We start from the raw sequence: 72,089 nt of genomic DNA on the forward strand, positions 1-72,089 counted from the left end.
TATTCTTTTTAGAGGGGACCTTGGACAGACAACATGATTATATATTGACGGAGCGGCATACTAACTGTTCATTTTATTCTTCTATATCTGGCGTACCACACGATACATGTATTTTATCTTGTACAAATTACAATAATATTCTCTTTAGAGAGGACCTTGGATAGACAATATGTGTATATATTGACGGAGCTGCATACTAACTGTTCATTTTATTCGTCAATATTGAGCGATACATGTATTTTACCTTGTAAAAAGCACATGAATATTCTTTTTAGAGGGTACTATGGACAGACAACATGTGTATATATTGACGGAGCGGCATACTAACTGTTCATTTTATTCTTTGATATCGCGTATCACACGATACATGTATTTTATCTTGTACAAAGCACATTAACATTCTTTTTAAAGGGGACCTTGAACAGACAACATGTGTTTATATTGACGGAGCGGTATACTAACTGTCAATATCTAGCGTATCACACGATACATGGATTTTTTTTTGTACAAAGCGCATTAATACTCTTTTTAGAGGGGACCTTGAACAGACAACATGTGTATATATTGACGGAGCGGGATACTAACTGTTCATTTTATTCTTCAATATCTGGCGTACCACATCAAATAAAATGAACAGTTAGTATGCAGCTTCGTCAATATATACATAATGTGCTTTGTACAAGATAAAATACATGTATCGTGTGATACGCAAAATATTAAAGAATTAATAGTTAGTATGCAGCTATGTCAAAATATACACATGTTGTCTGTCCAAGGTTCCCTCTAAAAAAATTATTAATGTGCTTTGTACAAGATAAAATACATGTATCGTTAGATACGCCAGATATTGAAGAATAAAATGAACAGTTCGTATGCCGCGCCGTCAATATATACACATGTTGTGTATCCAATGTCCCCTCTTAAAAGAATATTAATGTGCTTTGTACAAGATTAAATACATGTATCGTGTGATACGCCAAATATTAAAGAATAAAATGAACAGTTAGTATGCAGCTTCGTCAATATATACAAATGTTTTCTGTCCAAGGTCCCCTTTTAAAATAATGTTAATGTGCTTTGTACAAGATAAAATACATGTATCGTCAGATACGCCAGATATTGAAGAATAAAACGAACAGTTCGAATGCCGCTCCGTCAATATATACACATGTTGTGTGTCCAATGTCCCCTCTAAAAAGAATATTAATGTGCTTTGTACAAGATTAAATACATGTATCGTGTGATACGCCAAATATTAAAGAATAAAATGAACAGTTAGTATGCAGCTTCGTCAATATATACACATGTTTTCTGTCCAAGGTCCCCACTAAAAAGAATATTAATGTGCTTTGTACAAGATAAAATACATTTATCATGTGGTACGCCAGATATTGACAGTTAGTATGCCGCTCCGTCATTATATACACATATTGTCTGTCGAAGGTCCCCTTTAAAAAGAATGTTAATGTGCTTTGTACAAGATAAAATACATTTATCGTCTGATACGCCAGATATTGAAGAATAAAATGAACAGTTAGTAAGCAGCTCCGTCAATATATACACATGTTGTTTATGTAAGGTCCCCTCTAAAGAGAATATTTATACACAGGTTGTCTGTCCAAGGTCCCCTTTAAAAAGAGTATTAATGTGATTTGTACAAGATAAAATACATGTATCGTGTGATACGCCAAATATTAAAGAATAAATAGTTAGTATGCAGCTCCGTCAATATATACACATGTTGTCTGGCCAAGGTTCCCTCTGAAACAAATATTTATGTGCTTTGTACAACATAAAACACATGTATCGTGTGATACGCCAAATATCAGTGAAGAATAAAATGAACAGTTAGTATGCCGCTCTGTCAATATATACACATGTTCTCTATCCTAGGTCCCCTCTAAAAAAAGAATATTTATGTGCTTTGTACAAGATCAAATACATGTATCGTGTGATACGCCAAATATTGAAGAATAAAATGAACAGTTAGTAAGCAGCTCCGTCAATATATACACATGTTGTGTGTCCAATGTCCCCTCTAAAAAGAATATTTATGTGCTTTGTACAAGATAAAATACATGTATCGTGTGGTACGCCAGATATTGAAGAATAAAATGATCACTTAGTATGCCGCTCCGTCAATATATACACATGGTGTCTGTCCAATGTCCCCACTAAAAAGAATATTTATGTGCTTTGTACAAGATAAAATACATGTATCGTGTGATACGCCAGATATTGAAGAATAAAATGAACAGTTAGTATGCCGCTCCGTCAATATATACACATGTTGTGTATCCAAGATCCCCTCTAAAATGAATATTAATGTGCTTTGTACAAGATAAAATACATGTATCGTTTGATAACCCAGATATTGAAGAATAAAATGAACAGTAAGTATGCCGCTTCGTCAATATATACACATGTTGTGTATCCAAGGTCCCCTCTAAAAATAATATGAATGTGCTTTGTACAAGATAAAATACATGTATCATGTGGTAGGCCAGATATTGAAGAATAAAATGAACAGTAAGTATGCCGCTCCGTAAATATATACATATGTTGTGTATCCAGTGTCCCCTCTAAAAAGAATATTAATGTGCTTTGTACAAGATAAACTACATGTGTCGTGTGATACGCCAAATATTGAAGAATAAAATGAACAGTTAGTATGCAGCTTCGTCAATATATACACATGTTCTCTATCCTAGGTCCCCTCTAAAAAAAGAATATTTATGTGCTTTGTACAAGATCAAATACATGTATCCTGTGGTACGCCAGCTATTGAAGAATAAAATGAACAGTTAGTATGCCACTCCGTCAATATATACACATGATGTGTATCCAAGGTCCCCTCTAAAGAGAATATTAATGTGCTTTGTACAAGATAAAATACATGTATCGTGTGATACGCCAGATATTGAAGAATAAAATGAACAGTTAGTATGCCGCTCCGTCAATATATACACATGATGTGTATCCAAGGTCCCCTCTAAAGAGAATATTAATGTGCTTTGTACAAGATAAAATACATGTATCGTGTGATACGCCAGATATTGAAGAATAAAATGAACAGTTAGTATGTCGCTCCGTCAATATCTACACATGTTGTGTATCCAAGATCCGCTCTTAAAAGAAATTTAATGTGCTTTGTACAAGATAAAATACATGTATCGTTTGATAACCCAGATATTGAAGAATAAAATGAACAGTAAGTATGCCGCTTCGTCAATATATACACATGTTGTGTATCCAAGGTCCCCTCTAAAAATAATATGAATGTGCTTTGTACAAGATAAAATACATGTATCGTGTGGTACACCAGATATTGAAGAATAAAATGAACAGTTAGTATGCCGCTCCGTAAATATATACATATGTTGTGTATCCAGTGTCCCCTCTAAAAAGAATATTAATGTGCTTTGTACAAGATAAACTACATGTATCGTGTGATACGCCAAATATTGAAGAATAAAATGAACAGTTAGTATGCAGCTTCGTCAATATATACACATGTTCTCTATCCTAGGTCCCCTCTAAAAAAAGAATATTTATGTGCTTTGTACAAGATCAAATACATGTATCCTGTGGTACGCCAGCTATTGAAGAATAAAATGAACAGTTAGTATGCCGCTCCGTCAATATATACACATGTTGTCTGTCCAAGGTCCCCACTAAAAAGAATATTAATGTGCTTTGTACAAGATAAAACACATGTATCGTGTGATACGCCAGATATTGAAGAATAAAATTAACAGTTATTATGCCGCTCCGTCAATATATACACATGATGTGTATCCAAGGTCACCTCTAAACAGAATATTCATGTACTTTGTACAAGATAAAATACATGTATCGTGTGATACGCCAGATATTGAAGAATAAAATGAACAGTTAGTATGCCGCTCCGTCAATATATACACATGTTGTGTATCCAAGATCCGCTCTAAAAAGAAATTTAATGTGCTTTGTACAAGATAAAATACATGTATCGTTTGATAACCCAGATATTGAAGAATAAAATGAACAGTAAGTATGCCGCTTCGTCAATATATACACATGTTGTGTATCCAAGGTCTCCTCTAAAAATAATATGAATGTGCTTTGTACAAGATAAAATACATGTATCGAGTGGTACGCCAGATATTGAAGAATAAAATGAACAGTTAGTATGCCGCTTCGTAAATATATACATATGTTGTGTATCCAGTGTCCCCTCTAAAAAGAATATTAATGTGCTTTGTACAAGATAAACTACATGTATCGTGTGATACGCCAAATATTGAAGAATAAAATGAACAGTTAGTATGCCGCTCTGTCAATATATACACATGTTGTCTGTCCAAGGTCCCCTCAAAAAGAATATTAATGTGCTTTGTACAAGATAAACTACATTTATCGTGTGATACGCCAAATATTGAAGAATAAAATGAACAGTTAGTATGCAGCTTCGTCAATATATACACATGTTCTCTATCCTAGGTCCCCTCTAAAAAAAGAATATTTATGTACTTTGTACAAGATCAAATACATGTATCCTGTGGTACGCCAGCTATTGAAGAATAAAATGAACAGTTATTATGCCGCTCCGTCAATATATACACATGATGTGTATCCAAGGTCACCTCTAAACAGAATATTTATGTACTTTGTACAAGATAAAAAAACATGTATCATGTGGTACGTCTGATATTGAAGAAAAAAATGAACAGTTAGTATGCATCTTCGTCAATATATACACAGGTTGTCTGTCCAAGGTCCCCTTTAAAAAGAGTATTAATGTGCTTTGTACAAGATAAAATACATGTATCGTGTGATACGCCAAATATCAAAGAATGAATAGTTAGTATGCAGCTCCGTCAATATATACACATGTTGTCTGTCCAAGGTTCCCTTTAAAAAAAATATTAATGTGCTTTGTACAAGATAAAACACATGTATCGTGTGATACGCCAGATATTAGTGAAGAATAAAATGAACAGTTAGTAAGCAGCTCCGTCAATATACACATGTTGTCTGTCCAATGTCCACTCTAAAAAGAATATTTATGTGCTTTGTACAAGATAAATTACATGTATCGTGTGGTACGCCAGATATTGAAGAATAAAATGAACAGTTAGTATGCCGCTCCGTCAATATATACACATGTTGTCTGTGCAAGGTCCCCACTAAAAAGAATATTAATGTGCTTTGTACAAGATAAACAACATGTATCGTGTGATACGCCAGATATTGAAGAATAAAATGAACAGTTATTATGCCGCTCCGTCAATATATACACATGATGTGTATCCAAGGTCCCCTCTAAAAAGAATATTAATGTGCTTTGTATAAGATAAACAACATGTATCGTGTGATACGCCAGATATTGAAGAATAAAATGAACAGTTAGTATGCCGCTCCGTCAATATATACACATGTTGTGTATCCAAGATCCCCTCTAAAAAGAATTTTAATGTGCTTTGTACAATATGACCGGACAATTTGGACAGTGCAATGAAATTAGTTTTTTTAGACAACATTTAATTGTTTTAATGTATATTTAGATTTTGCATTTATTTTATTATTGTAGACTTTGTCGTAAATTTAGGCATAAGTGTTTTACATGGATTATATGTCATAATCTTGGACAAAGGTCTTAAATGCATTTGCTCAATTTATTTCATTATTTATTCTCTGTGACAGTTTGGACTACAATTTACAAATACGTGTCGGACACTAATTACTCTTTTAATCTATTGTTATTTCTAATTTGTCATCTGTTAATCTGCTTAATCCTTTGATTGCTTGTGCTTATATATATTACTATAATTGTTAATTTGTATGTTACGTTACATTTAGTTTGGATTTTGTTGTTCGGTCTTGCCGGACTGCTAAAATAAAAGTTTAAGGAGCGAATCTTCCTTCTTGATTTACAAATAGTCGAATAGCCATTTTACCCGGCTATATCAAGATAAAATACATGTATCGTGTGATAACCCAGATATTGAAGAATAAAATGAACAGTAAGTATGCCGCTCCGTCAATATATACACATGTTGTGTATCCAAGGTACCCCGTAAAAAGAATATTATTGTGCTTTTTACAAGATCAAATACATGTATCGTGTGATACGCCAGATATTGAAGAATAAAATTTGTAAGGGTTCCGCGGAACCCAGTGTCTCGCCTACTTTTGCTGTAAATCGCAGGTTCAACAAAATTGAGGCAAAAAATCAATAAAAATATTCCTCTTGATACTATCCTATGATTGTAAGAAGATTCTGTCCAAGTTTGGTAAACATCTAGGACAGTTAATGAATCTGATAAATGTGTTGAAAACTTTTACTGCAAACTGTATGTAATGTTAACTGGAAGAAAATCTAAGTCAATTTAAAAGTAAAATACAAAAAAAAATGGAGTTATCTTTATACAAAATTTACTAACTTATGATCATAAATAAGTTTCTGTCCAAGTTTGGTACAAACCCAGGATAGTTTAAGAAAGTTATTCAAATTTTAAAAACTTTTACCACAGAGTGAATGTAATGTTTCCCTGCAGAAAAACTAAGTCCATTTAAAGGTAAAATACGGAATAAATGGATTTATTATTTTACGAATTTTGCCTCTAGATACTATCTAATGATCATAAACAAGCATCTGTCCAAGTTTGGTACACACCAAGGATAGTTTAAGAAAGTTATTAAAATTCTAAAAACTTTAACCACAGAGTGAATGTAATGTTTCCCCGCAGAAAAAACTAAGTCCATTTAAAAGTATAATACGGGAAAAATGGATTTATTTTTTTATAAAATTTGCTTCTGGATACTATCTTATGATCATAAACAAGTGTCTGTCCAAGTTTGGTACAAACCAAGGATAGTTTAAGAAAGTAAAATTCTTAAAATTTTAACCACAGAGTGAATGTAATGTTTCCCCGCAGAAATAACTAAGTCCATTTAAAAGTAAAATACGGAAAAAATGGAATTTTATTTTTACAAAATTTACTTCTGGATAGTATCTTATGCTCATAAACAAGCTTCTGTCCAAGTTTGGTAGAAATCCAGTATAAGAAAGTTATTAAAATTTCAAAAACTTTAACCACAGAGTGAATATTTGTGGACGCCACTGACGACGACGCCGACGACGGAATGTAGGATCGCTTAGTCTCGCTTTTTCGACTAAAGTCGAAGGCTCGACAAAATGAACAGTTAGTATGCCGCTCCGACAATATAAACACATGTTGTGTATCCAATGTCCCCTCTAAAAAGAATATTAATGTGCTTTGTACAAGATAAACTACATGTATCGTGTGATACGCCAAATACTGAAGAATAAAATGAACAGTTAGTATGCAGCTTCGTCAATATAAACGCATGTTGTCTATCCAAGGTCCCCTCTAAAAAGAATATTAATGTGCTTTGTACAAGATAAACTACATGTATCGTGTGATACGCCAAATACTGAAGAATAAAATGAACAGTTAGTATGCAGCTTCGTCAATATAAACGCATGTTGTCTATCCAAGGTCCCCTCTAAAAAGAATATTAATGTGCTTTGTACAAGATAAACTACATGTATCGTGTGATACGCCAAATACTGAAGAATAAAATGAACAGTTAGTATGCAGCTTCGTCAATATAAACGCATGTTGTCTATCCAAGGTCCCCTCTAAACAGAATATTAATGTACTTTGTACAAGATAAAATACATGTATCGTGTGATACGCCAGATATTGAAGAATAAAATGAACAGTTAGTATGCCGCTCCGTCAATATACACATGTTGTCTATCCAAGGTCCCCTCTAAAAAGAATATAAATGTGCTTTGTACAAGATAAACTACATGTATCGTGTGATACGGCAAATACTGAAGAATAAAATGAACAGTTAGTATGCCGCTCCGTCAATATATACACATGTTGTCTGTCCAAGGTCCCCTCTAAAAAGAATATTAATGTGCTTTGTACAAGATAAACTACATGTATCGTGTGATACGCCAAATACTGAAGAATAAAATGAACAGTTAGTATGCAGCTTCGTCAATATAAACGCATGTTGTCTATCCAAGGTCCCCTCTAAAAAGAATATTAATGTGCTTTGTACAAGATAAACTACATGTATCGTGTGATACGCCAAATACTGAAGAATAAAATGAACAGTTAGTATGCAGCTTCGTCAATATAAACGCATGTTGTCTATCCAAGGTCCCCTCTAAAAAGAATATTAATGTGCTTTGTACAAGATAAACTACATGTATCGTGTGATACGCCAAATACTGAAGAATAAAATGAACAGTTAGTATGCAGCTTCGTCAATATAAACGCATGTTGTCTATCCAAGGTCCCCTCTAAACAGAATATTAATGTACTTTGTACAAGATAAAATACATGTATCGTGTGATACGCCAGATATTGAAGAATAAAATGAACAGTTAGTATGCCGCTCCGTCAATATATACACATGTTGTCTATCCAAGGTCCCCTCTAAAAAGAATATTAATGTGCTTTGTACAAGATAAACTACATGTATCGTGTGATACGCCAAATACTGAAGAATAAAATGAACAGTTAGTATGCAGCTTCGTCAATATAAACACATGTTGTCTATCCAAGGTCCCCTCTAAACAGAATATTAATGTACTTTGTACAAGATAAAATACATGTATCGTGTGATACGCCAGATATTGAAGAATAAAATGAACAGTTAGTATGCCGCTCCGTCAATATATACATATGTTGTGTATCCAATGTCCCCTCTAAAAAGAATATTAATGTGCTTTGTACAAGATAAACTACATGTATCGTGTGATACGCCAAATATTGAAGAATAAAATGAACAGTTAGTATGCAGCTAAAAAAGAATAATAATGTGCTTTGTACAAGATAAATACATGTATCGTGTGATACGCCAGATATTGAAGAATAAAATGAACAGTTAGTATACCGCTCCGTCAATATATACACATGTTGTGTATCCAAGGTCCCCTCTAAAAAATAAATGCCCTTTGTAAAACCAAATTGAAGAGTTGATTGTTTAAATTTTTGAGTTAGAGATGGCAGTATGGTACATTCAAAGAGCTTTGACACAATCGGTGTGACGGCAATTCCCCTTGCCCCTGTAGCTGTCCATCATCATTTGATTTCCCCCCCTTTTTTTAACACAGGTATAACTATACCTGCTTTAAATATATGTGGAATGAATAAGTTTATCTTTCTTGATAGTATTAAAACAGTTTGTAAAGAATTGTGTTACTATTGCTGGAGAATTTTTTAAATGTTCAGCAGCGAGACCTAGCTAATTATTCATCTGTTGCCTTGCCAGAATGAAGCAGTTTAACGGCATCACTGATATTTTGAGTGCTGAATTCGGTTGTAAGATTTTCTTGTTCGCACAGTTGTTCGCTGATTTTGTGCCGGACATTACGTCTCGAGCATTATGTAGGTCTAGAAATTCGGGGGTATCCTTTGTCTTGAGTGCCAGCTAGGTCCTCGAAATGTTTTAAGAAGCTTTGCGTTTGGTCCACGGGAGTACTGAAGTTCACCATTTTCCATTATGCACATCGAGTCCTTGCTTCTGTTGCCTCTATTACGACGAATTAGCCTATGGAACATTTCGTTGCTTGGATTGTCCATTACTTCTTATATATCTGTTTAAAGGGGAATAATATATTAAACATGTTAAAGAAATTGAGTGTCTCTCATATTACTTTCTCTTCCATGTGCATGCAATATAACTGTTCAGTGTTCTATGTATTGTCATGTACTTTCATTTTATTATTTCATTGTTATAACACAAATCATTGTATGAAATTTAAAACCCACAAGGGTCCATAATTGGATTAATAAAGTATTCTTATTCTTATATTCAAATGTTGCTCTGGGATGACAGGACTGAAAATTTCTGCACAGGGACATTTTTTTAAGCAGGGGATAAACTTAAAAGATTGGGCCTAGATCATAAATAAAATATAAAATCACGCGGCCAGTTGAAAATATTTGACCTGCTGAAGGTATTTTAATCTATCATAAAATCAGAGACATATATGCATTATATGTCTGTGATAAAATCAAGAAAAACGTTTCGGACGCATGGAATTTATAATGTGTTGTTTTCATTTTTTTAAGTTTCAAAATAATAGAAATTTAGAAATTATTGAGTGTAAATCTTGGTCATTTTTCATTCCTGCAGTTGGTACCAAAATACAGTCTATATTTCGAAAGATGTTTGAGATGTTCCCTTTATTTAGTAAATGTAGTGAACTGTAATCATGAATCGACGACGGCTAACAATATTGGGCCTCAGGTGTTTGTTTCTTTTGTCATCTGCAGACCTGAAGAATACACACGCATAATAAGTAAGTTTTTAATTTTCAGCAATATATAAAGTGAAAATAACTTTTATCAAGGAGAATAACGATGTTGATGTATGTCCGTGTCTATTTGTATCAGAGCCGGCAAATACCCCTTAAAGGTTTTCTTCGCAGGAATTTGAAAAACTGCACACGTATAACCTTACGTACACATCACTTGTCCGTCCAGTCGTCGAATACTCTTCCCCTGTCTGGGGTCCGTACGAAAGCAACACATCACTGCCATCACTCAGGTTGAGCAGGTACAGCGTAAGGCAGCCAGGTTTGTCTTCCATGATTATAAAGATAGATCACCTGGAGCAGTTTCAAATTTAATTACTAGTAAATCATTGGAATGGGAAAATTTAGAAATAAGAAGGAAAAAAGCTAGATTAACTATAAATTTGGTGTTAGTTGAAGTTCCAAGGGACAATTTAACAAGAATCCGGGTCCGTCCGCCCTGATTCTGGTTCGCCCCAGTTTCTGTTCGCCCTAATACCTGTTCGCCCCGAGTCCGTTCGCTCTGATTTTATTTTTTAGTATTGTGTTGTGTTGTGTGTATATAATTGAATGTGTTGAAGTCGGTCTACAATTTAGCTGAATATTTACGATGTATCATGTTAACTTGTCTAAAGCTATCTGCTACTATGTTATACGTTTCTGTACATTCCAGTCACCACAAGATATTGCGATACCACGATTTCCCGAGAAATACGGAAAAAAACAGATTTGTTACGTTTCTGGTCGAATAGCCACTGCCTTTTATATTTCAAATCTGAGATAATTTCTTTGAAAAATAAAAAAAAAGTTATAAGCATTTTTATTTGGTCCTGTCGTTGTAGATGTTAGTCCTGTCATTATCAGCGTTGGTCTTGTCACGTTTTCTAAAATTTCTTGAAAAAATAAGATTTTCTTAAATCTATATATCAAATGATGAAATCTTATTATATTTCAAATTTGGGATTAATCCTTAAAGAAATGAAAAGTTATTAGCATTTTTCATTTGGTCCTCATGGTCTTTCGGTCCAGTCATAATTTGTGTATCAAATTTGCAAACAAAACACATAAATTAAAGTCGATTTTCTGAGGATTGCGTGTACTTTTATTAATCATGAAGGCCTTAAACCTTATTATCGTATGCTATTACACTAATTTAAGCAGTACAACACCGATAACACCAATAAAAAAAAATTTCTCAGGACATATCAGTTTGTTTTGGGAATATTACGTTTTTCTCGTATTTCTCGGGAAATCGTGGTACCCAAGATATTGTGACTTCAAGATATTGAGGACCTAGTTTGTATTTGTATACATGTAGTTACGTTACTAGGAAATATAATCAGTGATCAAAGATTTCAAATGATACCTAAATCAGCAATCAATATTCAATCAACAGTAATTAAAAGTAATCATATAAAATAAAGTGTAACAATGCAGTCAAGAATTTGAATAAATTAATATAAATTTAGCAAATTTTCTGTATTTAACTTTTAATAGATATACCGAAATTTTAATATTATATATATATATATTTCGTATTATTGATGTAACATATACATATCATAAATGAATATAGGGCGAACGAACCAAGGGGAAACGGACTATCAGGACGAACACACTCAGTGCGAGCGAACCTAGGGCGAACATGTAATCAGGGCGAACGATCCCGATACCATTTAACAACATCTGATAGACATATTAGGGGGAAACATAAATTTACGCAAATATCAACAAATAAAGATTCCTTTAAATTTTCATTTTATCCTGTTAAACTTAGGGGACGACCATTTGATTTTCTGGGGGGGGGGGGGGGGTTTGATCGCCAGGTTATTTATTTTTGTAAACTGAGAGGACAGATTATTCGTTTTCTGCACTATTGAAGCAAGATTTTCCATTTCAGTCATTAAAGCAAGGGACTGATTATTCATTTTCACAACTATATTTCTGATTTTCGAAAAACATACAATTTTAAAATATTTTTTAATTATGAATAATACAAGTTGTATAGTCAAGTTATTGTGTACCATTTAACTTCAAAATTAATCATTATCCTCTGCAGAAATTTTAAGATTCAAGATTTTATTCATAACTTCATGCATGCAGACACATACTTGTGTACAAGAGGACAATATATACAAACATATTAAGATAATACGTAGCAAGACAGGACAAACGAAACACAAATACATAGTATATTATAAAAGACAATTGGTAAAATAAGATTAAGTATTTTATACTTTTCTTCATGTAATGAATTATTTAATTTCCCAACCAATATACATGTACATACATAGTATTAAAGTTTGGTTTTACCTAGCCTCTTTCAAAAGACTTTAAGTACTGTCAAATTTACATATTTCGCGGAGCGGAGCGAGTCAAATTTGTTTTTGAAGGGTTTTGGAACCGCTGAAGGCCCAAGAAGCTGAAGACCTGCTGAGTTATTTATTTTCAATACATTGCAAGTCAGGAAATTTATTTTCAAACTACCAAAGAACAAACCATTTATTTTTGTGATTATCAAGGCTGAGTTATTTATTTTCAAAATCATCCTGCCCCCCCCCCCCCCCCCCCCCCCCAGAATATCATATGGTCATCCCCTTACTATTTCGAAATGGAACTCACTACCTGAAGCGGGTAGGTCTTTTCACCACCGAACACCTCAAAAACCACCAACCACTAAGAAAAAAATTGATATTATACAATAAAACGATAAAATAAATTAAATTACATATAATTAATCAATTTTTCTATTTTTATCAGCATCATTTTTATGTTGAAATGGAAAATCAATATAAGGAAAAACATCTCCGGATTACATTGTGTGTGTTATAACATTCAAATATATTCAAAATTAGTAATGATAATTTCATGCAAGTATCATGGATCTCTGTTCATTGGTTAGATTTTGATATTTTTCTCTTTTATTATTATTGGTACAACTATTTTATAGAAGAGTTAGAAAAAGCAAAAAATAGAAAAAAAGTATATTTGCCCATGAGGTTCAGAGGAGTTCAAAAAGTGGTGTGATTATAAGACTGTTTTCTGTAGATATTTGGACTTTTAATCTTCTGATTTGTTGAATTAATAACTTGAATATTACATTTAATTCACATTTATAACAATAAAAGACAAAATAATAAACTTTTGGGGTGTTCGGTGGTGTTCGGCGGTGTGCGGTAGTGTTCGGTGGTGAAAAGGCCTACCGACCTGAAGCAATATGTCTGACACTCTGGAATCCTACAAAAGTGGCATATCCACTCTAACTTTAGTCTCGATAATCCAGACGCTCCATATATATGCATTGTAGATTGTTGGCTGTAAGAACGATAACTCTGGTGCATCGAGACTACTCTAACTTTTGAAGGATCCACAACAACATATTAAACTACAAAGCCACTGTACTAAGTACATAATCTATATGATTTGTCTTTGTCATATTGTTTTAAATTAAGTCCATATGTACATAGCACACAAGTTCCAGGAAGTTTTACACGCCTACCTATGAGTCTTACTCTCATATTCGGAAGAAAGGCAATAGCGAATATTTACATAAATAGATAATTCTTCCCATTCTCATTTTATTTTCATGCTGTTCTTTTTAGCTCACCTGGCCCGAAGGGCCAAGTGAGCTTTCTCATCACTTGGCGTCCGGCGTCCGGCGTCGTTAACTTTTACAAAAATCTTCTTCTCTGAAACTGCTGGGCCAAATTAAACCATAATTATTATTAGGGTATCTAGTTTAAAAATTGTGTCCGGTGACCCGCCCAACCTTCCAAGATGGCCACCATGTTTGAAAAAAGAACATAGGGGTAAAATGCAGTTTTTGGCTTTTAAATCAAAGCATTTTGAGCAAATGTGACAGAGGTAAAATTGTTCATCAGGTCAAGATCTATCTGCCCTGTAATTTTCAGATGAATCAGACAATCCGTTGTTGGGTTGCTGTCCCTTAATTGGTAATTTTAAGGAAATTTTGCTGTTTTTGGTTATTATCTTGAATATTATTATAGATAAAGATTAACTGTAACAGCAATAATGTTCAGCAAAGTAAGATTTACAAATAAGTCAACATGACCGAAATGGTTAGTTGACCCATTTAGGAGTTCTTGCCCTTTGTAGTTAATTTTCTTCCATTTTTCGTAAATCTTAGTAATCTTTTACAAAAATCTTTTCCTCTGAAACAACTGGGCCAAATTTAACCAAACTTGGCCACAACTATTATTGGGGTATCTAGGTTAAAAAATGTGTGGCGTGACCCGGCCAACCATCCAAGATGGCTGTCACAGTTTAAAATACAACATAGGGATAAAATGCAGTTTTTGGCTTATAACTCAAAAACCAAAGCATGGTCAGTTGACCCATTTAGGAGTAATTGCCCTTTATAGTCAATTTTGAACCATTTTTCGTAAATCTTAGTAATGTTTTACAAAAATCTTCTCCTCTGAAACTACTGGGCCAAGTTAATTATAGATAGAGATAATTGTAAGCAGCTAGAATGTTCAGTAAATTAAGATGTACAAACACATCACCATCACCAAAATACAATTTTGTCATGAATCAATCTGCGTCCTTTGTTTAGTATTCACATAGACCAAGGTGAGCGACACAGGCTCTTCAGAGCCTCTAGTTATAATTGGCGTGTGTTCTGTTCTTTCATTTTATCCATTCCTTGATATTATTTGTTAATCATGATTCCTTTTGATGTTTTATTTGTTACGTTTATTTTGGTGGTTTCAGTATAAATTCTTTTATCATGTTCCAGTTTTCTTTATGTTACTGTTGTATTGATGGCTATTTAAAGGTATCTGTCTCTGGTAAAGTCCCTTGAGTCATCTTTTATCTGGTTGTATAGTTAAGATGGAAGGAGCGGTCCTTCTAAATAGGGAAAAGAAGAACTTTAGCGGAAGCGACAAGATTAATTATTTGAGCAACAAAAAAACATTTTTTTTTATTAAAATTACTTAATCCCAATACATATTAAAAGAATATGCAAAAGAAAACAATTTTAGCGACAAGAAAGATAGAAAAAAATGAAACATTTATTTACATGATATTTTATCATTTATTATGTAAAACAACAAGTATTAGATTTACCCTGTCATAGTATGATATTACTTTTCCTTGTGTTTTAGAACAATAATATATTTATCTTATAATTTGTTTTTTAAAACTCTCTTTGTACATTTGTACAATATATAATAAACTTGCAGAATTCATTATGTGTGCATCGATCATTGTCCAGAAAATACAGACACAAATTTTGAAATACAAAGAAATGAAATCAAACAAGAGGAAAACACAATTAACATGTGAATATTTTTAATCATTTTATTTTGTGTATTGCCTCATTTAATGATATTTATCATATTTATGCATATTGATTGAAGATTAAAAGAAGTTCACTTTTTTCAATGACTGTATATTCTGGCCTGTACAAAATTGAAAGTGTTATTTAGATGTTAATATTGTAGCAATAAAACAAGGGACACGCGCGTGGTGATGAAGTTAACAATTAACAATTCATGTAATTATTCAGATTAGAACACATGTTTATAAATATGTTTATATGTTTATATAACAATAACCAGCCTTTTTCAGAGTTGATGACTTAATTGATCCCGTAGGGTGTTTATTTAGCATTATGATTTCATAGCAAGTAAAATTAACAATGCACATAAACACTGCAATAAAATGCATTTTTAGCTCACCTGTCCAAAAGGGATTTAAAAAATCATATTTCCTAGTATTACCTATTTCTGGCAGTATTGCCCACCTGGTTTTTGTTGAGCCTGCAAAACTTCTGTTGCAGAAAGCTCGACATAGGGATAGTGATCCGGCTGCGGCTACGGCAGCGGCAGCATTACTAACTTCTTAAAAGATTTATATTTTAGAAGGTAGAAGACCTGGATGCTTCATACTCTGTATATAGATAACTCATGTTACGAACTTTCTGTCAGTTACAGGTTCAATGCCCTTGACGTCATTTTCATGGTTCAGTGACTACTTGAAAAAAAAGGTAAGATTTTTTGTAATGTTAAATTCTCTCTTATTATAAGTAATAGGATAACTATATTTGGTATGTGTGTACCTTGCAAGGTCCTCATGTTAGTCAGAAAGTTTTCACTTGACCTCGACCTCATTTCATGGATCAGTGAACAAGGTTAAGTTTTGGTGGTCAAGTCCATATCTCAGATAATATAAGCAATACATGTAGGTCTAGTATATTCGGTGGATGGAAGGACTGGAAGGTGTACATGACCAACTGGCAGGTGTCATCTGACCTTGACCTCATTTTCATGGTTTAGTGGTTATAGTCAAGTTTTTGTGTTTTGGTCTGTTTTTCTTATACTATATGCAATAGGTCTATACTTTATTTGATGTATGGAATGATTGTAAGGTGTACATGTCTAGCTGACAGGTGTTATCTGAAAGTGACCTTATTTTAATGGTTCAGTGGTCAAAGTTAAGTTATTGAGTTTTGGTCTATTTTTCTAATACTTTATGCATAAGGTCAACTATATTTGGTGTACGGAAATATTTTATGATCTATATGTCTGTTACGCAGGTTTTATTTGACCATGATCTCATTTTCACGGTCCATTGTTAAGTGTTTATGTTTTGGTCTGTTTTTCTTAATGTATAAGCAATAAGTCCACTATATTTGCTGTTTTGAAGAATTGTTAGCTGTACATGTCTGTCTGGCATGTTTCATCTGACCTTGACCTCGTTTTCATGGTTCATTGATCAATGTTTTGTTTTCTTGGTTAATGTTGAGTTTATGTGACAGTTGTAATGAAGCTTTATATTTAGGTCTATCAGCATAATATCAATGATTAGTAAAGAATGCGAGACATTTCAGTGTGTGCACTCTTGTTTTCCTGGGCGGGCAATACTTTGTCAACTCATTTTCATGGTTCAGAGGTTATAGTTAAGTTTTTGAATTTTGGTCTGTTTACTTATACTATATACAATAGATCAGTGTATGAAATGATTGCAAGATGTACATGTCTAGCTGGCAGATGTCAGGGACCGTTCAATATTTATCAGATGGATGGGCTGGTGGATTCTTAATATTGATTCATAAAAAAAGTTATTGCCCATCCTTTTAAATTCTGAAAAAAATCCTCACCCATCTAAACAAATCTGTAAAAAAAGTCCTTGCCCATCAAAACCCTAAAACAATAAAAAAATATTAAAGTTCATTTTCTATTTGAAAATTTGCATCGTTTCACTTCTGCAGGTATTGATCCAACTGATAACATTTAACTTTCCATTTTGAACTATCAGATGTATAATATATAACTCTGTCTTACTTGTCATTACCAAACTCGTACGCTTGTTTATAAATAACATTTCTGGTGTAAAGAATATTATTCATAAACATATAAATAATACCAAAAAAATAAGATTTGATGAAATAGAAATCTATTTAAATATTTTTTCCAAGGGTGAATTTGGGAAAATGTAATATATACTCATCTTCAAAAGTGAAGGACAGATTGGAACATACCAGAAATATTGATTTAAAAAAATGTACGCACTTGCCGACGATTCGTTTATGCGACTGGATAGAAAGTTGGGGAACTGTAGCGCAATTTAAAATATATACATGTATACATTGAACATAAGAAAAAAACATATATTTTGAATAAATAGGGGTATAAGTGTTGTAAATAGACTAGTTCACGTATGTCAACAGTATGTAATCATCGAATGTCGATAAACTATTGTATACCAGAAGAAGAAGAGAACCAATTTGATTTAAATACAGGTCGATGTATAACTTTTGCTTTGGTTCATTGAAGTTGTGGACATAGTAAAATCACAGATTTATATTTCAATAAGATTGTTCTCGAACAAAGGAAAGAATTCGTCATAACAATTGTGATATATGCCACTGGACGAACACTAATTATCCCGAAGGGATGTGAATATTTTGCTGGGAAACTTTTGAGTATCAAATTTTAAAATTAATTTCGGGATTTTTTTTTAGTATATATATAGACGAAATTTCTGTATTAAAATGAATATACATCTCACAAACAGGATTTTCAAATAACGATTTTGAGTAATCACCTTACAAACCAATATAAACGTATGGCAAGATATAACCTTTAAGGAATTTAGTTTTTGTCAAACACAAGAACTCATCACTATCATAAACGTATACGTATATATGCATACAATTTCAAATATCAAGAACAAGCGGTCGGTGTCGATAGTCCGTTTTCTAACTGTTCGAGTAAGACATGTCACTTGTTCATTCTTGAAAGCCTTCATATTCCCCGTCTTACGATGGGGACTGTTTCTGATTGTGTTGACTATAAATGCTTGTATGGTAATTCTGTCGTTTATCTGTACAAGCGGTTGCATTTCCTCTCCTTTCTCAACAAACAAACGAACGAAACGCTACTAGTCTGCTTTCTCTGGAGCATTTTCACTAGACGTTCCCAATATCAATCACTGGACATTTAAGACAAATCAAACTACTGACACTGAAAAACAAGAAGATGCAACACAAAATATCAATCACACATCAAATTTACCACCTAACATAGACTTTCTGGAAGACAGCAATGATTTGCATGATATAATTCTAGAGACAATATCTGAAACAAATACTGGTACTGATATAAATGTAGCTACATGTACTTCAAATGTCAACATCACAGCTACATGTATTGCCCTTCCAAGTTGCTAAAAGTCTGATTAATTCAACAAGAGATTTGAACAGATAAATGAAAATGAAAGAGAGCAATTTATGCTTGACAGAGAGAATGACAATACTAAAAGAAAAATGAAAAGTTGTGTAAAGATTTTTACTGATTACATTTTAAGTATCAGAAATGTTCAAGAGGAGATCTTTAATATTGATCCAAAACAGTTAGATGAGTATCTGCAAGAATTTTATGTTGGTCTCAGAAAAGAAAATGCCAAAGAAGGAGAATCTAATGAATATCAACCAAGCACACTTGATGGGTACATGTCCATGATTTGCCGATATCTGAAGCAAAATGGATATAAATATGACATTAAAATAGATGATGAGTTTAAGAAATCCAGAGATTGCCTCAAATTATCTGAAGAGGAGACCATGATAGAGGCAGGGTCATTAGGCATGGACAACCCTGAAGGTCTGGTCACTCTCCTGTGGTACTTAAATACACGAAATTTTGGACTACGAGGATGCCATGAGCATAGGCAGCTGAAGTGGGGGGATGTTAAATTGGTTACTACCTCAGAAAAAACACCTCGTTTATAATGAGCGACTCACAAAAACAAGGGATGGAACCAACTGCAAAAATACCAGAGCATATGCCCCTTAAGCATGGATAAACCATGACAATCCAGAAAAATGTCATGTATCTGCATACGAGAAGGTATGAAATTGTAAATATCAAGTCGAATAAAAAAACAAGAGTATACAAATATTGTACACATACATATATGCATGATGAGTTGAACAATAACATCCTATCCAACAACTATCAGGTGTTAAGATAGAAAATAACTCAACACACTGGCAGTTCCTAGTAAAGACATTAAATCTGTACGTATGCAATGTTGTATGAAATTTATACAATTGTGAACTCGTGTATCTTGTAAAAGGTTTCGAAAATAAATATATATCAGCTTGAATTGATCAGATAAAAAAAATGTTGTAAATAGGGTACATGTTACTATAAAACTAAGAAAGTGTCCATATGATAGTTCACAGACTAGCACTGGCATTTCCCATGTTCGGTGAACCATGAATTTGAGGTTAAACACTACAATTACATTGTGTACATACAATTAAGAAATACCATTCCAAAAATGAACATATTTTGCTTCGTTATTCTCATAAAAATACTGTTACCATGCCAAACGCTTTATAAACCTGATATTAAATTGACCATTTGTATTACATGATCACATTACTAAGTTCAGTGAACCATACAATTGAGGCCAAAACCATAACTTACATGTACCATACATTTTAGAAAGATACATTATAGTCATTTGCCTAATAAGGATGTCCGCTATAATTTTTTTAATTTATGTCAGATACAATATATACCGTATGGTTTACATCTCAATAACAACCAAAAAGACCCTTAATTTGCATTCCTGTATTTGAATATTATTAATTTATACCAGTCTTATAAAAAAAAATTATAAAAAAGAGTAGCAAATATCCTGAAACGAATAGTTTGTCTAAATTTTCTAGCAATGTATATCTTTTGTAATATGTTACTGATAATTTTGCAGTATAAAAATCACAGACCACAAGAAATGCAGAATGACACCAGTCCATTTTATCTTGGAATAAACCATTCTAAAAAGGCAAAGCCGTCACTTGGTACAAAAACATGCCTATGGGTGAAGGAAAGCTTCGCACACTGATGAAATCTGCAGCAGCAAAAGCCAACATAACAGACAAAAAACTCACAAATCATTCTGGTCGTAGGACAGCTGTAACACGTCTTATAGAAGAGGGCCTCCCATTAACTGTTGTTCAACAGCATACAGGCCATAAAAACATTCAATCCCTCTTATCATATCAGAAAAACAGTCTAAAGAAACAAAAAGAAATAGCACATGTGTTAGATGGTGGTTCTTCCGAGTCAGTATCAAACAGTAAAGGTCAACCAGAACAAAGATCTGAAAGTCCAGGTGTACCAACTACATCAGATCAAAACAACAATGCAGACACTTCTCAACTTAAAAATTCAGCAATGCTCTTTCCACAGGGAACTATAATAAATGGAGGAAATTTCAATTTCAATTTTGGAAATTCTACTACTTTAAGTACTTGCCAAGATGACAATGCTGGCCCAAAACCCAAGCGCAGACGTGTTCAGGTTATTGAATCAGACAGTGACTGATCTACGGATATATTAATCTATACATTTGTTTCATACATGAAATAATCAAAATTCGTAATGTTTCCTAAATGGATTATTTTGTTACAATTCAATTGTTGTTATAGTTAATTAAACAGTTTACATATATATATATGACAATGTGTGATATAAGTAATTGGATAAGTTTGACAAATTATTTCTATTTATACAGACTGCAAGGTTTTGGGTTAATCAGATAAAAGTGATATGATTGCTAATGAGGCAATTGAAGTGTCCAAATTATACAAATGAAAAATGTTTTGGTGTTGTATATCTTTAATTTTGCTACTGAACTGGTTATTTCATACTTGAAAGTAGCTGTGGATGGAAATGGTCTTCATTATTAAATTTGTCTGCAAATTGTCAATAAATATCAAAAGGACCGAAGAGATATGGTTCTCCAGCTTAAAAAAAAGGGGGGGGGGGGGGCTTGATCGAGCGAGGCCTTGATGAAGGACATTTTCACATCTTCATCCATACATGTATTGTAGAATAACCAGTAATCGTACTGACAACAGGGCAGTGTTTGTCACATTTATCTGTTAAATGTGTGGGATATTAACTTATTGTCTGACCATGTAGTCCGAGATTACTGACCATGCTGCATGCAGTCTATATGATATATCGTCTCGTACACAATCAATTTCATTTTACAGATATTAAAGGGTTGACACTTACTTAAAATACACTTACATTATATATTCAATCGTTCACTTCATTTTGATACGCAGAAACACCAAATTACAGCTTGTAAACAGTGAAAATGGTCTTCGCCATACTTGATCACGTCGAATGGTCAAATGGGACATCTTTTTTCAAATGAATGAACTTTCTGAGCGACTACATATTTATATCAAATAAGCCTACGCCAAAAAAAATAGTACCACAAAAGAAAATGCATTATCATCGTACAAAATACTTTTTTTAACTGAAATTTTAACTAAATGATATTCGAAAATACAAATAACAGCGATAAATAGATTATTTATGTTTTTTTAATCTCGATGCATTATCTCATTCTCATCTCATCTCAGGGCTCCGCCCTTCGATGAGATGAGAATGAGAAAATGCATCTCGTTTAAAAAAACATAAATTATCTATAAATATGAGTTTAACTTCAATCAATACATAACGGTATATGCATATTCATGTTCGTTCATTATTATATTGTGGTTAATAACTACGACCATTCGTCAGCTGTGCACTTTTAATTACGTATATTGTCGATAAGCTATAACAGTTAAACAGATTTTATTTTTTCCCAGAATTCAAAAAATCGGGCTAATACGTCACGACCCACTCGAGAATTCAACCAAAAAAGTTACAGATACTTGATTTTCTCCGTTATTAGAAGGAATATAAATTTAAAACTTTGCAAATGTGTTTTTTATGTTAAGATAAACATAATTAGATGATAAGTAAAAAATCGCGGAATTTCCCTTTAATGACAAATTGTTCTTAAATATTTCAGGAATTTGGCTGATTATGAGGAAGATGGAAAGCTAAGTTGTAAAGAGTTTTGTATTATGCTTAACTAAGATTTGTATTTGGCTGATTTAGTTCAAGCTGGTATATCCTCACCACAAAATCTTCCACCAGAACTTTACCCAGCCCAAGTCCGAGCAAAAAGTATGTTTCGTACTGCATAAGGATAAGAAAGCTTTACCACCACCCCATCAACTAGCTGAGTTACTTTCACATTCAAAAAGTACTAAAAAGCTACATCAGGTTTACACAGGGTAACTTCTGGTTCCTTTTTGAAGGTCATATGGCTTGGAACTTAATCCCAAAAGTCCCATGGCTTTATCATGTATACATATATATGAGGTAAAAGCAAAGGTCAAAATCTAGAAAGTCAAATTAACCTATGACCTTGAACTCAATTTCAAGGTTATAAACCAAGGTCCTCAAATCAAAAGACCCTAATTTCTTAATTATATTTGGCGGAAGAGTTATATCACCATATGCACATTTTTAAATAAAAGAGGGGAGAAAACTCTAATTTTATGTAAGCATACCCTTTAAACAATTATGTATGTGTTACGACATGTCGCAGCTAACAATTAAGTAAAAACATGTTGTCAATATCTTTAATTTTGTTTGAAAAGAGGTGAAAATAAGCCCAAACTCCATACTAATTTTCAAATTGTTCACAAGAAACCAAAATTAAAATAATACAAGACTAACAAAGGCCAGAGGCTTCTGACTTGGGACAGGCACAAAAATGCGGCGAGGTTAAACATGTTTGTGAGATCTCAACCCTCCCCCTATACCTCTAGCCAATGTTTCTTTATATATGTTTTGTTACTATTTATTTCACAAATTGTGAAGTAATATTCTATACACTTGATAGTTAGGTTTACAATGGTATATAGGTTACATTTCACGCATCAGTTATGCTACGAAGAGAGATGGTTGACAAATTTATGTTTTTCACATCTTACTCTGGATGTTTTATGAATAGTTGGTCTGTTGTTATTATGACATGTTTCTTTAGATTTGTTTTGTGACTATTTATTTCAAAAATTGTGAAGCAATAGTCAATACACTGAGTAAATGTATGTTATTCTTGTCAGTTAACGGTTTGAGAAATTTATTGAATAACTGAGTTGATGATTTGATTTCGAGCAGAAGAGGTTCAGAAAGAGATTGAAAGACATGAAGGGGATTTATTAAATAACAAATACAAACATTGCCTATGATAAAAAAATGGACAGGATTTTATTAATTGAAAAATTAAACAAGTTATTTAAATTTAAAATTTGAAGACAAATTTCCTTTTTTACCAACACTTTTCGAAATGACATGTACTGACGGAATTGGACAGGAGTACGCCTATAGACATGGACAGATGTTTACGAACAATCACAGCATTTAAAATGATGCATCAAAAATATAAGGGGGCTTTTCATACTTTCATGTCTTTTGATTTCTGTTTCATTTTGATTTTCATTTGTATATAGGTTACATTTCAAGCATGAGTTATGCTGCGAAGAGAGATGGTTGCCATATTTATGTTTTTCACATCTTTGTCTAGATGTTTTATGAATAGTTGGTCTGTTGTTATTATGACATGTTTCTTTAGATTTGTTTTGTGACTATTTATTTCACAAATTGTGAAGCAATAGTCAATACACTGAGTAAATGTATGTTATTCTTGTCAGTTAACGGTTTGAGAAATTTATTGAATAACTGAGTTGATGATTTGATTTCGAGCAGTAGAGGTTCAGAAGGAGATTGAAAGACATGAAGGGGATATATCAAATAACAGATACAAAAATTCCCTATGATAAAAAAATGGACAGGATTCTATTTATTAAAAGATTAAACAAGTTATTTATATTTCAAATTTGAAGACAAATTTCCTTTTTTACCAACACTTTTCGAAATGACATGTACTGACGGAATTGGACAGGAGTACGCCTATAGACATGGACAGATGTTGACGAACAATCACAGCATTTAAAATGATGCATCAAAAATATAAGGGGGCCTTTCATACTTTCATGTCTTTTGATTTCTGTTTAATTTTGACTTTCATTTGTATATAGGTTACATTTCAAGCATGAGTTATGCTGCGAAGAGAGATGGTTGCCATATTTATGTTTTTCACATCTTTGTCTAGATGTTTTATGAATAGTTGGTCTGTTGTTATTATGACATGTTTCTAGATTTGTTTTGTGACTATTTATTTCACAAATTGTGAAGCAATAGTCAATACACTGAGTATATGTATGTTATTCTTGTCAGTTAACGGTTTGAGGAATTTATTGAATAACTGAGTTGATGATTTGATTTCGAGCAGTAGAGGTTCAGAAAGAGATTGAGAGACATGAAGGGGATATATCAAATAACAGATACAAACATTCCCTATGAAAAAAAAAATGGACAGGATTTTATTAATTAAAAGATTAAACAAGTTATTTAAATTTCAAATTTGAAGACAAATTTCCTTTTTTACCAACACTTTCGAAACGACATGTACTGACGGAATTGGACAGGAGTACGCCTATAGACATGGACAGATGTTGACGAACAATCACAGCATTTAAAATGATGCATCAAAAATATAAGGGGGCTTTTCATACTTTCATGTCTTTTGATTTCTGTTTCATTTTGATTTTCATTTGTATATAGGTTACATTTCAAGCATGAGTTATGCTGCGAAGAGAGATAGTTGCCATATTTAAGTTTTTCACATCTTTGTCTAGATGTTTTATGAAAAGTTGGTCTGTTGTTATTATGACATGTTTCTTTAGATTTGTTTTGAGACTATTTATTTCACAAATTGTGAAGCAATAGTCAATACACTGAGTATATGTATGTTATTATTTTCAGTTAACGGTTTGAGAAATTTATTGAATAACTGAGTTGATGATTTGATTTCGAGCAGTAGAGGTTCAGAAAGAGATTGAAAGACATGAAGGGGATATATCAAATAACAGATACAAACATTCCCTATGATAAAAAAAAATGGACAGGATTTTATAAATTAAAAGATTAAACAAGTTATTTAAATTTCAAATTTGAAGACAAATTTCCTTTTTTACCAACACTTTTCGAAATGACATGTACTGACGGAATTGGACAGGAGTACGCCTATAGACATGGACAGATGTTGACGAACAATCATAGCATTTAAAATGATGCATCAAAAATATAAAGGGGCTTTTCATACTTTCATGTCTTTTGATTTCGGTTTCATTTTGATTTTCATTTGTATATAGGTTACATTTCAAGCATGAGTTATGCTGCGAAGAGAGATGGTTGCCATATTTATGTTTTCCACATCTTTGTCTAGATGTTTTATGAATAGTTGGTCTGTTGTTATTACATTTGTTTTGTGACTATTTATTTCACAAATTGTGAAGCAATAGTCAATACACTTAGTATATGTATGTTATTCTTGTCAGTTAAAGGTTTGAGAAATTCATTGAATAACTGAGTTGGTGATTTGATTTCGAGCAGTAGAGGTTCAGAAAGAGATTGAAAGACATGAAGGGGATATATCAAGTAACAGATACAAACATTCCCTATGATAAAAAAAATGGACAGGATTTTATTGATTAATAGATTAAACAAGTTATTTAAATTTCAAATTTGAAGACAAATTTCCTTTTTTACCAACACTTTTCGAAATGACATGTACTGACGGAATTGGACAGGAGTACGCCTATAGACATGGACAGATGTTGACGAACAATCACAGCATTTAAAATGATGCATCAAAAATATAAGGGGTCTTTTCATACTTTCATGTCTTTTGATTTCTGTTTCATTTTGACTTTCATTTGTATATAGGTTACATTTCAAGCATGAGTTATGCTGCGAAGAGAGATAGTTGCCATATTTAAGTTTTTCACATCTTTGTCTGGATGTTTTATGAATAGTTGGTCTGTTGTTATTATGACATGTTTCTTTAGATTTGTTTTGTGACTATTTATTTCACAAATTGTGAAGCAATAGTCAATACACTGAGTATGTGTATGTTATTCTTGTCAGTTAACGGTTTGAGAAATTTATTGAATAACTGAGTTGATGATTTGATTTCGAGCAGTAGAGGTTCAGAAAGAGATTGAAAGACATGAAGGGGATATATCAAATAACAGATACAAACATTCCCTATGATAAAAAAAATGGATAGGATTTTATTTATTAAAATATTAAACAAGTTATTTATATTTCAAATTTGAAGACAAATTTCCTTTTTTACCAACACTTTTCGAAATGACATGTACTGACGGAATTGGACAGGAGTACGCCTATAGACATGGACAGATGTTGACGAACAATCACAGCATTTAAAATGATGCATTAAAAATATAAGGGGGCTTGTCATACTTTCATGTCTTTTGATTTCTGTTTCATTTTGATTTTCATTTGTATATAGGTTACATTTCAAGCATGAGTTATGCTGCGAAGAGAGATGGTTGCCATATTTATGTTTTTCACATCTTTGTCTAGATGTTTTATGAATAGTTGGTCTGTTGTTATTATGACATGTTTCTAGATTTGTTTTGTGACTATTTATTTCACAAATTGTGAAGCAATAGTCAATACACTGAGTATATGTATGTTATTCTTGTCAGTTAACGGTTTGAGGAATTTATTGAATAACTGAGTTGATGATTTGATTTCGAGCAGTAGAGGTTCAGAAAGAGATTGAGAGACATGAAGGGGATATATCAAATAACAGATACAAACATTCCCTATGAAAAAAAAAATGGACAGGATTTTATTAATTAAAAGATTAAACAAGTTATTTAAATTTCAAATTTGAAGACAAATTTCCTTTTTTACCAACACTTTCGAAACGACATGTACTGACGGAATTGGACAGGAGTACGCCTATAGACATGGACAGATGTTGACGAACAATCACAGCATTTAAAATGATGCATCAAAAATATAAGGGGGCTTTTCATACTTTCATGTCTTTTGATTTCTGTTTCATTTTGATTTTCATTTGTATATAGGTTACATTTCAAGCATGAGTTATGCTGCGAAGAGAGATAGTTGCCATATTTAAGTTTTTCACATCTTTGTCTGGATGTTTTATGAAAAGTTGGTCTGTTGTTATTATGACATGTTTCTTTAGATTTGTTTTGAGACTATTTATTTCACAAATTGTGAAGCAATAGTCAATACACTGAGTATATGTATGTTATTATTTTCAGTTAACGGTTTGAGAAATTTATTGAATAACTGAGTTGATGATTTGATTTCGAGCAGTAGAGGTTCAGAAAGAGATTGAAAGACATGAAGGGGATATATCAAATAACAGATACAAACATTCCCTATGATAAAAAAAAATGGACAGGATTTTATTAATTAAAAGATTAAACAAGTTATTTAAATTTCAAATTTGAAGACAAATTTCCTTTTTTACCAACACTTTTCGAAATGACATGTACTGACGGAATTGGACAGGAGTACGCCTATAGACATGGACAGATGTTGACGAACAATCATAGCATTTAAAATGATGCATCAAAAATATAAGGGGGCTTTTCATACTTTCATGTCTTTTGATTTCGGTTTCATTTTGATTTTCATTTGTATATAGGTTACATTTCAAGCATGAGTTATGCTGCGAAGAGAGATGGTTGCCATATTTATGTTTTCCACATCTTTGTCTAGATGTTTTATGAATAGTTGGTCTGTTGTTATTACATTTGTTTTGTGACTATTTATTTCACAAATTGTGAAGCAATAGTCAATACACTTAGTATATGTATGTTATTCTTGTCAGTTTTCAGGTTTGAGAAATTCATTGAATAACTGAGTTGGTGATTTGATTTCGAGCAGTAGAGGTTCAGAAAGAGATTGAAAGACATGAAGGGGATATATCAAGTAACAGATACAAACATTCCCTATGATAAAAAAAATGGACAGGATTTTATTGATTAAAAGATTAAACAAGTTATTTAAATTTCAAATTTGAAGACAAATTTCCTTTTTTACCAACACTTTTCGACATGACATGTACTGACGGAATTGAACAGGAGTACGCCTATACACATGGACAGATGTTGACGAACAATCACAGCATTTAAAATGATGCATCAAAAATATAAGGGGTCTTTTCATACTTTCATGTCTTTTGATTTCTGTTTCATTTTGACTTTCATTTGTATATAGGTTACATTTCAAGCATGAGTTATGCTGCGAAGAGAGATAGTTGCCATATTTAAGTTTTTCACATCTTTGTCTGGATGTTTTATGAATAGTTGGTCTGTTGTTATTATGACATGTTTCTTTAGATTTGTTTTGTGACTATTTATTTCACAAATTGTGAAGCAATAGTCAATACACTGAGTATGTGTATGTTATTCTTGTCAGTTAACGGTTTGAGAAATTTATTGAATAACTGAGTTGATGATTTGATTTCGAGCAGTAGAGGTTCAGAAAGAGATTGAAAGACGTGAAGGGGATATATCAAATAACAGATACAAACATTCCCTATGATAAAAAAAATGGATAGGATTTTATTTATTAAAATATTAAACAAGTTATTTATATTTCAAATTTGAAGACAAATTTCCTTTTTTACCAACACTTTTCGAAATGACATGTACTGACGGAATTGGACAGGAGTACGCCTATAGACATGGACAGATGTTGACGAACAATCACAGCATTTAAAATGATGCATTAAAAATATAAGGGGGCTTGTCATACTTTCATGTCTTTTGATTTCTGTTTCATTTTGATTTTCATTTGTATATAGGTTACATTTCAAGCATGAGTTATGCTGCGAAGAGAGATGGTTGCCATATTTATGTTTTTCACATCTTTGTCTAGATGTTTTATGAATAGTTGGTCTGTTGTTATTATGACATGTTTCTAGATTTGTTTTGTGACTATTTATTTCACAAATTGTGAAGCAATAGTCAATACACTGAGTATATGTATGTTATTCTTGTCAGTTAACGGTTTGAGGAATTTATTGAATAACTGAGTTGATGATTTGATTTCGAGCAGTAGAGGTTCAGAAAGAGATTGAGAGACATGAAGGGGATATATCAAATAACAGATACAAACATTCCCTATGAAAAAAAAAAATGGACAGGATTTTATTTATTAAAAGATTAAACAAGTTATTTAAATTTCAAATTTGAAGACAAATTTCCTTTTTTACCAACACTTTCGAAACGACATGTACTGACGGAATTGGACAGGAGTACGCCTATAGACATGGACAGATGTTGACGAACAATCACAGCATTTAAAATGATGCATCAAAAATATAAGGGGGCTTTTCATACTTTCATGTCTTTTGATTTCTGTTTCATTTTGATTTTCATTTGTATATAGGTTACATTTCAAGCATGAGTTATGCTGCGAAGAGAGATAGTTGCCATATTTAAGTTTTTCACATCTTTGTCTGGATGTTTTATGAAAAGTTGGTCTGTTGTTATTATGACATGTTTCTTTAGATTTGTTTTGAGACTATTTATTTCACAAATTGTGAAGCAATAGTCAATACACTGAGTATATGTATGTTATTATTTTCAGTTAACGGTTTGAGAAATTTATTGAATAACTGAGTTGATGATTTGATTTCGAGCAGTAGAGGTTCAGAAAGAGATTGAAAGACATGAAGGGGATATATCAAATAACAGATACAAACATTCCCTATGATAAAAAAAAATGGACAGGATTTTATTAATTAAAAGATTAAACAAGTTATTTAAATTTCAAATTTGAAGACAAATTTCCTTTTTTACCAACACTTTTCGAAATGACATGTACTGACGGAATTGGACAGGAGTACGCCTATAGACATGGACAGATGTTGACGAACAATCATAGCATTTAAAATGATGCATCAAAAATATAAGGGGGCTTTTCATACTTTCATGTCTTTTGATTTCGGTTTCATTTTGATTTTCATTTGTATATAGGTTACATTTCAAGCATGAGTTATGCTGCGAAGAGAGATGGTTGCCATATTTATGTTTTCCACATCTTTGTCTAGATGTTTTATGAATAGTTGGTCTGTTGTTATTACATTTGTTTTGTGACTATTTATTTCACAAATTGTGAAGCAATAGTCAATACACTTAGTATATGTATGTTATTCTTGTCAGTTTTCAGGTTTGAGAAATTCATTGAATAACTGAGTTGGTGATTTGATTTCGAGCAGTAGAGGTTCAGAAAGAGATTGAAAGACATGAAGGGGATATATCAAGTAACAGATACAAACATTCCCTATGATAAAAAAAATGGACAGGATTTTATTGATTAAAAGATTAAACAAGTTATTTAAATTTCAAATTTGAAGACAAATTTCCTTTTTTACCAACACTTTTCGAAATGACATGTACTGACGGAATTGAACAGGAGTACGCCTATACACATGGACAGATGTTGACGAACAATCACAGCATTTAAAATGATGCATCAAAAATATAAGGGGTCTTTTCATACTTTCATGTCTTTTGATTTCTGTTTCATTTTGACTTTCATTTGTATATAGGTTACATTTCAAGCATGAGTTATGCTGCGAAGAGAGATAGTTGCCATATTTAAGTTTTTCACATCTTTGTCTGGATGTTTTATGAATAGTTGGTCTGTTGTTATTATGACATGTTTCTTTAGATTTGTTTTGTGACTATTTATTTCACAAATTGTGAAGCAATAGTCAATACACTGAGTATGTGTATGTTATTCTTGTCAGTTAACGGTTTGAGAAATTTATTGAATAACTGAGTTGATGATTTGATTTCGAGCAGTAGAGGTTCAGAAAGAGATTGAAAGACGTGAAGGGGATATATCAAATAACAGATACAAACATTCCCTATGATAAAAAAAATGGATAGGATTTTATTTATTAAAATATTAAACAAGTTATTTATATTTCAAATTTGAAGACAAATTTCCTTTTTTACCAACACTTTTCGAAATGACATGTACTGACGGAATTGGACAGGAGTACGCCTATAGACATGGACAGATGTTGACGAACAATCACAGCATTTAAAATGATGCATTAAAAATATAAGGGGGCTTGTCATACTTTCATGTCTTTTGATTTCTGTTTCATTTTGATTTTCATTTGTATATAGGTTACATTTCAAGCATGAGTTATGCTGCGAAGAGAGATGGTTGCCATATTTATGTTTTTCACATCTTTGTCTAGATGTTTTATGAATAGTTGGTCTGTTGTTATTATGACATGTTTCTAGATTTGTTTTGTGACTATTTATTTCACAAATTGTGAAGCAATAGTCAATACACTGAGTATATGTATGTTATTCTTGTCAGTTAACGGTTTGAGGAATTTATTGAATAACTGAGTTGATGATTTGATTTCGAGCAGTAGAGGTTCAGAAAGAGATTGAGAGACATGAAGGGGATATATCAAATAACAGATACAAACATTCCCTATGAAAAAAAAAAATGGACAGGATTTTATTTATTAAAAGATTAAACAAGTTATTTAAATTTCAAATTTGAAGACAAATTTCCTTTTTTACCAACACTTTCGAAACGACATGTACTGACGGAATTGGACAGGAGTACGCCTATAGACATGGACAGATGTTGACGAACAATCACAGCATTTAAAATGATGCATCAAAAATATAAGGGGGCTTTTCATACTTTCATGTCTTTTGATTTCTGTTTCATTTTGATTTTCATTTGTATATAGGTTACATTTCAAGCATGAGTTATGCTGCGAAGAGAGATAGTTGCCATATTTAAGTTTTTCACATCTTTGTCTGGATGTTTTATGAATAGTTGGTCTGTTGTTATTATGACATGTTTCTTTAGATTTGTTTTGAGACTATTTATTTCACAAATTGTGAAGCAATAGTCAATACACTGAGTATATGTATGTTATTATTTTCAGTTAACGGTTTGAGAAATTTATTGAATAACTGAGTTGATGATTTGATTTCGAGCAGTAGAGGTTCAGAAAGAGATTGAAAGACATGAAGGGGATATATCAAATAACAGATACAAACATTCCCTATGATAAAAAACAAATGGACAGGATTTTATTAATTAAAAGATTAAACAAGTTATTTAAATATCAAATTTGAAGACAAATTTCCTTTTTTACCAACACTTTTCGAAATGACATGTACTGACGGAATTGGACAGGAGTACGCCTATAGACATGGACAGATGTTGACGAACAATCATAGCATTTAAAATGATGCATCAAAAATATAAGGGGGCTTTTCATACTTTCATGTCTTTTGATTTCGGTTTCATTTTGATTTTCATTTGTATATAGGTTACATTTCAAGCATGAGTTATGCTGCGAAGAGAGATGGTTGCCATATTTATGTTTTCCACATCTTTGTCTAGATGTTTTATGAATAGTTGGTCTGTTGTTATTACATTTGTTTTGTGACTATTTATTTCACAAATTGTGAAGCAATAGTCAATACACTTAGTATATGTATGTTATTCTTGTCAGTTAAAGGTTTGAGAAATTCATTGAATAACTGAGTTGGTGATTTGATTTCGAGCAGTAGAGGTTCAGAAAGAGATTGAAAGACATGAAGGGGATATATCAAGTAACAGATACAAACATTCCCTATGATAAAAAAAATGGACAGGATTTTATTGATTAAAAGATTAAACAAGTTATTTAAATTTCAAATTTGAAGACAAATTTCCTTTTTTACCAACACTTTTCGAAATGACATGTACTGACGGAATTGGACAGGAGTATGCCTATAGACATGGACAGATGTTGACGAACAATCACAGCATTTAAAATGATGCATCAAAAATATAAGGGGTCTTTTCATACTTTCATGTCTTTTGATTTCTGTTTCATTTTGACTTTCATTTGTATATAGGTTACATTTCAAGCATGAGTTATGCTGCGAAGAGAGATAGTTGCCATATTTAAGTTTTTCACATCTTTGTCTGGATGTTTTATGAATAGTTGGTCTGTTGTTATTATGACATGTTTCTTTAGATTTGTTTTGTGACTATTTATTTCACAAATTGTGAAGCAATAGTCAATACACTGAGTATGTGTATGTTATTCTTGTCAGTTAACGGTTTGAGAAATTTATTGAATAACTGAGTTGATGATTTGATTTCGAGCAGTAGAGGTTCAGAAAGAGATTGAAAGACATGAAGGGGATATATCAAATAACAGATACAAACATTCCCTATGATAAAAAAAAATGGATAGGATTTTATTTATTAAAATATTAAACAAGTTATTTATATTTCAAATTTGAAGACAAATTTCCTTTTTTACCAACACTTTTCGAAATGACATGTACTGACGGAATTGGACAGGAGTACGCCTATAGACATGGACAGATGTTGACGAACAATCACAGCATTTAAAATGATGCATTAAAAATATAAGGGGGCTTTTCATACTTTCATGTCTTTTGATTTCTGTTTCATTTTGATTTTCATTTGTATATAGGTTACATTTCAAGCATGAGTTATGCTGCGAAGAGAGATGGTTGCCATATTTATGTTTTTCACATCTTTGTCTAGATGTTTTATGAATAGTTGGTCTGTTGTTATTATGACATGTTTCTTTAGATTTGTTTTGTGACTATTTATTTCACAAAGTGTGAAGCAATAGTCAATACACTGAGTATATGTATGTTATTCTTGTCAGTTAACGGTTTGAGGAATTTATTGAATAACTGAGTTGATGATTTGATTTCGAGCAGTAGAGGTTCAGAAAGAGATTGAGAGACATGAAGGGGATATATCAAATAACAGATACAAACATTCCCTATGAAAAAAAAATGGACAGGATTTTATTAATTAAAAGATTAAACAAGTTATTTAAATTTCAAATTTGAAGACAAATTTCCTTTTTTACCAACACTTTCGAAACGACATGTACTGACGGAATTGGACAGGAGTACGCCTATAGACATGGACAGATGTTGACGAACAATCACAGTATTTAAAATGATGCATCAAAAATATAAGGGGGCTTTTCATACTTTCATGTCTTTTGATTTCTGTTTCATTTTGATTTTCATTTGTATATAGGTTACATTTCAAGCATGAGTTATGCTGAGAAGAGAGATGGTTGCCATATTTATGTTTTTCACATCTTTGTCTAGATGTTTTATGAATAGTTGGTCTGTTGTTATTATGACATGTTTCTTTAGATTTGTTTTGTGACTATTTATTTCAAAAATTGTGAAGCAATAGTCAATACACTGAGTATATGTATGTTATTCTTGTCAGTTAATCGTTTGAGAAATTTATTGAATAACTGAGTTGATGATTTGATTTCGAGCAGTAGAGGTTCAGAAGGAGATTGAAAGACATGAAGGGGATATATCAAATAACAGATACAAACATTCCCTATGATAAAAAAAATGGACAGGATTTTATTTATTAAAAGATTAAACAAGTTATTTAAATTTCAAATTTGAAGACAAATTTCCTTTTTTACCAACACTTTCGAAACGACATGTACTGACGGAATTGGACAGGAGTACGCCTATAGACATGGACAGATGTTGACGAACAATCACAGCATTTAAAATGATGCATCAAAAATATAAGGGGGCTTTTCATACTTTCATGTCTTTTGATTTCTGTTTCATTTTGATTTTCATTTGTATATAGGTTAAATTTCAAGCATGAGTTATGCTGCGAAGAGAGATGGTTGCCATATTTATGTTTTTCACATCTTTGTCTAGATGTTTTATGAATAGTTGGTCTGTTGTTATTATGACATGTTTCTTTAGATTTGTTTTGTGACTATTTATTTCAAAAATTGTGAAGCAATAGTCAATACACTGAGTATATGTATGTTATTCTTGTCAGTTAACCGTTTGAGAAATTTATTGAATAACTGAGTTGATGATTTGATTTCGAGCAGTAGAGGTTCAGAAAGAGATTGAAAGACATGAAGGGGATATATCAAATAACAGATACAAACATTCCCTATGAAAAAAAAATGGACAGGATTTTATTAATTAAAAGATTAAACAAGTTATTTAAATTTCAAATTTGAAGACAAATTTCCTTTTTTACCAACACTTTTCGAAATGACATGTACTGACGGAATTGGACAGGAGTACGCCTATAGACATGGACAGATGTTGACGAACAATCACAGCATTTAAAATGATGCATCAAAAATATAAGGGGGCTTTTCATACTTTCATGTCTTTTGATTTCTGTTTCATTTTGAATTTCATTTGTATATAGGTTACATTTCAAGCATGAGTTATGCTGCGAAGAGAGATGGTTGCCATATTTATGTTTTTCACATCTTTGTCTAGATGTTTTATGAATAGTTGGTCTGTTGTTATTACATTTGTTTTGTGACTATTTATTTCACAAATTGTGAAGCAATAGTCAATACACTTAGTATATGTATGTTATTCTTGTCAGTTAAAGGTTTGAGAAATTCATTGAATAACTGAGTTGGTGATTTGATTTCGAGCAGTAGAGGTTCAGAAAGAGATTGAAAGACATGAAGGGGATATATCAAGTAACAGATACAAACATTCCCTATGATAAAAAAATGGACAGGATTTTATTGATTAAAAGATTAAACAAGTTATTTAAATTTCAAATTTGAAGACAAATTTCCTTTTTTACCAACACTTTTCGAAATGACATGTACTGACGGAATTGGACAGGAGTACGCCTATAGACATGGACAGATGTTGACGAACAATCACAGCATTTAAAATGATGCATCAAAAATATAAGGGGTCTTTTCATACTTTCATGTCTTTTGATTTCTGTTTGATTTTGACTTTCATTTGTATATAGGTTACATTTCAAGCATGAGTTATGCTGCGAAGAGAGATAGTTGCCATATTTAAGTTTTTCACATCTTTGTCTGGATGTTTTATGAATAGTTGGTCTGTTGTTATTATGACATGTTTCTTTAGATTTGTTTTGTGACTATTTATTTCACAAATTGTGAAGCAATAGTCAATACACTGAGTATGTGTATGTTATTCTTGTCAGTTAACGGTTTGAGAAATTTATTGAATAACTGAGTTGATGATTTGATTTCGAGCAGTAGAGGTTCAGAAAGAGATTGAAAGACATGAAGGGGATATATCAAATAACAGATACAAACATTCCCTATGATAAAAAAAATGGATAGGATTTTATTTATTAAAATATTAAACAAGTTATTTATATTTCAAATTTGAAGACAAATTTCCTTTTTTACCAACACTTTTCGAAATGACATGTACTGACGGAATTGGACAGGAGTACGCCTATAGACATGGACAGATGTTGACGAACAATCACAGCATTTAAAATGATGCATTAAAAATATAAGGGGGCTTTTCATACTTTCATGTCTTTTGATTTCTGTTTCATTTTGATTTTCATTTGTATATAGGTTACATTTCAAGCATGAGTTATGCTGCGAAGAGAGATGGTTGCCATATTTATGTTTTTCACATCTTTGTCTAGATGTTTTATGAATAGTTGGTCTGTTGTTATTATGACATGTTTCTTTAGATTTGTTTTGTGACTATTTATTTCACAAATTGTGAAGCAATAGTCAATACACTGAGTATATGTATGTTATTCTTGTCAGTTAACGGTTTGAGGAATTTATTGAATAACTGAGCTGATGATTTGATTTCGAGCAGTAGAGGTTCAGAAAGAGATTGAGAGACATGAAGGGGATATATAAAATAACAGATACAAACATTCCCTATGAAAAAAAAATGGACAGGATTTTATTAATTAAAAGATTAAACAAGTTATTTAAATTTCAAATTTGAAGACAAATTTCCTTTTTTACCAACACTTTCGAAACGACATGTACTGACGGAATTGAACAGGAGTACGCCTATAGACATGGACAGATGTTGACGAACAATCACAGTATTTAAAATGATGCATCAAAAATATAAGGGGGCTTTTCATACTTTCATGTCTTTTGATTTCTGTTTCATTTTGATTTTCATTTGTATATAGGTTACATTTCAAGCATGAGTTATGCTGAGAAGAGAGATGGTTGCCATATTTATGTTTTTCACATCTTTGTCTAGATGTTTTATGAATAGTTGGTCTGTTGTTATTATGACATGTTTCTTTAGATTTGTTTTGTGACTATTTATTTCAAAAATTGTGAAGCAATAGTCAATACACTGAGTATATGTATGTTATTCTTGTCAGTTAATCGTTTGAGAAATTTATTGAATAACTGAGTTGATGATTTGATTTCGAGCAGTAGAGGTTCAGAAGGAGATTGAAAGACATGAAGGGGATATATCAAATAACAGATACAAACATTCCCTATGATAAAAAAAATGGACAGGATTTTATTTATTAAAAGATTAAACAAGTTATTTAAATTTCAAATTTGAAGACAAATTTCCTTTTTTACCAACACTTTCGAAACGACATGTACTGACGGAATTGGACAGGAGTACGCCTATAGACATGGACAGATGTTGACGAACAATCACAGCATTTAAAATGATGCATCAAAAATATAAGGGGGCTTTTCATACTTTCATGTCTTTTGATTTCTGTTTCATTTTGATTTTCATTTGTATATAGGTTACATTTCAAGCATGAGTTATGCTGCGAAGAGAGATGGTTGCCATATTTATGTTTTTCACATCTTTGTCTAGATGTTTTATGAATAGTTGGTCTGTTGTTATTATGACATGTTTCTAGATTTGTTTTGTGACTATTTATTTCACAAATTGTGAAGCAATAGTCAATACACTGAGTATATGTATGTTATTCTTGTCAGTTAACAGTTTGAGAAATTTATTGAATAACTGAGTTGATGATTTGATTTCGAGCAGTAGAGGTTCAGAAAGAGATTGAAAGACATGAAGGGGATATATCAAATAACAGATACAAACATTCCCTATGAAAAAAAATGGACAGGATTTTATTAATTAAAAGATTAAACAAGTTATTTAAATTTCAAATTTGAAGACAAATTTCCTTTTTTACCAACACTTTTCGAAATGACATGTACTGACGGAATTGGACAGGAGTACGCCTATAGACATGGACAGATGTTGACGAACAATCACAGCATTTAAAATGATGCATCAAAAATATAAGGGGGCTTTTCATACTTTCATGTCTTTTGATTTCTGTTTCATTTTGAATTTCATTTGTATATAGGTTACATTTCAAGCATGAGTTATGCTGCGAAGAGAGATGGTTGCCATATTTATGTTTTTCACATCTTTGTCTAGATGTTTTATGAATAGTTGGTCTGTTGTTATTATGACATGTTTCTTTAGATTTGTTTTGTGACTATTTATTTCACAAATTGTGAAGCAATAGTAAATACACTGAATATATGTATGTTATTCTTGTCAGTTAACGGTTTGAGAAATTTATTGAATAACTGAGTTGATGATTTGATTTCGAGCAGTAGAGGTTCAGAAAGAGATTGAAAGACATGAAGGGGATATATCAAATAACAGATACAAACATTCCATATGATAAAAAAAAAAATGGACAGGATTTTATTAATTAAAAGATTAAACAAGTTATTTAAATTTCAAATTTGAAGACAAATTTCCTTTTTTACCAACACTTTTCGAAATGACATGTACTGACGGAATTGGACAGGAGTACGCCTATAGACATGGACAGATGTTGACGAACAATCACAGCATTTAAAATGATGCATCAAAAATATAAGGGGGCTTTTCATACTTTCATGTCTTTTGATTTCTGTTTCATTTTGATTTTCATTTGTATATAGGTTACATTTCAAGCATGAGTTATGCTGCGAAGAGAGATAGTTGCCATATTTAAGTTTTTCACATCTTTGTCTGGATGTTTTATGAATAGTTGGTCTGTTGTTATTACATTTGTTTTGTGACTATTTATTTCACAAATTGTGAAGCAATAGTCAATACACTGAGTATATGTTTGTTATTCTTGTCAGTTAAAGGTTTGAGAAATTCATTGAATAACTGAGTTGATGATTTGATTTCGAGCAGTAGAGGTTCAGAAAGAGATTGAAAGACATGAAGGGGATATATCAAGTAACAGATACAAAGATTCCCTATGGTAAAAAAAAATGGACAGGATTTTATTAATTAAAAGATTAAACAAGTTATTTAAATTTCAAATTTGAAGACAAATTTCCTTTTTTACCAACACTTTTCGAAATGACATGTACTGACGGAATTGGACAGGAGTACGCCTATAGACATGGACAGATGTTGACGAACAATCACAGCATTTAAAATGATGCATCAATAATATAAGGGGGCTTTTTATACTTTCATGTCTTTTGATTTCTGTTTCATTTTGATTTTCATTTGTATATAGGTTACATTTCAAGCATGAGTTATGCTGCAAAGAGAGATGGTTGCCATATTTATGTTTTTCACATCTTTGTCTGGATGTTTTATGAATAGTTGGTCTGTTGTTATTATGACAAGTTTCTTTAGATTTGTTTTGAGACTATTTATTTCACAAATTGTGAAGCAATAGTCAATACACTGAATATATGTATGTTATTCTTGTCAGTTAACGGTTTGAGAAATTTATTGAATAACTGAGTTGATGATTTGATATCGAGCAGTAGAGGTTCAGAAAGAGATTGAAAGACATGAAAGGGATTGATCAAATAACAGATACAAACATTCCCTATGATAAAAAAAAATGGACAGGATTTTATTAATTAAAAGATTAAACAAGTTATTTAAATTTCAAATTTGAAGACAAATTTCCTTTTTTACCAACACTTTTTGAAATGACATGTACTGACGGAATTGGACAGGAGTACGCCTATAGACATGGACAGATGTTGACGAACAATCACAGCATTTAAAATGATGCATCAAAAATATAAGGGGGCTTTTCATACTTTCATGTCTTTTGATTTCTGTTTCATTTTGATTTTCATTTGTATATAGGTTACATTTCAAGCATGAGTTATGCTGCGAAGAGAGATAGTTGCCATATCTAAGTTTTTCACATCTTTGTCTGGATGTTTTATGAATAGTTGGTCTGTTGTTATTACATTTGTTTTGTGACTATTTATTTCACAAATTGTAAAGCAATAGTCAATACACTGAGTATATGTTTGTTATTCTTGTCAGTTAAAGGTTTGAGAAATTCATTGAATAAGTGAGTTGATGATTTGATTTCGAGCAGTAGAGGTTCAGAAAGAGATTGAAAGACATGAAGGGGATATATCAAGTAACAGATACAAAGATTCCCTATGGTAAAAAAAAATGGACAGGATTTTATTAATTAAAAGATTAAACAAGTTATTTAAATTTCAAATTTGAAGACAAATTTCCTTTTTTACCAACACTTTTCGAAATGACATGTACTGACGGAATTGGACAGGAGTACGCCTATAGACATGGACAGATGTTGACGAACAATCACAGCATTTAAAATGATGCATCAATAATATAAGGGGGCTTTTTATACTTTCATGTCTTTTGATTTCTGTTTCATTTTGATTTTCATTTGTATATAGGTTACATTTCAAGCATTCAAGCATGAGTTATGCTGCGAAGAGAGATGGTTGCCATATTTATGTTTTTCACATCTTTGTCTGGATGTTTTATGAAAAGTTGGTCTGTTGTTATTATGACATGTTTCTTTAGATATGTTTTGTGACTATTTATTTCACAAATTGTGAAGCAATAGTCAATACACTGAGTATATGTATGTTATTCTTGTCAGTTAACGGTTTGAGAAATTTATTGAATAACTGAGTTGATGATTTGATTTCGAGCAGTAGAGGTTCAGAAAGAGATTGAAAGACATGAAGGGATATATCAAATAACAGATACAAACATTCCCTATGATAAAAAAAAAATGGACAGGATTTTATTAATTAAAAGATTAAACAAGTTATTTAAATTTCAAATTTGAAGACAAATTTCCTTTTTTACCAACACTTTTCGAAACGACATGTACTGACGGAATTGGACAGGAGTACGCCTATAGACATGGACAGATGTTGACGAACAATCACAGCATTTAAAATGATGCATCAAAAATATAAGGGGGCTTTTCATACTTTCATGTCTTTTGATTTCTGTTTCATTTTGATTTTCATTTGTATATAGGTTACATTTCAAGCATGAGTTATGCTGCGAAGAGAGATGGTTGCCATATTTATGTTTTTCACATCTTTTGTCTAGATGTTTTATGAATAGTTGGTCTGTTGTTATTATGACATGTTTCTTTAGATTTGTTTTGTGACTATTTATTTCAAAAATTGTGAAGCAATAGTCAATACACTGAGTATATGTATGTTATTCTTGTCAGTTAACCGTTTGAGAAATTTATTGAATAACTGAGTGACGATTTGATTTCGAGCAGTAGAGGTTCAGGAGGAGATTGAAAGACATGAAGGGGATATATCAAATAACAGATACAAACATTCCCTATGATAAAAAAAATGGACAGGATTCTATTTGTTAAAAGATTAAACAAGTTATTTATATTTCAAATTTGAAGACAAATTTCCTTTTTTACCAACACTTTTCGAAATGACATGTACTGACGGAATTGGACAGGAGTACGCCTATAGACATGGACAGATGTTGACGAACAATCACAGCATTTAAAATGATGCATCAAAAATATAAGGGGGCTTTTCATACTTTCATGTCTTTTGATTTCTGTTTCATTTTGACTTTCATTTGTATATAGGTTACATTTCAAGCATGAGTTATGCTGCGAAGAGAGATGGTTGCCATATTTATGTTTTTCACATCTTTGTCTAGATGTTTTATGAATAGTTGGTCTGTTGTTATTATGACATGTTTCTTCAGATTTGTTTTGTGACTATTTATTTCACAAATTGTGAAGCAATAGTCAATACACTGAGTATATGTATGTTATTCTTGTCAGTTAACGGTTTGAGAAATTTATTGAATAACTGAGTTGATGATTTGATTTCGAGCAGTAGAGGTTCAGAAAGAGATTGAAAGACATGAAGGGGATATATCAAATAACAGATACAAACATTCCATATGATAAAAAAAAAATGGACAGGAGTTTATTTATTATAAGATTAAACAAGTTATTTAAATTTCAAATTTGAAGACAAATTTCCTTTTTTACCAACACTTTTCGAAATGACATGTACTGACGGAATTTGACAGGAGTACGCCTATAGACATGGACAGATGTTGACGAACAATCACAGCATTTAAAATGATGCATCAAAAATATAAGGGGGCTTTTCATACTTTCATGTCTTTTGATTTCTGTTTCATTTTGATTTTCATTTGTATATAGGTTACATTTCAAGCATGAGTTATGCTGCGAAGAGAGATAGTTGCCATATTTAAGTTTTTCACATCTTTGTCTGGATGTTTTATGAATAGTTGGTCTGTTGTTATTACATTTGTTTTGTGACTATTTATTTCACAAATTGTGAAGCAATAGTCAATACACTGAGTATATGTTTGTTATTCTTGTCAGTTAAAGGTTTGAGAATTTCATTGAATAACTGAGTTGATGATTTGATTTCGAGCAGTAGAGGTTCAGAAAGAGATTGAAAGACATGAAGGGGATATACCAAGTAACAGATACAAACATTCCCTATGATAAAAAAAATGGACAGGATTTTATTAATTAAAAGATTAAACAAGTTATTTAAATTTCAAATTTGAAGACAAATTTCCTTTTTTACCAACACTTTTCGAAATGACATGTACTGACGGAATTGGACAGGAGTACGCCTATAGACATGGACAGATGTTGACGAACAATCACAGCATTTAAAATGATGCATCAAAAATATAAGGGGGCTTTTTATACTTTCATGTCTTTTGATTTCTGTTTCATTTTGATTTTCATTTGTATATAGGTTACATTTCAAGCATGAGTTATGCTGCGAAGAGAGATAGTTGCCATATTTAAGTTTTTCACATCTTTGTCTGGATGTTTTATGAATAGTTGGTCTGTTGTTATTATGACATGTTTCTTTAGATTTGTTTTGAGACTATTTATTTCACAAATTGTGAAGCAATAGTCAATACACTGAGTATATGTATGTTATTATAGTCAGTTAACCGTTTGAGAAATTTATTGAATAACTGAGTTGATGATTTGATTTCGAGCAGTAGAGGTTCAGAAAGAGATTGAAAGACATGAAGGGGATTTATTAAATAACAAGTACAAACATTGCCTATGATAAAAAAAATGGACAGGATTTTATTAATGGAAAGATTAAACAAGTTATTTAAATTTCAAATTTGAAGACAAATTTCCTTTTTTACCAACACTTTTCGATATGACATGTACTGACGGAATCGGACAGGAGTACGCCTATAGACATGGGCAGATGTTGACGAATAATCACAGCATTTAAAATGATGCATCAAAAATATAAGTGGGCTTTTTATACTTTCATGTCTTTTGATTTCTGTTTCATTTTGATTTTCATTTGTATATAGGTTACATTTCAAGCATGAGTTATGCTGCGAAGAGAGATGGTTGCCATATTTATGTTTTTTACATCTTTGTCTGGATGTTTTATGAATAGTTGGTCTGTTGTTATTATGATATGTTTCTTTAGATTTGTTTTGTGACTTTTTATTTCACAAATTGTGAAGCAATAGTCAATACACTGAGTATATATATGTTATTCTTGTCAGTTAACGGTTTGAGAAATTTATTGAATAACTGAGTTGATGATTTGATTTCGAGCAGTAGAGGTTCAGAAAGAGATTGAAAGACATGAAGGGGATATATCAAATAACAGATACAAACATTCCCTATGATAAAAAAATGGACAGGATTTTATTTATTAAAATATTAAACAAGTTATTTATATTTCAAATTTGAAGACAAATTTCCTTTTTTACCAACACTTTTCGAAATGACATGTACTGACGGAATTGGACAGGAGTACGCCTATAGACATGGACAGATGTTGACGAACAATCACATCATTTAAAATGATGCATTAAAAATATAAGGGGGCTTTTCATACTTTCATGTCTTTTGATTTCTGTTTCATTTTGATTTTCATTTGTATATAGGTTACATTTCAAGCATGAGTTATGCTGCGAAGAGAGATGGTTGCCATATTTATGTTTTTCACATCTTTGTCTAGATGTTTTATGAATAGTTGGTCTGTTGCTATTATGACATGTTTCTTTAGATTTGTTTTGTGACTATTTATTTCACAAATTGTGAAGCAATAGTCAATACACTGAGTATATGTATGTTATTCTTGTCAGTTAACATTTTGAGAAATTTATTGAATAACTGAGTTGATGATCTGATTTCGAGCAGTAGAGGTTCAGAAAGAGATTGAAAGACATGAAGGGGATATATCAAATAACAGATACAAACATTCCCTATGAAAACAAAAATGGACAGGATTTTATTAATTAAAAGATTAAACAAGTTATTTAAATTTCAAATTTGAAGACAAATTTCCTTTTTTACCAACACTTTTCGAAATGACATGTACTGACGGAATTGGACAGGAGTACGCCTATAGACATGGACAGATGTTGACGAACAATCACATCATTTAAAATGATGCATCAAAAATATAAGGGGGCTTTTCATACTTTCATGTCTTTTGATTTCTGTTTCATTTTGATTTTCATTTGCATATAGGTTACATTTTAAGCATGAGTTATGCTGCGAAGAGAGATGGTTGCCATATTTATGTTTTCACATCTTTGTCTAGATGTTTTATAAATAGTTGGTCTGTTGTTATTATGACATGTTTCTTTAGATTTGTTTTGTGACTATTTATTTCACAAATTGTGAAGCAATAGTCCATACACTGAGTATATATATGTTATTCCTGTCAGTTAACCGTTTGAGAAATTTATTGAATAACTGAGTTGTGATTTGATTTCGAGCAGTAGAGGTTCAGAAGGAGATTGAAAGACATGAAGGGGATATATCAAATAACAGATACAAACATTCCCTATGATAAAAAAATGGACAGGATTCTATTTAATAAAAGATTAAACAAGTTATTTGTATTTCAAATTTGAATACAAATTTCCTTTTTTATCAACACTTTTCGAAATGACATGTACTGACGGAATTGGACAGGAGTACGCCTTTAGACATGGACAGATGTTGACGAACAATCACAGCATTCAAAATGATGCATCAAAAATATAAAGGGGCTTTTCATACTTTCATGTCTTTTGATTTCTGTTTCATTTTGATTTTCATTTGTATATAGGTTACATTTCAAGCATGAGTTATGCTGCGAAGAGAGATGGTTGCCATATTTATGTTTTTCACATCTTTGTCTAGATGTTTTATGAATAGTTGGTCTGTTGTTATTATGACATGTTTCTTTAGATTTGTTTTGTGACTATTTATTTCACAAATTGTGAAGCAATAGTCAATACACTGAGTATATGTATGTTATTCTTGTCAGTTAACGGTTTGAGAAATTTATTGAATAACTGAGTTGATGATTTAATTTCGAGCAGTAGAGGTTCAGAAAGAGATTGAAAGACATGAAGGGGATATATCAAATAACAGATACAAACATTCCCTATGATAAAAAAAAATGGACAGGATTTTATTAATTATAAGATTAAACAAGTTATTTAGATTTCAAATTTGAAGACAAATTTCCTTTTTTACCAACACTTTTCGAAATGACATGTGCTGACGGAATTGGACAGGAGTACGCCTATAGACATGGACAGATGTTGACGAACAATCACAGCATTTAAAATGATGCATCAAAAATATAAGGGGGCTTTTCATACTTTCATGTCTTTTGATTTCGGTTTCATTTTGATTTTCATTTGTATATAGCTTACATTTCAAGCATGAGTTATGCTGCGAAGAGAGATGGTTGCCATATTTATGTTTTTCACATCTTTGTCTAGATGTTTTATGAATAGTTGGTCTGTTGTTATTATGACATGTTTCTTTAGATTTGTTTTGTGACTATTTATTTCACAAATTGTGAAGCAATAGTCCATACACTGAGTATATGTATGTTATTCTTGTCAGTTAACGGTTTGAGGAATTTATTGAATAACTGAGTTGATGATTTGATTTCGAGCAGTAGAGGTTCAGAAAGAGATTGAGAGACATGAAGGGGATATATCAAATAACAGATACAAACATTTCCTATGAAAAAAAAATGGACAGGATTTTATTAATTAAAAGATTAAACAAGTTATTTAAATTTCAAATTTGAAGACAAATTTCCTTTTTTACCAACACTTTCGAAACGACATGTACTGACGGAATTGGACAGGAGTACGCCTATAGACTTGGACAGATGTTGACAAACAATCACAGCATTTAAAATGATGCATCAAAAATATAAGGGGGCTTTTCATACTTTCATGTCTTTTGATTTCTGTTTCATTTTGATTTTCATTTGTATATAGGTTACATTTCAAGCATGAGTTATGCTGCGAAGAGAGATGGTTGCCATATTTATGTTTTTTACATCTTTGTCTAGATGTTTTATGAATAGTTGGTCTGTTGTTATTATGACATGTTTCTTTAGATTTGTTTTGTGACTATTTATTTCACAAATTGTGAAGCAATAGTCAATACACTGAGTATATGTATTTTATTCTTGTCAGTTAACGGTTTGAGAAATTTATTGAATAACTGAGTTGATGATTTGATTTCGAGCAGTAGAGGTTCAGAAAGAGATTGAAAGACATGAAGGGGATATATCAAATAACAGATACAAACATTCCCTATGATAAAAAAAATGGACAGGATTTTATTAATCAAAAGATTAAACAAGTTATTTAAATTTCAAATTTGAAGACAAATTTCCTTTTTTACCAACACTTTCGAAACGACATGTACTGACGGAATTGGACAGGAGTACGCCTATAGACATGGACAGATGTTGACAAACAATCACAGCATTTAAAATGATGCATCAAAAATATAAGGGGGCTTTTCATACTTTCATGTCTTTTGATTTCTGTTTCATTTTGATTTTCATTTGTATATAGGTTACATTTCAAGCATGAGTTATGCTGCGAAGAGAGATGGTTGCCATATTTATGTTTTTTACATCTTTGTCTAGATGTTTTATGAATAGTTGGTCTGTTGTTATTATGACATGTTTCTTTAGATTTGTTTTGTGACTATTTATTTCACAAATTGTGAAGCAATAGTCAATACACTGAGTATATGTATTTTATTCTTGTCAGTTAACGGTTTGAGAAATTTATTGAATAACTGAGTTGATGATTTGATTTCGAGCAGTAGAGGTTCAGAAAGAGATTGAAAGACATGAAGGGGATATATCAAATAACAGATACAAACATTCCCTATGATAAAAAAAATGGACAGGATTTTATTTATTAAAATATTAAACAAGTTATTTATATTTCAAATTTGAAGACAAATTTCCTTTTTTACCAACACTTTTCGAAATGACATGTACTGACGGAATTGGACAGGAGTACGCCTATAGACATGGACAGATGTTGACGAACAATCACAGCATTTAAAATGATGCATCAAAAATATAAGGGGGCTTTTCATACTTTCATGTCTTTTGATTTCTGTTTCATTTTGATTTTCATTTGTATATAGGTTACATTTCAAGCATGAGTTATGCTGCGAAGAGAGATGGTTGCCATATTTATGTTTTTCACATCTTTGTCTGGATGTTTTATGAATAGTTGGTCTGTTGTTCTTATGACATGTTTCTTTAGATTTGTTTTGTTACTATTTATTTCACAAATTGTGAAGCAATAGTCAATACACTGAGTATATGTATGTTATTCTTGTCAGTTAACGGTTTGAGAAATTTATTGAATAACTGAGTTGATGATTTGATTTCGAGCAGTAGAGGTTCAGAAAGAGATTGAAAGACATGAAGGGGATATATCAAATAACAGATACAAACATTCCCTATGATAAAAAAAAATGGACAGGATTTTATTAATTATAAGATTAAACAAGTTATTTAGATTTCAAATTTGAAGACAAATTTCCTTTTTTACCAACACTTTTAGAAATGAGATGTACTGACGGAATTGGACAGGAGTACGCCTATAGACATGGACAGATGTTGACGAACAATCACAGCATTTAAAATGATGCATCAAAAATATAAGGGGGCTTTTCATACTTTCATGTCTTTTGATTTCGGTTTCATTTTGATTTTCATTTGTATATAGCTTACATTTCAAGCATGAGTAATGCTGCGAAGAGAGATGGTTGCCATATTTATGTTTTTCACATCTTTGTCTAGATGTTTTATGAATAGTTGGTCTGTTGTTATTATGACATGTTTCTTTAGATTTGTTTTGTGACTATTTATTTCACAAATTGTGAAGCAATAGTCCATACACTGAGTATATGTATGTTATTCTTGTCAGTTAACGGTTTGAGGAATTTATTGAATAACTGAGTTGATGATTTGATTTCGAGCAGAAGAGGTTCAGAAAGAGATTGAGAGACATGAAGGGGATATATCAAATAACAGATACAAACATTCCCTATGAAAAAAAAATGGACAGGATTTTATTAATTAAAAGATTAAACAAGTTATTTAAATTTCAAATTTGAAGACAAATTTCCTTTTTTACCAACACTTTCGAAACGACATGTACTGACGGAATTGGACAGGAGTACGCCTATAGACATGGACAGATGTTGACGAACAATCACAGCATTTAAAATAATGCATCAAAAATATAAGGGGGCTTTTCATACTTTCATGTCTTATGATTTCTGTTTCATTTTGATTTTCATTTGTATATAGGTAACATTTCAAGCATGAGTTATGCTGCGAAGAGAGATGGTTGCCATATTTATGTTTTTCACATCTTTGTCTAGATGTTTTATAAATAGTTGGTCTGTTGTTATTATAACATGTTGCTTTAGATTTGTTTTGTGACTATTTATTTCACAAATTGTGAAGCAATAGTCAATACACTGAGTATATGTATGTTATTCTTGTCAGTTAACGGTTTGAGATATTTATTGAATAACTGAGTTGATGATTTGATTTCGAGCAGTAGAGGTTCAGAAAGAAATTGAAAGACATGAAGGGGATATATCAAATAACAGATACAAACATTCCCTATGATAAAAAAAAATGGACAGGATTTTATTAATTAAAAGATTAAACAAGTTATTTAAATTTCAAATTTGAAGACAAATTTCCTTTTTTACCAACACTTTTCGAAATGACATGTACTGACGGAATTGGACAGGAGTACGCCTATAGACATGGACAGATGTTGACGAACAATCACAGCATTTAAAATGATGCATCAAAAATATAAGGGGGCTTTTCATACTTTCATGTCTTTTGATTTCTGTTTCATTTTGATTTTCATTTGTATATAGGTAACATTTCAAGCATGAGTTATGCTGCGAAGAGAGATGGTTGCCATATTTATGTTTTTCACATCTTTGTCTAGATGTTTTATGAATAGTTGGTCTGTTGTTATTATGACATGTTTCTTTAGATTTGTTTTGTGACTATTTATTTCACAAATTGTGAAGCAATAGTTCATACACTGAGTATATGTATGTTATTCTTGTCAGTTAACGGTTTGAGAAATTTATTGAATAACTGAGTTGATGATTTGATTTCGAGCAGTAGAGGTTCAGAAAGAGATTGAAAGACATGAAGGGGATATATCAAATAACAGATACAAACATTCCCTATGATAAAAAAAAATGGACAGGATTTTATTAATTAAAAGATTAAACAAGTTATTTAAATTTCAAATTTGAAGACATTATTCCTTTTTTACCAACACTTTTCGAAATGACATGTACTGACGGAATTGGACAGGAGTACGCCTATAGACATGGACAGATGTTGACGAACAATCACAGCATTTAAAATGATGCATCAAAAATATAAGGGGGCTTTTCATACTTTCATGTCTTTTGATTTCTGTTTCATTTTGATTTTCATTTGTATATAGGTAACATTTCAAGCATGAGTTATGCTGCGAAGAGAGATGGTTGCCATATTTATGTTTTTCACATCTTTGTCTAGATGTTTTATAAATAGTTGGTCTGTTGTTATTATGACATGTTGCTTTAGATTTGTTTTGTGACTATTTATTTCACAAATTGTGAAGCAATAGTCAATACACTGAGTATATGTATGTTATTCTTGTCAGTTAACGGTTTGAGAAATTTATTGAATAACTGAGTTGATGATTTGATTTCGAGCAGTAGAGGTTCAGAAAGAGATTGAAAGACATGAAGGGGATATATCAAATAACAGATACAAACATTCCCTATGATAAAAAGAAATGGACAGGATTTTATTAATTAAAAGATTAAACAAGTTATTTAAATTTCAAATTTGAAGACAAATTTCCTTTTTTACCAACACTTTTCGAAATGACATGTACTGACGGAATTGGACAGGAGTACGCCTATAGACATGGACAGATGTTGACGAACAATCACAGCATTTAAAATGATGCATCAAAAATATAAGGGGGCTTTTCATACTTTCATGTCTTTTGATTTCTGTTTCATTTTGATTTTCATTTGTATATAGGTTACATTTCAAGCATGAGTTATGCTGCGAAGAGAGATGGTTGCCATATTTATGTTTTTCACATCTTTGTCTAGATGTTTTATGAATAGTTGGTCTGTTGTTTTTATGACATGTTGCTTTAGATTTGTTTTGTGACTATTTATTTCACAAATTGTGAAGCAATAGTCAATACACTGAGTATATGTATGTTATTCTTGTCAGTTAACGGTTTGAGAAATTTATTGAATAACTGAGTTGATGATTTGATTTCGAGCAGTAGAGGTTCAGAAAGAGATTGAAAGACATGAAGGGGATCTATTAAATAACAAGTACAAACTTTGCCTATGATAAAAAAAAATGGACAGGATTTTATTAATTGAAAGATTAAACAAGTTATTTAAATTTCAAATTTGAAGACAAATTTCCTTTTTTACCAACACTTTTCGAAATGACATGTACTGACGGAATTGGACAGGAGTACGCCTATAGACATGGACAGATGTTGACGAACAATCACAGCATTTAAAATGATGCATCAAAAATATAAGGGGGCTTTTCATACTTTCATGTCTTTTGATTTCTGTTTCATTTTGATTTTCATTTGTATATAGGTAACATTTCAAGCATGAGTTATGCTGCGAAGAGAGATGGTTGCCATATTTATGTTTTTCACATCTTTGTCTAGATGTTTTATAAATAGTTGGTCTGTTGTTATTATGACATGTTGCTTTAGATTTGTTTTGTGACTATTTATTTCACAAATTGTGAAGCAATAGTCAATACACTGAGTATATGTATGTTATTCTTGTCAGTTAACGGTTTGAGAAATTTATTGAATAACTGAGTTGATGATTTGATTTCGAGCAGTAGAGGTTCAGAAAGAGATTGAAAGACATGAAGGGGATATATCAAATAACAGATACAAACATTCCCTATGATAAAAAGAAATGGACAGGATTTTATTAATTAAAAGATTAAACAAGTTATTTAAATTTCAAATTTGAAGACAAATTTCCTTTTTTACCAACACTTTTCGAAATGACATGTACTGACGGAATTGGACAGGAGTACGCCTATAGACATTGACAGATGTTGACGAACAATCACAGCATTTAAAATGATGCATCAAAAATATAACGGGGCTTTTCATACTTTCATGTCTTTTGATTTCTGTTTCATTTTGATTTTCATTTGTATATAGGTTACATTTCAAGCATGAGTTATGCTGCGAAGAGAGATGGTTGCCATATTTATGTTTTTCACATCTTTGTCTAGATGTTTTATGAATAGTTGGTCTGTTGTTATTATGACATGTTTCTTTAGATTTGTTTTGTGACTATTTATTTCACAAATTGTGAAGCAATAGTCCATACACTGAGTATATGTATGTTATTCTTGTCAGTTAACGGTTTGAGAAATTTATTGAATAACTGAGTTGATGATTTGATTTCGAGCAGTAGAGGTTCAGAAAGAGATTGAAAGACATGAAGGGGATATATCAAATAACAGATACAAACATTCCCTATGATAAAAAAAAAATGGACAGGATTTTATTAATTAAAAGATTAAACAAGTTATTTAAATTTCAAATTTGAAGACAAATTTCCTTTTTTACCAACACTTTTCGAAATGACATGTACTGACGGAATTGGACAGGAGTACGCCTATAGACATGGACAGATGTTGACGAACAATCACAGCATTTAAAATGATGCATCAAAAATATAAGGGGGCTTTTCATACTTTCATGTCTTTTGATTTCTGTTTGATTTTGATTTTCATTTGTATATAGGTTACATTTCAAGCATGAGTTATGCTGCGAAGAGAGATGGTTGCCATATTTATGTTTTTCACATCTTTGTCTAGATGTTTTATGAATAGTTGGTCTGTTGTTATTATGACATGTTTCTTTAGATTTGTTTTGTGACTATTTATTTCACAAATTGTGAAGCAATAGTCAATACACTGAGTAAATGTATATTATTCTTGTCAGTTAACCGTTTGAGAAATTTATTGAATAACTGAGTTGATGATTTGATTTCGAGCAGTAGAGGTTCAGAAAGAGATTGAAAGACATGAAGGGGATATATCAAATAACAGATACAAACATTCCCTATGATAAAAAAAAATGGACAGGATTTTATTAATTAAAAGATTAAACAAGTTATTTAAATTTCAAATTTGAAGACAAATTTCCTTTTTTACCAACACTTTTCGAAATTACATGTACTGACGGAATTGGACAGGAGTACGCCTATAGACATGGACAGATGTTGACGAACAATCACAGCATTTAAAATGATGCATCAAAATTATAAGGGTGCTGTTCATACTTTCATGTGTTTTGATTTCTGTTTCATTTTGATTTTCATTTGTATTAAGTTACATTTCAAGCATGAGTTATGCTGCGAAGAGAGATGGTTGCCATATTTATGTTTTTCACATCTTTGTCTAGATGTCTTATAAATAGTTGGTCTGTTGTTATTATGACATGTTGCTTTAGATTTGTTTTGTGACTATTTATTTCACAAATTGTGAAGCAATAGTCAATACACTGAGTAAATGTATATTATTCTTGTCAGTTAACCGTTTGAGAAATTTATTGAATAACTGAGTTGATGATTTGATTTCGAGCAGTAGAGGTTCAGAAAGAGATTGAAAGACATGAAGGGGATATATCAAATAACAGATACAAACATGCTGCGAAGAGAGATAGTTGCCATATATATGTTTTTCACATCTTTGTCTAGATGTTTTATGAATAGTTGGTCTGTTGTTATTATGACATGTTTCTTTAGATTTGTTGTGTGACTATTTATTTCACAAATTGTGAAGCAATAGTCCATACACTGAGTATATGTATGTTATTCTTGTCAGTTAACGGTTTGAGAAATTTATTGAATAACTGAGTTGATGATTTGATTTCGAGCAATAGAGGTTCAGAAAGAGATTGAAAGACATGAAGGGGATATATCAAATAACAGATACAAACATTCCCTATGATAAAAAAAATGGACAGAATTTTATTAATTAAAAGATTAAACAAGTTATTTAAATTTCAAATTTGAAGACAAATTTCCTTTTTTACCAACACTTTTCGAAATGACATGTACTGACGGAATTGGACAGGAGTACGCCTATAGACATGGACAGATGTTGACGAACAATCACAGCATTTAAAATGATGCATCAAAAATATAAGGGGGCTTTTCATACTTTCATGTCTTTTGATTTCTGTTTCATTTTGATTTTCATTTGTATATAGGTAACATTTCAAGCATGAGTTATGCTGCGAAGAGAGATGGTTGCCATATTTATGTTTTTCACATCTTTGTCTAGATGTTTTATAAATAGTTGGTCTGTTGTTATTATGACATGTTGCTTTAGATTTGTTTTGTGACTATTTATTTCACAAATTGTGAAGCAATAGTCAATACACTGAGTATATGTATGTTATTCTTGTCAGTTAACGGTTTGAGAAATTTATTGAATAACTGAGTTGATGATTTGATTTCGAGCAGTAGAGGTTCAGAAAGAGATTGAAAGACATGAAGGGGATATATCAAATAACAGATACAAACATTCCCTATGATAAAAAGAAATGGACAGGATTTTATTAATTAAAAGATTAAACAAGTTATTTAAATTTCAAATTTGAAGACAAATTTCCTTTTTTACCAACACTTTTCGAAATGACATGTACTGACGGAATTGGACAAGAGTACGCCTATATACATGGACAGATGTTGACGAACAATCACAGCATTTAAAATGATGCATCAAAAATATAAGGGGGCTTTTCATACTTTCATGTCTTTTGATTTCTGTTTCATTTTGATTTTCATTTGTATATAGGTTACATTTCAAGCATGAGTTATGCTGCGAAGAGAGATGGTTGCCATATTTATGTTTTTCACATCTTTGTCTAGATGTTTTATGAATAGTTGGTCTGTTGTTATTATGACATGTTTCTTTAGATTTGTTTTGTGACTATTTATTTCACAAATTGTGAAGCAATAGTCCATACACTGAGTATATGTATGTTATTCTTGTCAGTTAACGGTTTGAGAAATTTATTGAATAACTGAGTTGATGATTTGATTTCGAGCAGTAGAGGTTCAGAAAGAAATTGAAAGACATGAAGGGGATATATCAAATAACAGATACAAACATTCCCTATGATAAAAAAAAAATGGACAGGATTTTATTAATTAAAAGATTAAACAAGTTATTTAAATTTCAAATTTGAAGACAAATTTCCTTTTTTACCAACACTTTTCGAAATGACATGTACTGACGGAATTGGACAGGAGTACGCCTATAGACATGGACAGATGTTGACGAACAATCACAGCATTTAAAATGATGCATCAAAAATATAAGGGGGCTTTTCATACTTTCATGTCTTTTGATTTCTGTTTCATTTTGATTTTCATTTGTATATAGGTAACATTTCAAGCATGAGTTATGCTGCGAAGAGAGATGGTTGCCATATTTATGTTTTTCACATCTTTGTCTAGATGTTTTATAAATAGTTGGTCTGTTGTTATTATGACATGTTGCTTTAGATTTGTTTTGTGACTATTTATTTCACAAATTGTGAAGCAATAGTCAATACACTGAGTATATGTATGTTATTCTTGTCAGTTAACGGTTTGAGAAATTTATTGAATAACTGAGTTGATGATTTGATTTCGAGCAGTAGAGGTTCAGAAAGAGATTGAAAGACATGAAGGGGATATATCAAATAACAGATACAAACATTCCCTATGATAAAAAGAAATGGACAGGATTTTATTAATTAAAAGATTAAACAAGTTATTTAAATTTCAAATTTGAAGACAAATTTCCTTTTTTACCAACACTTTTCGAAATGACATGTACTGACGGAATTGGACAGGAGTACGCCTATATACATGGACAGATGTTGACGAACAATCACAGCATTTAAAATGATGCATCAAAAATATAAGGGGGCTTTTCATACTTTCATGTCTTTTGATTTCTGTTTCATTTTGATTTTCATTTGTATATAGGTTACATTTCAAGCATGAGTTATGCTGCGAAGAGAGATGGTTGCCATATTTATGTTTTTCACATCTTTGTCTAGATGTTTTATGAATAGTTGGTCTGTTGTTATTATGACATGTTTCTTTAGATTTGTTTTGTGACTATTTATTTCACAAATTGTGAAGCAATTGTCCATACACTGAGTATATGTATGTTATTCTTGTCAGTTAACGGTTTGAGAAATTTATTGAATAACTGAGTTGATGATTTGATTTCGAGCAGTAGAGGTTCAGAAAGAGATTGAAAGACATGAAGGGGATATATCAAATAACAGATACAAACATTCCCTATGATAAAAAGAAATGGACAGGATTTTATTAATTAAAAGATTAAACAAGTTATTTAAATTTCAAATTTGAAGACAAATTTCCTTTTTTACCAACACTTTTCGAAATGACATGTACTGACGGAATTGGACAGGAGTACGCCTATAGACATGGACAGATGTTGACGAACAATCACAGCATTTAAAATGATGCATCAAAAATATAAGGGGGCTTTTCATACTTTCATGTCTTTTGATTTCTGTTTCATTTTGATTTTCATTTGTATATAGGTTACATTTCAAGCATGAGTTATGCTGCGAAGAGAGATGGTTGCCATATTTATGTTTTTCACATCTTTGTCTAGATGTTTTATGAATAGTTGGTCTGTTGTTATTATGACATGTTTCTTTAGATTTGTTTTGTGACTATTTATTTCACAAATTGTGAAGCAATAGTCCATACACTGAGTATATGTATGTTATTCTTGTCAGTTAACGGTTTGAGAAATTTATTGAATAACTGAGTTGATGATTTGATTTCGAGCAGTAGAGGTTCAGAAAGAGATTGAAAGACATGAAGGGGATATATCAAATAACAGATACAAACATTCCCTATGATAAAAAAAAATGGACAGGATTTTATTAATTAAAAGATTAAACAAGTTATTTAAATTTCAAATTTGAAGACAAATTTCCTTTTTTACCAACACTTTTCGAAATGACATGTACTGACGGAATTGGACAGGAGTACGCCTATAGACATGGACAGATGTTGACGAACAATCACAGCATTTAAAATGATGCATCAAAAATATAAGGGGGCTTTTCATACTTTCATGTCTTTTGATTTCTGTTTCATTTTGATTTTCATTTGTATATAGGTAACATTTCAAGCATGAGTTATGCTGCGAAGAGAGATGGTTGCCATATTTATGTTTTTCACATCTTTGTCTAGATGTTTTATAAATAGTTGGTCTGTTGTTATTATGACATGTTGCTTTAGATTTGTTTTGTGACTATTTATTTCACAAATTGTGAAGCAATAGTCAATACACTGAGTATATGTATGTTATTCTTGTCAGTTAACGGTTTGAGAAATTTATTGAATAACTGAGTTGATGATTTGATTTCGAGCAGTAGAGGTTCAGAAAGAGATTGAAAGACATGAAGGGGATATATCAAATAACAGATACAAACATTCCCTATGATAAAAAGAAATGGACAGGATTTTATTAATTAAAAGATTAAACAAGTTATTTAAATTTCAAATTTGAAGACAAATTTCCTTTTTTACCAACACTTTTCGAAATGACATGTACTGACGGAATTGGACAGGAGTACGCCTATATACATGGACAGATGTTGACGAACAATCACAGCATTTAAAATGATGCACTAAAAATATAAGGGGGCTTTTCATACTTTCATGTCTTTTGATTTCTGTTTCATTTTGATTTTCATTTGTATATAGGTTACATTTCAAGCATGAGTTATGCTGCGAAGAGAGATGGTTGCCATATTTATGTTTTTCACATCTTTGTCTAGATGTTTTATGAATAGTTGGTCTGTTGTTATTATGACATGTTTCTTTAGATTTGTTTTGTGAATATTTATTTCACAAATTGTGAAGCAATAGTCCATACACTGAGTATATGTATGTTATTCTTGTCAGTTAACGGTTTGAGAAATTTATTGAATAACTGAGTTGATGATTTGATTTCGAGCAGTAGAGGTACAGAAAGAGATTGAAAGACATAAAGGGGATATATCAAATAACAGATACAAACATTCCCTATGATAAAAAGAAATGGACAGGATTTTATTAATTAAAAGATTAAACAAGTTATTTAAATTTCAAATTTGAAGACAAATTTCCTTTTTTACCAACACTTTTCGAAATGACATGTACTGACGGAATTGGACAGGAGTACGCCTATAGACATGGACAGATGTTGACGAACAATCACAGCATTTAAAATGATGCATCAAAAATATAAGGGGGCTTTTCATACTTTCATGTCTTTTGATTTCTGTTTCATTTTGATTTTCATTTGTATATAGGTTACATTTCAAGCATGAGTTATGCTGCGAAGAGAGATGGTTGCCATATTTATGTTTTTCACATCTTTGTCTAGATGTTTTATGAATAGTTGGTCTGTTGTTATTATGACATGTTTCTTTAGATTTGTTTTGTGACTATTTATTTCACAAATTGTGAAGCAATAGTCCATACACTGAGTATATGTATGTTATTCTTGTCAGTTAACGGTTTGAGAAATTTATTGAATAACTGAGTTGATGATTTGATTTCGAGCAGTAGAGGTTCAGAAAGAGATTGAAAGACATGAAGGGGATATATCAAATAACAGATACAAACATTCCCTATGATAAAAAAAAATGGACAGGATTTTATTAATTAAAAGATTAAACAAGTTATTTAAATTTCAAATTTGAAGACAAATTTCCTTTTTTACCAACACTTTTCGAAATGACATGTACTGACGGAATTGGACAGGAGTACGCCTATAGACATGGACAGATGTTGACGAACAATCACAGCATTTAAAATGATGCATCAAAAATATAAGGGGGCTTTTCATACTTTCATGTCTTTTGATTTCTGTTTCATTTTGATTTTCATTTGTATTAAGTTACATTTCAAGCATGAGTTATGCTGCGAAGAGAGATAGTTGCCATATTTAAGTTTTTCACATCTTTGTCTGGATGTTTTATGAATAGTTGGTCTGTTGTTATTATGACATGTTTCTTTAGATTTGTTTTGTGACTATTTATTTCAAAAATTGTGAAGCAATAGTCTATACACTGAGTATATGTATGTTATTATTGTCAGTTAACGGTTTGAGAAATTTATTGAATAACTGAGTTGATGATTTGATTTCGAGCAGTAGAGGTTCAGAAAGAGATTGAAAGACATGAAGGGGATATATCAAATAACAGATACAAACATTCCCTATGATAAAAAAAAATGGACAGGATTTTATTAATTAAAAGATTAAACAAGTTATTTAAATTTCAAATTTGAAGACAAATTTCCTTTTTTACCAACACTTTTCGAAATGACATGTACTGACGGAATTGGACAGGAGTACGCCTATAGACATGGACAGATGTTGACGAACAATCACAGCATTTAAAATGATGCATCAAAAATATAAGGGGGCTTTTCATACTTTCATGTCTTTTGATTTCTGTTTCATTTTGATTTTCATTTGTATATAGGTTACATTTCAAGCATGAGTTATGCTGCGAAGAGAGATGGTTGCCATATTTATGTTTTTCACATCTTTGTCTAGATGTTTTATAAATAGTTGGTCTGTTGTTATTATGACATGTTGCTTTAGATTTGTTTTGTGACTATTTATTTCACAAATTGTGAAGCAATAGTCAATACACTGAGTATATGTATGTTATTCTTGTCAGTTAACGGTTTGAGAAATTTATTGAATAACTGAGTTGATGATTTGATTTCGAGCAGTAGAGGTTCAGAAAGAGATTGAAAGACATGAAGGGGATATATCAAATAACAGATACAAACATTCCCTATAATAAAAAGAAATGGACAGGATTTTATTAATTAAAAGATTAAACAAGTTATTTAAATTTCAAATTTGAAGACAAATTTCCTTTTTTACCAACACTTTTCGAAATGACATGTACTGACGGAATTGGACAGGAGTACGCCTATAGACATGGACAGATGTTGACGAACAATCACAGCATTTAAAATGATGCATCAAAAATATAAGGGGGCTTTTCATACTTTCATGTCTTTTGATTTCTGTTTCATTTTGATTCTCATTTGTATATAGGTAACATTTCAAGCATGAGTTATGCTGCGAAGAGAGATGGTTGCCATATTTATGTTTTTCACATCTTTGTCTAGATGTTTTATGAATAGTTGGTCTGTTGTTATTATGACATGTTTCTTTAGATTTGTTTTGTGACTATTTATTTCACAAATTGTGAAGCAATAGTCCATACACTGAGTATATGTATGTTATTCTTGTCAGTTAACGGTTTGAGAAATTTATTGAATAACTGAGTTGATGATTTGATTTCGAGCAGTAGAGGTTCAGAAAGAGATTGAAAGACATGAAGGGGATATATCAAATAACAGATACAAACATTCCCTATGATAAAAAAAAAAATGGACAGGATTTTATTAATTAAAAGATTAAACAAGTTATTTAAATTTCAAATTTGAAGACAAATTTCCTTTTTTACCAACACTTTTCGAAATGACATGTACTGACGGAATTGGACAGGAGTACGCCTATAGACATGGACAGATGTTGACGAACAATCACAGCATTTAAAATGATGCATCAAAAATATAAGGGGGCTTTTCATACTTTCATGTCTTTTGATTTCTGTTTCATTTTGATTTTCATTTGTATATAGGTTACATTTCAAGCATGAGTTATGCTGCGAAGAGAGATGGTTGCCATATTTATGTTTTTCACATCTTTGTCTAGATGTTTTATGAATAGTTGGTCTGTTGTTATTATGACATGTTTCTTTAGATTTGTTTTGTGACTATTTATTTCACAAATTGTGAAGCAATAGTCAATACACTGAGTAAATATATATTATTCTTGTCAGTTAACCGTTTGAGAAATTTATTGAATAACTGAGTTGATGATTTGATTTCGAGCAGTAGAGGTTCAGAAAGAGATTGAAAGACATGAAGGGGATATATCAAATAACAGATACAAACATTCCCTATGATAAAAAAAAATGGACAGGATTTTATTTATTAAAAGATTAAACAAGTTATTTAAATTTCAAATTTGAAGACAAATTTCCTTTTTTACCAACACTTTTCGAAATTACATGTACTGACGGAATTGGACAGGAGTACGCCTATAGACATGGACAGATGTTGACGAACAATCACAGCATTTAAAATGATGCATCAAAAATATAAGGGGGCTTTTCATACTTTCATGTCTTTTGATTTCTGTTTCATTTTGATTTTGATTTGTATTAAGTTACATTTCAAGCATGAGTTATGCTGCGAAGAGAGATAGTTGCCATATTTAAGTTTTTCACATCTTTGTCTGGATGTTTTATGAATAGTTGGTCTGTTGTTATTATGACATGTTTCTTTAGATTTGTTTTGTGACTATTTATTTCAAAAATTGTGAAGCAATAGTCTATACACTGAGTATATGTATGTTATTATTGTCAGTTAACGGTTTGAGAAATTTATTGAATAACTGAGTTGATGATTTGATTTCGAGCAGTAGAGGTTCAGAAAGAGATTGAAAGACATGAAGGGGATATATCAAATAACAGATACAAACATTCCCTATGATATAAAAAAATGGACAGGATTTTATTAATTAAAATATTAAACAAGTTATTTATATTTCAAATTTGAAGACAAATTTCCTTTTTTACCAACACTTTTCGAAATGACATGTACTGACGGAATTGGACAGGAGTACGCCTATAGACATGGACAGATGTTGACGAACAATCACAGCATTTAAAATGATGCATCAAAAATATAAGGGGGCTTTTCATACTTTCATGTCTTTTGATTTCTGTTTCATTTTGATTTTCATTTGTATATAGGTTACATTTCAAGCATGAGTTATGCTGCGAAGAGAGATGGTTGCCATATTTATGTTTTTCACATCTTTGTCTAGATGTTTTATGAATAGTTGGTCTGTTGTTATTATGACATGTTTCTTTAGATTTGTTTTGTGACTATTTATTTCACAAATTGTGAAGCAATAGTCCATACACTGAGTATATGTATGTTATTCTTGTCAGTTAACGGTTTGAGAAATTTATTGAATAACTGAGTTGATGATTTGATTTCGAGCAGTAGAGGTTCAGAAAGAGATTGAAAGACATGAAGGGGATATATCAAATAACAGATACAATCATTCCCTATGATAAAAAAAAAATGGACAGGATTTTATTAATTAAAAGATTAAACAAGTTATTTAAATTTCAAATTTGAAGACAAATTTCCTTTTTTACCAACACTTTTCGAAATGACATGTACTGACGGAATTGGACAGGAGTACGCCTATAGACATGGACAGATGTTGACGAACAATCACAGCATTTAAAATGATGCATCAAAAATATAAGGGGGCTTTTCATACTTTCATGTCTTTTGATTTCTGTTTCATTTTGATTTTCATTTGTATATAGGTAACATTTCAAGCATGAGTTATGCTGCGAAGAGAGATGGTTGCCATATTTATGTTTTTCACATCTTTGTCTAGATGTTTTATGAATAGTTGGTCTGTTGTTATTATGACATGTTGCTTTAGATTTGTTTTGTGACTATTTATTTCACAAATTGTGAGGCAATAGTCAATACACTGAGTATATGTATGTTATTCTTGTCAGTTAACGGTTTGAGAAATTTATTGAATAACTGAGTTGATGATTTGATTTCGAGCAGTAGAGGTTCAGAAAGAGATTGAAAGACATGAAGGGGATATATCAAATAACAGATACAAACATTCCCTATGATAAAAAGAAATGGACAGGATTTTATTAATTAAAAGATTAAACAAGTTATTTAAATTTCAAATTTGAAGACAAATTTCCTTTTTTACCAACACTTTTCGAAATGACATGTACTGACGGAATTGGACAGGAGTACGCCTATAGACATGGACAGATGTTGACGAACAATCACAGCATTTAAAATGATGCATCAAAAATATAAGGGGGCTTTTCATACTTTCATGTCTTTTGATTTCTGTTTCATTTTGATTTTCATTTGTATATAGGTAACATTTCAAGCATGAGTTATGCTGCGAAGAGAGATGGTTGCCATATTTATGTTTTTCACATCTTTGTCTAGATGTTTTATGAATAGTTGGTCTGTTGTTATTATGACATGTTTCTTTAGATTTGTTTTGTGACTATTTATTTCACAAATTGTGAAGCAATAGTCCATACACTGAGTATAGGTATGTTATTCTTGTCAGTTAACGGTTTGAGAAATTTATTGAATAACTGAGTTGATGATTTGATTTCGAGCAGTAGAGGTTCAGAAAGAGATTGAAAGACATGAAGGGGATATATCAAATAACAGATACAAACATTCCCTATGATAAAAAAAAATGGACAGGATTTTATTTATTAAAAGATTAAACAAGTTATTTAAATTTCAAATTTGAAGACAAATTTCCTTTTTTACCAACACTTTTCGAAATTACATGTACTGACGGAATTGGACAGGAGTACGCCTATAGACATGGACAGATGTTGACGAACAATCACAGCATTTAAAATGATGCATCAAAAATATAAGGGGGCTTTTCATACTTTCATGTCTTTTGATTTCTGTTTCATTTTGATTTTCATTTGTATATAGGTTACATTTCAAGCATGAGTTATGCTGCGAAGAGAGATGGTTGCCATATTTATGTTTTTCACATCTTTGTCTAGATGTTTTATGAATAGTTGGTCTGTTGTTATTATGACATGTTTCTTTAGATTTGTTTTGTGACTATTTATTTCACAAATTGTGAAGCAATAGTCAATACACTGAGTAAATGTATATTATTCTTGTCAGTTAACCGTTTGAGAAATTTATTGAATAACTGAGTTGATGATTTGATTTCGAGCAGTAGAGGTTCAGAAAGAGATTGAAAGACATGAAGGGGATATATCAAATAACAGATACAAACATTCCCTATGATAAAAAAAAATGGACAGGATTTTATTAATTAAAAGATTAAACAAGTTATTTAAATTTCAAATTTGAAGACAAATTTCCTTTTTTACCAACACTTTTCGAAATGACATGTACTGACGGAATTGGACAGGAGTACGCCTATAGACATGGACAGATGTTGACGAACAATCACAGCATTTAAAATGATGCATCAAAAATGTAAGGGGGCTTTTCATACTTTCATGTCTTTTGATATCTGTTTCATTTTGATTTTCATTTGTATATAGGTTACATTTCAAGCATGAGTTATGCTGCGAAGAGAGATGGTTGCCATATTTATGTTTTTCACATCTTTGTCTAGATGTTTTATGAATAGTTGGTCTGTTGTTATTATGACATGTTTCTTTAGATTTGTTTTGTGACTATTTATTTCACAAATTGTGAAGCAATAGTCAATACACTGAGAATATGTATGTTATTCTTGTCAGTTAACCGTTTGAGAAATTTATTGAATAACTGAGTTGATGATTTGATTTCGAGCAGTAGAGGTTCAGAAAGAGATTGAAAGACATGAAGGGGATATATCAAATAACAGATACAAACATTCCCTATGATAAAAAAAAATGGACAGGATTTTATTAATTAAAAGATTAAACAAGTTATTTAAATTTCAAATTTGAAGACAAATTTCCTTTTTTACCAACACTTTTCGAAATGACATGTACTGACGGAATTGGACAGGAGTACGCCTATAGACATGGACAGATGTTGACGAACAATCACAGCATTTAAAATGATGCATCAAAAATATAAGGGGGCTTTTCATACTTTCATGTCTTTTGATTTCTGTTTCATTTTGATTTTCATTTGTATATAGGTTACATTTCAAGCATGAGTTATGCTGCGAAGAGAGATGGTTGCCATATTTATGTTTTTCACATCTTTGTCTAGATGTTTTATGAATAGTTGGTCTGTTGTTATTATGACATGTTTCTTTAGATTTGTTTTGTGACTATTTATTTCACAAATTGTGAAGCAATAGTCAATACACTGAGTAAATGTATATTATTCTTGTCAGTTAACCGTTTGAGAAATTTATTGAATAACTGAGTTGATGATTTGATTTCGAGCAGTAGAGGTTCAGAAAGAGATTGAAAGACATGAAGGGGATATATCAAATAACAGATACAAACATTCCCTATGATAAAAAAAAATGGACAGGATTTTATTAATTAAAAGATTAAACAAGTTATTTAAATTTCAAATTTGAAGACAAATTTCCTTTTTTACCAACACTTTTCGAAATGACATGTACTGACGGAATTGGACAGGAGTACGCCTATAGACATGGACAGATGTTGACGAACAATCACAGCATTTAAAATGATGCATCAAAAATGTAAGGGGGCTTTTCATACTTTCATGTCTTTTGATATCTGTTTCATTTTGATTTTCATTTGTATATAGGTTACATTTCAAGCATGAGTTATGCTGCGAAGAGAGATGGTTGCCATATTTATGTTTTTCACATCTTTGTCTAGATGTTTTATGAATAGTTGGTCTGTTGTTATTATGACATGTTTCTTTAGATTTGTTTTGTGACTATTTATTTCACAAATTGTGAAGCAATAGTCAATACACTGAGTATATGTATGTTATTCTTGTCAGTTAACCGTTTGAGAAATTTATTGAATAACTGAGTTGATGATTTGATTTCGAGCAGTAGAGGTTCAGAAAGAGATTGAAAGACATGAAGGGGATATATCAAATAACAGATACAAACATTCCCTATGATAAAAAAAAATGGACAGGATTTTATTAATTAAAAGATTAAACAAGTTATTTAAATTTCAAATTTGAAGACAAATTTCCTTTTTTACCAACACTTTTCGAAATGACATGTACTGACGGAATTGGACAGGAGTACGCCTATAGACATGGACAGATGTTGACGAACAATCACAGCATTTAAAATGATGCATCAAAAATGTAAGGGGGCTTTTCATACTTTCATGTCTTTTGATATCTGTTTCATTTTGATTTTCATTTGTATATAGGTTACATTTCAAGCATGAGTTATGCTGCGAAGAGAGATGGTTGCCATATTTATGTTTTTCACATCTTTGTCTAGATGTTTTATGAATAGTTGGTCTGTTGTTATTATGACATGTTTCTTTAGATTTGTTTTGTGACTATTTATTTCACAAATTGTGAAGCAATAGTCAATACACTGAGTATATGTATGTTATTCTTGTCAGTTAACCGTTTGAGAAATTTATTGAATAACTGAGTTGATGATTTGATTTCGAGCAGTAGAGGTTCAGAAAGAGATTGAAAGACATGAAGGGGATATATCAAATAACAGATACAAACATTCCCTATGATAAAAAAAAATGGACAGGATTTTATTAATTAAAAGATTAAACAAGTTATTTAAATTTCAAATTTGAAGACAAATTTCCTTTTTTACCAACACTTTTCGAAATGACATGTACTGACGGAATTGGACAGGAGTACGCCTATAGACATGGACAGATGTTGACGAACAATCACAGCATTTAAAATGATGCATCAAAAATATAAGGGGGCTTTTCATACTTTCATGTCTTTTGATTTCTGTTTCATTTTGATTTTCATTTGTATATAGGTTACATTTCAAGCATGAGTTATGCTGCGAAGAGAGATAGTTGCCATATTTAAGTTTTTCACATCTTTGTCTGGATGTTTTATGAATAGTTGGTCTGTTGTTATTATGACATGTGTCTTTAGATTTGTTTTGTGACTATTTATTTCAAAAATTGTGAAGCAATAGTCTATACACTGAGTATATGTATGTTATTATTGTCAGTTAACGGTTTGAGAAATTTATTGAATAACTGAGTTGATGATTTGATTTCGAGCAGTAGAGGTTCAGAAAGAGATTGAAAGACATGAAGGGGATATATCAAATAACAGATACAAACATTCCCTATGATATAAAAAAAAAATGGACAGGATTTTATTAATTAAAATATTAAACAAGTTATTTATATTTCAAATTTGAAGACAAATTTCCTTTTTTACCAACACTTTTCGAAATGACATGTACTGACGGAATTGGACAGGAGTACGCCTATAGACATGGACAGATGTTGACGAACAATCACAGCATTTAAAATGATGCATCAAAAATATAAGGGGGCTTTTCATACTTTCATGTCTTTTGATTTCTGTTTCATTTTGATTTTCATTTGTATATAGGTTACATTTCAAGCATGAGTTATGCTGCGAAGAGAGATGGTTGCCATATTTATGTTTTTCACATCTTTGTCTAGATGTTTTATGAATAGTTGGTCTGTTGTTATTATGACATGTGTCTTTAGATTTGTTTTGTGACTATTTATTTCAAAAATTGTGAAGCAATAGTCTATACACTGAGTATATGTATGTTATTATTGTCAGTTAACGGTTTGAGAAATTTATTGAATAACTGAGTTGATGATTTGATTTCGAGCAGTAGAGGTTCAGAAAGAGATTGAAAGACATGAAGGGGATATATCAAATAACAGATACAAACATTCCCTATGATATAAAAAAAAAATGGACAGGATTTTATTAATTAAAATATTAAACAAGTTATTTATATTTCAAATTTGAAGACAAATTTCCTTTTTTACCAACACTTTTCGAAATGACATGTACTGACGGAATTGGACAGGAGTACGCCTATAGACATGGACAGATGTTGACGAACAATCACAGCATTTAAAATGATGCATCAAAAATATAAGGGGGCTTTTCATACTTTCATGTCTTTTGATTTCTGTTTCATTTTGATTTTCATTTGTATATAGGTTACATTTCAAGCATGAGTTATGCTGCGAAGAGAGATGGTTGCCATATTTATGTTTTTCACATCTTTGTCTAGATGTTTTATGAATAGTTGGTCTGTTGTTATTATGACATGTTTCTTTAGATTTGTTTTGTGACTATTTATTTCACAAATTGTGAAGCAATAGTCCATACACTGAGTATATGTATGTTATTCTTGTCAGTTAACGGTTTGAGAAATTTATTGAATAACTGAGTTGATGATTTGATTTCGAGCAGTAGAGGTTCAGAAAGAGATTGAAAGACATGAAGGGGATATATCAAATAACAGATACAATCATTCCCTATGATAAAAAAAAATGGACAGGATTTTATTAATTAAAAGATTAAACAAGTTATTTAAATTTCAAATTTGAAGACAAATTTCCTTTTTTACCAACACTTTTCGAAATGACATGTACTGACGGAATTGGACAGGAGTACGCCTATAGACATGGACAGATGTTGACGAACAATCACAGCATTTAAAATGATGCATCAAAAATATAAGGGGGCTTTTCATACTTTCATGTCTTTTGATTTCTGTTTCATTTTGATTTTCATTTGTATATAGGTAACATTTCAAGCATGAGTTATGCTGCGAAGAGAGATGGTTGCCATATTTATGTTTTTCACATCTTTGTCTAGATGTTTTATAAATAGTTGGTCTGTTGTTATTATGACATGTTGCTTTAGATTTGTTTTGTGACTATTTATTTCACAAATTGTGAAGCAATAGTCAATACACTGAGTATATGTATGTTATTCTTGTCAGTTAACGGTTTGAGAAATTTATTGAATAACTGAGTTGATGATTTGATTTCGAGCAGTAGAGGTTCAGAAAGAGATTGAAAGACATGAAGGGGATATATCAAATAACAGATACAAACATTCCCTATGATAAAAAGAAATGGACAGGATTTTATTAATTAAAAGATTAAACAAGTTATTTAAATTTCAAATTTGAAGACAAATTTCCTTTTTTACCAACACTTTTCGAAATGACATGTACTGACGGAATTGGACAGGAGTACGCCTATAGACATGGACAGATGTTGACGAACAATCACAGCATTTAAAATGATGCATCAAAAATATAAGGGGGCTTTTCATACTTTCATGTCTTTTGATTTCTGTTTCATTTTGATTTTCATTTGTATATAGGTAACATTTCAAGCATGAGTTATGCTGCGAAGAGAGATGGTTGCCATATTTATGTTTTTCACATCTTTGTCTAGATGTTTTATGAATAGTTGGTCTGTTGTTATTATGACATGTTTCTTTAGATTTGTTTTGTGACTATTTATTTCACAAATTGTGAAGCAATAGTCCATACACTGAGTATATGTATGTTATTCTTGTCAGTTAACGGTTTGAGAAATTTATTGAATAACTGAGTTGATGATTTGATTTCGAGCAGTAGAGGTTCAGAAAGAGATTGAAAGACATGAAGGGGATATATCAAATAACAGATACAAACATTCCCTATGATAAAAAAAAAATGGACAGGATTTTATTAATTAAAAGATTAAACAAGTTATTTAAATTTCAAATTTGAAGACAAATTTCCTTTTTTACCAACACTTTTCGAAATGACATGTACTGACGGAATTGGACAGGAGTACGCCTATAGACATGGACAGATGTTGACGAACAATCACAGCATTTAAAATGATGCATCAAAAATATAAGGGGGCTTTTCATACTTTCATGTCTTTTGATTTCTGTTTCATTTTGATTTCTGTTTCATTTTGATTTTCATTTGTATATAGGTTACATTTCAAGCATGAGTTATGCTGCGAAGAGAGATGGTTGCCATATTTATGTTTTTCACATCTTTGTCTAGATGTTTTATGAATAGTTGGTCTGTTGTTATTATGACATGTTTCTTTAGATTTGTTTTGTGACTATTTATTTCACAAATTGTGAAGCAATAGTCAATACACTGAGTAAATGTATATTATTCTTGTCAGTTAACCGTTTGAGAAATTTATTGAATAACTGAGTTGATGATTTGATTTCGAGCAGTAGAGGTTCAGAAAGAGATTGAAAGACATGAAGGGGATATATCAAATAACAGATACAAACATTCCCTATGATAAAAAAAAATGGACAGGATTTTATTAATTAAAAGATTAAACAAGTTATTTAAATTTCAAATTTGAAGACAAATTTCCTTTTTTACCAACACTTTTCGAAATGACATGTACTGACGGAATTGGACAGGAGTACGCCTATAGACATGGACAGATGTTGACGAACAATCACAGCATTTAAAATGATGCATCAAAAATATAAGGGGGCTTTTCATACTTTCATGTCTTTTGATTTCTGTTTCATTTTGATTTTCATTTGTATTAAGTTACATTTCAAGCATGAGTTATGCTGCGAAGAGAGATAGTTGCCATATTTAAGTTTTTCACATCTTTGTCTGAATGTTTTATGAATAGTTGGTCTGTTGTTATTATGACATGTTTCTTTAGATTTGTTTTGTGACTATTTATTTCAAAAATTGTGAAGCAATAGTCTATACACTGAGTATATGTATGCTATTATTGTCAGTTAACGGTTTGAGAAATTTATTGAATAACTGAGTTGATGATTTGATTTCGAGCAGTAGAGGTTCAGAAAGAGATTGAAAGACATGAAGGGGATATATCAAATAACAGATACAAACATTCCCTATGATACAAAAAAAAATGGACAGGATTTTATTAATTAAAATATTAAACAAGTTATTTATATTTCAAATTTGAAGACAAATTTCCTTTTTTACCAACACTTTTCGAAATGACATGTACTGACGGAATTGGACAGGAGTACGCCTATAGACATGGACAGATGTTGACGAACAATCACAGCATTTAAAATGATGCATCAAAAATATAAGGGGGCTTTTCATACTTTCATGTCTTTTGATTTCTGTTTCATTTTGATTTTCATTTGTATATTGGTTACATTTCAAGCAAGAGTTATGCTGCGAAGAGAGATGGTTGCCATATTTATGTTTTTCACATCTTTGTCTAGATGTTTTATGAATAGTTGGTCTGTTGTTATTATGACATGTTTCTTTAGATTTGTTTTGTGACTAATTATTTCACAAATTGTGAAGCAATAGTCCATACACTGAGTATATGTATGTTATTCTTGTCAGTTAACGGTTTGAGAAATTTATTGAATAACTGAGTTGATGATTTGATTTCGAGCAGTAGAGGTTCAGAAAGAGATTGAAAGACATGAAGGGGATATATCAAATAACAGATACAAACATTCCCTATGATAAAAAAAAATGGACAGGATTTTATTAATTAAAAGATTAAACAAGTTATTTAAATTTCAAATTTGAAGACAAATTTCCTTTTTTACCAACACTTTTCGAAATGACATGTACTGACGGAATTGGACAGGAGTACGCCTATAGACATGGACAGATGTTGACGAACAATCACAGCATTTAAAATGATGCATCAAAAATATAAGGGGGCTTTTCATACTTTCATGTCTTTTGATTTCTGTTTCATTTTGATTTTCATTTGTATTAAGTTACATTTTAAGCATGAGTTATGCTGCGAAGAGAGATAGTTGCCATATTTAAGTTTTTCACATCTTTGTCTAGATGTTTTATGAATAGTTGGTCTGTTGTTATTATGACATGTTTCTTTAGATTTGTTTTGTGACTATTTATTTCAAAAATTGTGAAGCAATAGTCTATACACTGAGTATATGTATGTTATTATTGTCAGTTAACGGTTTGAGAAATTTATTGAATAACTGAGTTGATGATTTGATTTCGAGCAGTAGAGGTTCAGAAAGAGATTGAAAGACATGAAGGGGATATATCAAATAACAGATACAAACATTCCCTATGATAAAAAAAAATGGATAGGATTTTATTAATTAAAAAATTAAACAAGTTATTTATATTTCAAATTTGAAGACAAATTTCCTTTTTTACCAACACTTTTCGAAATGACATGTACTGACGGAATTGGACAGGAGTACGCCTATAGACATGGACAGATGTTGACGAACAATCACAGCATTTAAAATGATGCATCAAAAATATAAGGGGGCTTTTCATACTTTCATGTCTTTTGATTTCTGTT

The 72,089-nt window shown here is 31.3% G+C and overlaps 1 protein-coding gene across 1 annotated transcript; it reads left to right on the forward strand.

The window, feature by feature from the left end:
• Positions 1-10,276: 10,276 nt before the first annotated feature.
• LOC134683798 (uncharacterized) lies at positions 10,277-21,192 on the forward strand. The gene is made up of 3 exons (XM_063543104.1): positions 10,277-10,333; positions 16,282-16,340; positions 20,576-21,192. Exon 3 carries the CDS (start codon positions 20,677-20,679, stop codon positions 21,190-21,192), a length of 516 nt encoding a protein of 171 aa, XP_063399174.1. The 5' UTR covers positions 10,277-10,333; positions 16,282-16,340; positions 20,576-20,676.
• Positions 21,193-72,089: the final 50,897 nt, after the last annotated feature.

Source organism: Mytilus trossulus, chromosome 9 (assembly GCF_036588685.1).
Source record: "Mytilus trossulus isolate FHL-02 chromosome 9, PNRI_Mtr1.1.1.hap1, whole genome shotgun sequence".
NCBI lineage: Eukaryota > Metazoa > Mollusca > Bivalvia > Mytilida > Mytilidae > Mytilus > Mytilus trossulus.

Coding starts and splice junctions, on each gene's coding strand:
- LOC134683798 (XM_063543104.1), top strand. CDS start 20,677: ATGCCTATGGGTGAAGGAAAGCTTCGCACACTGATGAAATCTGCAGCA.